Source organism: Mytilus galloprovincialis, chromosome 13, assembly GCF_965363235.1.
Source record: "Mytilus galloprovincialis chromosome 13, xbMytGall1.hap1.1, whole genome shotgun sequence".
NCBI classification, from domain to species: domain Eukaryota; kingdom Metazoa; phylum Mollusca; class Bivalvia; order Mytilida; family Mytilidae; genus Mytilus; species Mytilus galloprovincialis.
The window spans coordinates 57,360,870-57,432,958 of NC_134850.1; the positions used below are offsets into that span (position 1 = coordinate 57,360,870).

At 32.8% G+C, this 72,089-nt stretch overlaps 1 protein-coding gene across 1 annotated transcript; it reads right to left on the reverse strand.

The window, feature by feature from the left end:
* Window positions 1-7,068: 7,068 nt before the first annotated feature.
* Window positions 7,069-36,616, reverse strand: LOC143057496 (sodium- and chloride-dependent neutral and basic amino acid transporter B(0+)-like). The gene is made up of 15 exons (XM_076230804.1): window positions 36,477-36,616; window positions 26,703-26,907; window positions 24,677-24,808; window positions 23,966-24,093; window positions 22,676-22,881; window positions 21,928-22,063; window positions 17,563-17,697; window positions 15,861-15,964; window positions 15,317-15,441; window positions 14,905-15,017; window positions 13,495-13,623; window positions 11,916-12,015; window positions 11,193-11,299; window positions 10,075-10,245; window positions 7,069-7,385 (listed from the first exon to the last, which is right to left on the reverse strand). The coding sequence occupies exons 1-15, from the start codon at window positions 36,480-36,482 to the stop codon at window positions 7,245-7,247; spliced, it is 1,938 nt and encodes a 645-aa protein (XP_076086919.1). The 5' UTR covers window positions 36,483-36,616; the 3' UTR covers window positions 7,069-7,244.
* Window positions 36,617-72,089: the final 35,473 nt, after the last annotated feature.

A 72,089-nucleotide genomic window follows, 5' to 3' on the forward strand; every position in this document is an offset into this window, starting at 1 on the left:
AGGCTCCCAGGCGCGGATCCAGATGGGGGGTTCCGGGGGTTGGAACCCCTCCTTTTTTTTGGACGATCAATGCATTTGAATGGGGACGTGGGTTAGGAACCCCCCCCCCCTTTTTTTTAAAATGGCTGGATCCGCCCCTGGGCTCCTAACTTGGGACAGGCACATGCATACGTATTTGTAAAAGAATAATATTATAATGATATTATATTATGCTCCTTGTGAGCCCATTTTATTGAAATAAAGCATCTTCTTCTTCATCATCTTCTTCATACATAATGTGGCGGGGTTAAACATGTTAGCGGGATCCCTCCTAAACCTAGGATAGTGGTATAACAGTACAACATAAGAACGAACCATACAAATCAGTTGAAAAGGGTTTAACCCATCAGATGGACAAAAATACAAGAGGAGATCAGAATTATCTTCTTGGCTAAAACCGCTGGATTTCCCATTGGCGGATCCAGGGGGGGGGGGGGGGATGGGGGTCCGGGGGTTGGACTCCCCTCTTTTTTTGGCCGATCAATGCATTTGAATGGAAGCTTATAGCTGCCCCCCCTTTCCCTTTTACTCTGGGTTGGGAACCCCCCCCCCCTTTTAAATGGCTGGATCCGCCCCTGTTTCCCAATAATTTTATAGACGTGTATTCAAACAGATTGAAGTAGTTCTGATTGTCTCGGTATATAAACATCTGGATCAATGTTGTTTGTTATAGTTTAATCTGTCTTTAGCGAAGGAATTCATGGAGATTATGGTATATTTTGTCTTTTCAATGATCTGTTATCCGTAATCGTTGGGAATCTTGTGCATACAGTTAGCAATCCTGGAATGCGCGTAAAGTATAATGCGGGGTTCACACATTGTCGATTATTGCTCCCGTTTGGAGATCAGACAGCGATACGACACGAAAAGTGAAAAAGTCGGATTAGTATCCTCAATTATCTGGAATGTCCTATTATTGTCTGAACGCAGTCGTTTTAGCTCGTAACAGATTCCTGCTGGTCGGGAAGGGTCCGAATAGTTCGGCAAAGCACCCCGACAGTTAGGTGCGTACCGTAGCTTTCGGGGAAACTCAGCCGATTTTGTCTTGTCGGATTACAATCGTGCCTATGTCGTGACAGATTCTGCTGTATCGGATCGAATTCCTAACAATGTTCTGTGTATTCGGGACGGTGTCTGTGGGACGGGAATGATCTGGAGAAATTTTTCATTGCTGTTTTTCTGCCGATTGAGTCCAGATTGCATCCAGATCTTGTTGCGAACCGGTTTTGCCGAAACCGTTCCGAAACAGTCCCGTTATTAATTCTAAATTCGTCAATGATACCTATCTGATCTCTGTCGGATTACATTCGGTAGAATCGGGACGCAGTCGTAACAGATCGGTCGAATTTTACCTGGCGAAAGATACAAATCGGATTAGAAGCGGATTTAGAACGGGATTATTGGGATAAATTCGCTTGTAAACGGTTGAATATCGACGCTTCCTGAATAATATCTGATTGTGTGTCGTGATTAATTTTTTTTTTTTAACAAATTTTAATTAAAGTTTGAATTTCCATCCACGATTCATGGGATCTTGATCAGACTTTTAATAAATCTTAATCTGGAATGGTCCTGTCAAGGACGGCAGTAAACATCGTGAATGTGTGACCCCAGCTTAAACGATTTCTTAATGGAAGGGCATCACTAAGGTTGCGAGTTCGAAATCAGCACGTGCCAGGTGCGCTCGACTCTTAATAAGCATTGGCGAATCCAGGGACGTAAAGGCCTTAGGGCGTACACCCCCTCTTCGGTCACCGAAAAGTTATTTCATAATGTTTTTACGATTATAATTATGATGTTTTAGCATAAATCGTGCAAGATTTTTCGTATCGATTCGATCGGCGGTAAATAATCCGTTTTATGGAATTGCGAACTCTTTCAAAAGTCCTTAATTCGCCCCTGATGTCTGTTGTAGCAGGGGCGGATCCAGCCATTTTAAAAAGGGAGAGGGGTAAAAAGGGGGGTCCAAACACATGTCCCCATTCAAATGCAGTGATCCTTAAAAAAAAGGGGGGTGTTCCAACCCCTGGACCCCTCCCCTGGATCCGCCACTGTGTAGGCTATTCTAGGAACAGATAGTAACATACTTTAGAATCTAAATGGTGTAATTGTATATGCCCAACCTAGGGGCATTATGTTTTTTCGGTCTGTGCGTCCGTCTCAGGTCACGTAAAGTTTTGGTCAAGGTAGTTTTTCCTATAACGTTAAAGTCAAATCAACTTGAAACTAAGTACACGTTCCCTATGATACGATTTTTTTCTAATGTTAATGCCAAATTAGAGTTTTAACCCAAATTAAACGGTCCACGGAACATAGAAAACGATAGTGCGATTTAGACATCAAGATACTGTGGCACATTCTTGCTTATGTTAAATTTTTCTTTGAGTTAATTTTTAATCTAATGGTCATTGCATTAATTGGTTATAGAAAAATTCTAAACCAGTAACTTTAAAATATGTTTAAAAGGAGCTGTTGGGTAAAGGAATCAATCGACAAAACACCCTTTTAAATGAACACGACATAATTAATTTTTAGAGATGTTCAGGTGCAATATTAAAATTCGTAAATGGTTCTGTGGAACTCATGATTCTCGTCTGGGATTTCTTCCATCAAAACATGAATCCATTTATTGGTCCATTACAGGATATAAATGAAAATCAACATTTTCCTTATATATTTGTTCTTGATCTACAATATTAACTTCTGCCCAAGTTTCATGACAATCTTCTAAGGTTTATAAATCTATCATGTAAAAAAAATCCCAGACCGTCTGTTAATTGCGGAAAGATAAGTCCGTTTGTCAGAATATTACTGAAAAATGGACGAAAAAAATTTACTTTCAAAATTTTGCTTTATACGTTAAAAAAAAAGCTTCTGCTGAAGGTATGATATATGCTCTGAATACTCTTGGTAATCAAACAGTTACTGTCAAACTTCCGTAAAATTTCACGGAAACTCGCATACTGAACTAAATATTGACGAACCGACGAAATTTAGGATCGACAAAAATGCCCACCACATATCAAGTCTTAGCAGATAATGAATGCTTTAAACAAAATGAAAGAGAGTAAAATTCACAGTAGATTCAGACTTTGACAGCACAAATATATAATATGATAATATTTGGTTGAAAGTAAATTTCGTCCTTTTTATTCGCAATTACAAGCCATTGAAAAAAAGAATTACAAGGTCGTTGTGCTTTAAATCAGTTCTTTTTATTTTGTTTAGATTGAAATATTTTTTTGTTATCAATATTTAAGTGTACGCCCGGGCGTTTTGACGTAAACATAGCTACGCGCCTGGTACTAAAGCAAAATGCTATACCTTGTCATGGTGTAAACTATATAACAAATATCAATATCTACAAGCATGATGATTGAAAAAGTCAAAAATTGATTATTGGAGTGAATTTTCTAAGTCATAGGAGCATAACTATGCACTAAATCGTTGTGCTAACAAGAGTGCACACGCTGAAATGTCCCGACTTTTTTTCACTAACCATTGATATTATGTTTATAGTCCTTAATAGAAAGCTTTACTATAACTATTACATAAAGTTAATATGAACCAAGAAAATGAGTTCAAGGTCATATAGATTAAGCAAGAAATACATTTATACCTTACAATCATTCAATACACTAAATATAGTTAAGTTATTGCTGATAGTTTCTTAGAAACAAACTTAACCATGAAAACTTAACATTGACTAATGAACCATGAAAATGAGGTCAAAGTCATATGATACCTGCCAGACAGACATATACACGTTAAAATCCGTCCATACAGCAAATATAGGCGATATATTGCCTATAGTTGACCAAAACTCAAAAACTTAACTTTGACCACTTAACCATGAAAATGAGGGCCCTCATGGGGTTTTTGATTATGTGATTACTTGGCCGTTTTTTTAATGATTATTTGATTATTAAGCCAAATATTTCATGATTATTTGATTACCTAGGACTGTATTTTTAGTTTATGATTATTTGATTACTAAAGATAAGCAAATATTTAATGATTATGTGATTATATTGGCAAAAAAATGGTGATTATGTGATTACTAGGACCCCCCCCATGAGGGGCCTCGAAAATGAATTCAAGTTCGGATGACATATACCAGTTAGTCATGTACACCTTACAATCATTCCATACTGAGACTACTATATGTGTTATAGTAGTCTCAGTTCCATATAGCAAATATAGTAGACCTACTGCTTATAGTATAAGTTACATGGTATGTTAGTGACCTAATTGTGCCTGTCCCAAGTCAGGAGCCTGTAATTCAGTGGTTGTCTTTTGTTTATGTGTTACATATTTGATTTTCGTTGATTTTTTTTACATAAATAAGGCCGTTAGTTTTCTCGTTTGAATTGTTTTACATTGTCTTATCAGGGCCTTTTATAGCCGACTATGCGGTATGGACTTTGCTCATTGTTGAAGGCCGTACAGTGAACTATAGTTGTTATGTCTGTGTCATTTTGGTCTTTTGTGGATAGTTGTCTCGTTGGCAATCATACCACATCTTCTCTTTTATAATACGATATATTTGGGGTCAGTAAATTCCATATGGGGTGAGAGCAAAGTAGGAAGTAGAACCCCATATGGTAGCTAACCCTATATTTTTTAAATCAACCTATATCAAATATACTTAGCACCACGTGTAGTCCTTTAACCAATCATATCTCTATAAATCTACAGCAGGTAAGATAATATCTGATATATTGACTTGACCAAGAAAACTTAACCTTGTTCATTAATCCATGAAATGAGGTCAAGGTTAAATGAAAACTGTGACGGGCATGAACCCTTGCAAGGTACGCACATACTAAATATAGTTATCAAATTATTTATAATAAGAAAGAAATTAACATTACAAAAAATCTTAGTTTTTTTTTTCAAGTAGTCGCTGAACCATGGAAATTAGGTCAAGGACAATGAACATATGACAGATGGAAACTTCGTAACATAAGGCATCTATAAACAAAGAATGAAGCATCCATGTCTTTGAGCTTTTACGATATAAAGCTTTTAAGAAGTTTGCTAACCCCGCTACTGTAGCTGCCACATCACTATTCCTATGTAGAGCTTTCAGCCTAAAAAAGTTACAGGCTCTTCAATAAAAGTACGTACCAATCATCAAATCAATATCTTCAAGCACAAAGAAAAAAGTGTGGAAAAATGATATGTAGACAGACAGATGGAAACAGACGGAGTTTAAACCTAAAGATTCACTGAGATGTGGCAAAATAACCTCCATGGAAATGAGATGTGCCCTAGTTCATACCAAATATGATTCACCTATATAAAGCAGGTTCTTCATTAAGTAAGCTAATCACAAAATTACATTGTTGATGCCACTGCTCCCGCTAACTCTGGAAACAGCATGCCTTTGTCTTGTTTCCCCCATCTAGTTGAACTTGTTCTTAGATTAAAAAATCTTGGGCATTTTTATGCAGGTATTGTTTGATGATAATGATGTAAAACTAACTATGCCACATGGAAATTTCAAACCTTTCAGCATGTTATGTCCGACATTCTACCAAATCAGATGCAGGCGATACTTAAAGGACAATAATTACTTCTAGCTTCTAGTTTGTATACGATAGACATAATGGGTGTATATATCTATGAAACAGGAAACTCTTACAAAAAACTTATAAATGTTTGTATCTATTTATTTTGAATGAGATAACTGTACAAACAATCGATTCATGGATTTCAACAATATCAATAACAATAAAATATCACCAACAAATCACATGTCGATGATAATAAAAATACGGAAACTATCTTAAAAATATTTCTGTTTAAAAAATACAACAATTTCTGTCTCGAGTAAAAAAATAAAATACTTTATCAATTAAATTCTGCTTTGTTACATCTTTTTAAGTTTCCTGTTTAGTGTAATTATTATGGACAGTTATCTTTTCAGTAAAAGAATGATTTTGTAACATTGAAAGTCATACCAAACAAAGTTAAATATATAGGCTAATATGAATTTTTGTTTCAATCTACTTTTAATAGTTAATGTAATATTTGGAAACAGGGATACAAGAAAATTACCACACGAATCCGTTGCCCAATCTATATAATAAAATTAGACAGATTCAGCAAAACATAGATCTTTCCTCGTTATGAAATGATATACATGATATGTACAAATGTAGATATATATAATTTGTAAAAAAATCTTGTTTGATATGTTTAACAACTATAAAATTGTAGAAAGGAAATTATATACATATAAAAAGGTCATAATTTAAAGGAATGTCATGAAAGTGTGAACATCTTTATATCAAACTAATGCAGACATGATTATTAAGTACGCCCTTGTTTCTAAAGTAAATTTCATTGATATTGTAAAAAAATCTTTTTGATGATTCAAACTAAAAAAAGAAGAAAAATATTGTTTCATTGCTTACAAAATTAAATATTTTTGTATGTCATAATATTTTCAATTAAGGTAAATCTGAATTATTAATCATTTGTAACTAAAGTTTGAGATTTAAAGTAAGCCTGCATTGAAAACAGTTCAACCAAGAGTAGACAAAAATTGAATAACATTTCAATGAAATGGTTCCTAAAAATAAATAACACAAATGAGGTATCTATTGTATGCAACATTTGAAATATTAGCAAAATCATTATTTTACTTTATAACTTCATTCTACTTTCAGAAAGTCAAATTTTTGTATTTAGTTTTATAACAATTTTATCTTTAATATTCATCTTTAAAAAACAAGCAGTCTAACAATAAAAAATTAAAATCATAAAATTTCTCAATTCATCCCTTTTAAAAATCACTTATAAAAAATGAAGGAGTTTTAAGTTAAAAAAATAATGTCATATAGAATCAAAGAAATGTAATTTTTCAAACTGAATCCATAAATTAACTTTAAAAACATTTTATAAATTTTGCATTTATATAGTAAAAAGATGTAAAACTATGTACATTTCAAAATTCAGCACTAAAATTATGTTGGAATTGATTAAAATACTGAAAAAAAGTCAAGGAGAAAACCATTTTACAATATATTTGTGATGGTTTTCTGTCATATTCACAAAATTCTTAACTAAAATGAGTAAAAGTTAAAATAGCTCTGCATTTCTTTGTTATACAAGTACCCTGAAACTAGGTGTGATAAATTCATTTTGAAATATACTTCAAAGAGAAACAATCTTTATGATTCTAATATTGCTAAAGTTTATAATTGTGAAGCAGGATTGTCATAAGCGTAAGCTGCTTTTCCAATGTCTGTTGACATTAAATGTGATTCAGGATTGTATAATTTTTCCTTGGTATTAGGTCCCCAGTCAGCTGCTGGTGTTGTTACTATTCTTAGTCTCTGTAAATATAAATAATATGTGGTTAAGTTGATGTTTGGTGCAATAATATGTGGTTAAGTTGACTTTTGGTGTAATAATATGTGGTTAAGTTGACATTTGGTGCAATGTTATCTACAGTGGTTATCAAACTAGAGGCTCTAAAGAGCCTGTGTCGCTCACCTTGATCTTTGTGCATATTAAACAAAGGACACATGACAAAATTGTGTTTTGGTGTTGATGATGTGTTAGTAGATCTTACTTCACTGGACATTCTTGCTGCTTACAGTTATCTCTATCTATAATTATTAATTTGACCCAGAAGTGACAGTTGAAAATAATTTGTAAAAATTTACATAATTTACAAAACTTACAAAAGTTGCTAAAAATTTACTATAAAGGGCAATAACTCCCTAAGGGGTCAACTGACCATTTTGGTCATGTTGACTTATTTTTAGGTCTTACTTTGCTGTACATTAGAGCTGTTGACAGTTTATCTCTATCTATAATAATATTCAAGATAATAACCAAAAGCTGCAAAATTTTCTTAAAATTACCAATTCAGGGGCAGCAACCCAACAAAAAGTTGTTCGATTGGTCTGAAAATTTCAGGGCAGTAGATCTTGAACTAATGAACAATTTTATCCACAGCAGATTTGCTCTGAATGCTTTGGTTTCAGAGATATGAACCAAAAGCTGCATTTTACCCTATGCACTATTTTTAGCCATGTCGAACATCTTGGTTCAAGGGCAGGGTCATCGGACACATTTTTCAAACTAGAAACGGGTTGTCTGATTTGTCTGAAAATTGGAGAGCAGATAGATCTTGACCTGATAAACAATTTTACCCCATGTCAGATTTGCTCTAAATGCTTTGGTTTCAGAGATATAAACCAAAATCTACATTTTACCCACATTTTTCATACTAGATGGCCACAATCTATTGTGGCCAAGTTTGATTTAATTTGGCCCAGTAGTTTCAGAGGAGAAGATTTTTGTAAAAGTTAACGACGACGACGGATGCAAAGTGATGAGAAAAGCTCACTTAGCCCTTCGGGCCACGTGATTTAACTAGAGGGTCCAAGGACCCTGTGTCGCTCACCTGATATTTTTATTTACAATTGTTGCATGATAAATGCAACTGTTGTACTGTTGTTTAGTTTCAGAGATATAATACTAAAGAGTGCATTTGAAACCTATGTTTTATTTCAGCCATGTGGGCAGGCAGGGTCATCATACACAGTGGTCCCTGGATATCCTAGTGGTGATTTAAACCAAGTTTGTTTAAATCCGACAGTTGTTCAGGGGAGAATTTTTGTAAAATTTATCTAACAAGAAATGCAAAGTAATGAGAAAGTTGTGAAGTAGTTTTGTTGTTGCGCAACCCCCCCACCTTTGCCAAAAAACCCAAAAAGGTAATAAAAAATTATCATATATGGGCAATCTATCCTATAAATGATTTCTGCAAAATTCAGTTGATTGCATTGTGCAACGGTTGTATAGCCAGCTGAGGTCGTTAAAAACTCTCTTTCTTTTGTTGTTGCAGATAGATCTTGACCTGATAAACAATTTTACCACATGTCAGATTTGCTCTAAATGCTTTGGTTTTTGAGTGATAAGCCAAAACTGCATTTTACCCCTATGTTCTATTTTTAGCCATGGCGGCCATCTTGGTTGGTTGGCCGGGTCACCGGACACAATTTTTAAACTAGATACCCTAATAATGATTTTGGCCATGTTTGGTTAAATCTGGTCCAGTAGTTTCAGAGGAGAAGATTTTTGTAAAAGATAACTAAGATCTACGAAAAATGGTTAAAAATTGACTATAAAGGGCAATAACTCCTAAAGGGGTCAACAGACCATTTTGGTCATGTTGACTTATTTGTAGATCATACTTTGCTGAACATTTTTGCTGTTTACAGTTTATCTATATCTATAATAATATTCAAGATAATAACCAAAAACAGCAAAATTTTCTCAAAATTACCAATTCAGGGGCAGCAACCTATAAACGGGTTGTTCGATTCATCTGAAAATTTCAGGGCAGATAGATCTTGAGCTGATAAACAATTTTACCACATGTCAGATTTGCTCTAAATGCTTTGGTTTTTGAGTTATAAGCCAAAAACTGCATTTTACCCCATTGTTCTATTTTTAGCCATTGCGGCCATCTTGGTTGGTTGGCCTGGTCACCGGACACAATTTTTAAACTAGATACCCTAATAATGATTTTGGCCATGTTTGGTTAAATTTGGCCCAGCAGTTTCAGAGGAGAAGATTTTTGTAAAAGTTAACGACGACGGACGACGCCGGACGCCGGACGCCAAGTGATGAGAAAAGCTCACTTGGCCCTTCGGGTCAGGTGAGCTAAAAAGTAGATTACTGTGAACCAATTATTATTCATGGACTCATTTATGATGATTGAGAACTAATTTTCATTGGTTTTGTATGGACAGTAAAACCAAAAATTCTTTGAAAACAATATTGCATTTCACGGTGAGCAACTCTCACAAAGAAGACTTTTTGATCTGTTTCTGTCCGGTTTTAAAGTACAACTTAGTCACCTGATAAATTCAATTGCAATCTTACACATGTATCCAATATTTTGTTGAATCATTTTTTATTTTTAAATCCAACATTGTGCTATTTTTAAAGCAACATTGCCAAAAAACAAATAATTAAATAAAATTGAATATTTCAGTGTATACTCACTTCAGTGACTTTCCCAGGAGTGATGATGAATTTATAAACAAAGTACAAAGGTATAGGACATAACACTATAGCAGTAACACACCATCCAATAATCTGGGCGAAATCTGGGAAAAATACTCCATCTTTTACTTTAGGTGGTACATACTCGATTAGACGGTATGCAAACAGACCCTGTAATGTAAAGTCAACATGATACATAAGCAATGGTTAAAATATTACTTTAATTTAGGTACATAGTCAATCTCATAGTATACAAACAGACCATGTAGCTTTTCCCAACAACATGAATTGTCAAAAATCTGTAAAATTTATTCAATATGAGCAGTGACAACAAGTATTAATGAATGAAATATAGAATAGTCTTAAAATATTATTTTACACTATATAAGACCTCCTCTTTTCTTTTATTCCTAGATGCATGGTGTTTAATTTATTTATAGTTTACTAAATGTTTTTGTTTATTTTGCTTGAACCTTTCTTTTTTTCCAGAGAAGTGGGATTTTGTACTGAACATGGCATGTTGTGGAATTTTGTGCTGTTTTTTATCACAATATAGCTATATAGGCCCTTAGACAATTGAGCATTTTGATCTCTGCTGTGTTCAATTTTAGCAGTACCTATAGCTATGCACAATACAATTAAATAGGAAGTATAAAAATGTTAAGAAGAGTATATTTGACAAGATATCAAATACTCATAAAAACATTTTTGAATAGTTTTACATTGTTATTTCAGGGCCTTTTATAGCTGACTATGCAGTATGGGCTTTTCTCATTGTTGAAGGCAGTACAGTGACTTATAGTTGTTAATTTCTGTGTCATTTCGGTCTCTTGTGGTGAGTTGTCTCATTGGCAATCATACATCTTTTTTTATATTTCCTGATTTACAGATTATTTTAAAAATATCTAAAAGTTTTATACATAGAGTAAAGATGATTAAACCTGAAATTCTGTATATTCATAAATTTTGAATGCATTTATTATTGTGATTTTTTTGAAATTAATTAATGCAATTAAGGCTTATCTGCATAAATATATATGCATCAGATGTCATAATGTGTGTAACTATTGCAATCACACCCAGTCCTCGCAATAATTTCTGAACAGTATATCACTTACCCCAATAAGAAGTGGTGAAGCTAACACCCAACAAAACAACCAATATGTTGTTGGTGCAGGGGTTTTACCCAACATAAATTCAATATCTTTTATAAATCTTGTCACTCCTGTGAAAAAAAGTAAACAAAACCATTTTTATTGGTATGAATAATTAATTTAAAGTATCTGATGAAAATGTTGGTTGTTAAGAATAAAGGGCAGATAACTCAAACTGAAATTTTTAAAACAAATAATAATATGAAACGGAAGAATTTTTGAGACTGAACAGAATAGCTTTGTACACATCAAGTGTGTTGTAGTGTAACAGCATGGCATTCTCTAAATTGTGCCATGGACTGAACATTCCTACTTCGACTAGACAATCATGTCTGAATGGTTTTACACTGCTCATTTATAGCTTGCTGTTCAGTGTGAGCCAAGACTGTGCTGTAGGCTGTACTTTGGCCTATAATGGTTTATAAATTGTGACATGGATGTAGAGTTGTCTCATTGGCACTCTTACCAAATCTTATCTCTTGATCTTCATTTTAGCTGCTTGATTTATGATAAATCTTGAAAATTGTTAAAAAAAAAAAAAAAACCCATCTTAAATTCATTTGGCCATGAATATTTTTGTTGATTTAAAGTTTATGGTTCATTCATATGTTCATAAAGAAACATGATGTTCATCTTCATTTAAAACCCTTTTAATTTCCTTGTTCAAAAAAAATAAGACAGACTTACCATAAACCCAAAGTACGGATACACATTCACATGTGGCTACACACAATACAGAGAAATCAGCACCATAACTGTCCATTAATCCTACTATGTAATCTCCTGTCTGTAAAATAAATATAACACCATGTAAAAATAACACTGAGTATAATGTTTGCATGCAACTGGTAATTCATTAGAAATGACAGTTTCTTTGAGAGATAATCTCATCAATTTCTACACTAAACAATATCTTCTGCAAAAATAATTCAAAATATTTTAACAACTATATAAAAAAATTTCTAAGGTCGGATTGTTGTCTCTTTGAAACATTCCCCATTTCAATTCTCAATTTTATATGGACTTTATATTTTTTCAAATTCTTTATGTTATTTTATCTTGTGCTATGTACTTTCAGCCTTTAAAGTGTTCTTATTAAACTAAAATACTGAAAAAATTGTCACTTTGGTGTCCTCTATCTTTTCAAAGGAGTAGGTTCAGTAAGACCCCTTTATGGCCCCAAAACATAGCAGTTTTGCAAAATTGTTAAAATGTCAACTTTAACCTATTTATAAGAAAGTAAATTACATCCGTTACATACATATGGGCTGGGTTTTTTTACAATACAATGCACATATATCAGATACTGGCATCATTAAGTCATGCAAAATTACTGATAATTTTAGCATTTGAGTTAATTTTTAGACGGTTTCCGTCTTAAATGGATGTGGCTGCATTTGTTTTCATTCTTGATATTTTAATGTAAGTTGTATTTGATGATAATACATAACATATAAAAAGGTTGAGGATGAACAGGGATGACAAAAACCATCAGAAAAGTGACATATGGCATATTTGATATATTTATAACATTTAAGCTTGAATATGAGTGTCTTTAATGACTAAATCAGTTCAAATCTTTCACATAAAATGGATTGAATCTACTAAGCAGACACTTAGGTGTTTGAAAAGTGTCCAAAATCTTTCATCAGATGAACCTGAAATTTGGGGCCAAAATCAGCCCTTATCGACTCCTTGTATCAGGTAATATTTTGTACTCTTCTAGCCTTAGCCTTGGTAAAAAACATCTTATATTGTCCTTCAAAACATCTTATATTGTCCTTCAAAACATCTTATATTGTCCTTCAAAACATCTTACATTGTCCTTCAAAACCATATCATTGATTACAACTGATTTAAAATTTCTTTACATTGATTTATTCACATTTGTTTATAAAAAAGAACCTTCTTTCTATAGTGTTAATAAAAAATAGTTCCAGAGTTATTTCCCCTCTATTGCAACTATTGTTTTTTTGGGTTTTTTTTTTTTTTTTTAGAATTTTCAATGATACATTTCATATCATTTAAATGGAAAACAGACATTTCGTTTAAGGGCAGAAAATCAAACAATTACTGTTCAAGAAATAAATACACATGTAACTTTTATAGCTACTGGTGTAACACAAGGCAAAACCAAAAAGAAACACACAACCAAAACAATACACATGTACAAATGTATGTGACTTTTATACTTATCATTGCGACACATGGCAAAGCCAAGAAGAAACACACAATTAAACAATACACATGTGACTTTTATACTTACTGGTGTAACACATGGTAAAGCCATAAAGAAACATATCACTCCCAAACCAATACACATGTGACTTTTATATTTTCTGAGTTTTGGGAACTCGTCCTGTATACATGTCAAAACTGTTTCCAATAAAGCAAACTGCAAAAAAATATATTAGATATCATATATGTATTTGAATACAAATAACAAAACTTGAAAAGCATTAACTTTATTCGTTTCATAGTAATCTATGAATAGATTTTTACAATCCTATCTTATGAACTGGACTCATTGGTATTCATGTGGGTACCAGTTCTTAACAAAATACAAGTTTCTCATTGGTTTGCATAGAAATAGTCCACAACAATATGATACTTTTTGTAATAATTATTCCTTAAAATTTAAAAAAAAATGATTCCGCAGTATTATAATCATTGCCCACATTTCAAAATAATGTAATTGATAATATTCAACTTTTTTTTATTTTATTAAGAGTATAAGACAAAATCATCATCACAAATATAATAGTTATTTCCAGTCAAAAATAAGAAAAAAGTCTGGGTCCTATGCAAAATTTAACAGCAATGAACTGCTGAAGTATATGAGCTGCGTCGGATTTTAGAAAACGACCTTATGCAAATAAGTATCTGCCATTATCAATGCATCTGTTAACTTATTGAGGGTTAAAAAATATCTTGATGCAACCTCTGTAGGTTGCACTTTGTAAATACAGCTGTTTCTCAAACCACGCCTCTTTTGGGGAGATTTAGAATATTCATAGAAAATTAATTTTGTTTACATACTGGTTCCCAGTAATGCTCTCTGTGTTCCATCTCATAGAGACATAACTTGGGAATGTTACCAGTAAATATACATGTGCATAGTGTTTACATTGAAATCTGTGGTAACCCTTCATTCGAGGTAGGGGTAGTTAAGAAAATTAGTGTTAGTTTAAACTCTGAAAAGTTCAGGGCATATAAACGTTAAAAATATGCCACACAGCCAGATATTTTGACCTTTGAAAAAAATTGTAGTGCATATCAACTTTCAATTCTAGGATAAGATTTTTTTCAAATTTTCATAGTAAAAGTGGTATAGTTTTAGCCGTAAAAGGAGTTCCTATGGGAAATAGCATTGTCAATATTTACAGAAATGCAACCTGTAACTGTTTGGTTGATATAAGAACCTACTAAACAGACCAACATTCCTCTTTGATATCTTATTTGAATGTTCCAAAACCAACAAAGACTTATATGTGCACTTACATAAGGTTGATTTCTATCTGAAGCAGCTCATATATTACCATTAACAAAAAGGTTAAAAAGAGAGATAATTCTATACAAAACTATCTTACCTCACTGTCCTACGCAGCTCATATATTACCATTAACAAAAAGTTTCTGGTTAAAAAGGGAGATAATTCTATACAAAACTATCTTACCTCACTGTCAAGTCCAAGTGTAAACAACATGAAGAAAAACAAAACAGACCATAATTGAGGTAGTGGTAGGTTAGACAATGCCTCAGGGTAGGCTACAAAGGCTAATCCATAACCTGTAACAGAAAAATTAAATTTTTTTTTTTTATTTGGAACTAGAAGAATTTTGATTGTTTCAACAGATTTTAAACTGAGGATCATTTTTTCAATTGTTGTGATAGTCTCAATGGTACCAAATTCAAAAGATTTCATCATCTGATTATAATCTAAATAAAATATGAATTTAAATTTTAAAATAGCTATTCAAATAAAGACTCTCATATCTAAATCTATTTAAATAGCTCGACAATGTATTTAAAAGTTACATGCTCTCTCCTTAAAGAGATTAAAAAAGAAGAAAAACATCTTTTCTTACCTCCCCTAGCAACTTCTGAGACTTCAAGTCCTGTTTTCTTAGCTAATGCTCCAAATGTTGTAAAAATGACAAAACCAGCAATTATACTGGTAACCAGATCCATTACAGCGATTAACAAGGCATCACTATAAATATAAACCCATATAAATATGACATCCCTATTTGAACAAAACAGGATATATAGACTGTGCTACGGTACAGATATAGCTAAAAATAAAAGAAGAATGTGTCCCAGGATACATATGCCCTGCTCAAGCTTTGCAATTTCCAAGTTAAAAGGGGCATTACTCTAGAACAGTATACAACTTGCTGCCTAAATTATCTCAGTCTGCATGTTAAAGTTTTTAGCACTGTGTATGAGTTTCATAAAATTTGGAAAAGGCAATCAAATGATTGCTGCAACTAAAATGGGATGGACAGAAGTTAGTAATATGTCATAATTTTAAAAAAAATAACTGACATGGTCATCTCATTTCCGTCAGTCATATTTGATTAAATAAATAAAGATGCTGTAATGATTTCTGAAAATGAAAATAAATCTTACCCATATACATTGTTACTAAATTTGTTGTAACTTCCGAACATTATAATTCCACCAAAGGATACACTGAGAGAGAAAAACATCTGTCCTGCTGCAGCAACCCATACCTATAATAAATAAACCATAAATGTCTTAACACATCATTATGAATAAAAAAAAGAATTTTCAAATTGCAGTAAAAATTTTCCATTTATAATCTTTTCAGGGCCCTAAAACATTTTGTGGTACAAGACAGACATGGGTAGAGGAACTTTTAACAATATATCTCATAGTAAATCAGAGCTCCAGATAAGCTGCCTATTTGCGTGATCACACAATAAAAATAATCGAAAACCCAATGCAATTACCCATTGCAGAGCTCTAAAACCCAATTCATGCAAAGAAAAACCCAATAATTTGTCAAAACCATGAGTTCTTCACGCTTTTAGTCGCTATCGTGTGGGTTATTTACCCTTATCTATTACATAGTCGTCGCGTAGATCTATTTTTATTAAATTAAAAATCAGAAATGCCCTTTCTTTCTAAAAATAGATTGTTGAAATGTTCCGTTGCTAAAAAGTACATGTGGTAAGGAAAACATTTTGATCTTCTCTGTCTTTATCCAATTAGCGTAAGCCATGTCGTCATAATTCTTTCCGTACTTCTCGGGATTAAACATAACAATTAGCAATGAATTAAAACGAAAGTAAATTTCTGGTAAAAACATTGAATAGAAGCATGTTTTAGTTTCCTTTTGAGAGGATTATGATGATAACACGACTCAGCTAGTGTTGTCAGGAAGCTTCCCTTGAACACACGGGGTCGTGCAATGGCACGTCCAGGCTTGTTTGCGTGACTTAACAATAACAGGGTTAGAACTCGTCAAAACTAAATCAGTTGAACATAAAAGGCCAAATCACTTATATGAAGTTCTAATAAGACTTGTCCCTTATAAGATTTATGTAAATAAAATTAGACAAAAACATTGTTTATTTTTAGTTCAAGAGTATATATAGTATATATGTCATTTTAGTAGTTGAGTAAACACAAACATTCAATATTGTGTAAATGAAAAAAAACCAATACATTAAGAAGTTTGGTTGTGAAAACCCCCATTTGATATTTGCTTGAGGGGTGACTTGGAATAAATAATGCAATTGTAAAACTATTTCACTCAATTAAATAAAAAATGGAGGGGTAAAAACCCCAATTTGTGAATTCTTATCTGGAGCTCTGGTAAATAGTCTGCAGTCAGGAATATCAACCCTCATAAGGTATCATTAAAAATCACAAGCTGAAATGCAACTTGTCTCCAGCATAGAAGTGAATTTTAATATAAAAGTATTAACTAATTAATCTTAAGGTGGTACCAAACACCTTGATTTAAAAATTTCATTGGATATATATATAGCAGTTATAGACACACTAATTCTGATCATTGAGAACCTAATATTTCCTTAACATACATAAAAGTATTAATACAACATTATTAAAACATTTAGCGATTTTTACAGAGTTATCTCCCTGTAGTGTTAGGTACCAACTGAAAAGAGTTACAAATCAATATAGGACTTCTCAAATTTTAGGTACCCATGGTATAAAAAAAAGGCTATAATTTATTGACAATTACAGGGAATTGAATTTAAAACAAAATTCAGTACAATTGTCTATGAGATAATGACCAAAATCTCTGTCACTATATCTTACAAGCATGACTCATATATACCTTCAGATCTGCAAGTTTGGACCATTCAGGTATCAAAAAATATTTTACTCCATCAATAGCACCATCTAGTGTAGCTCCTCGGATCAACAAAATCAACAAGATAACATATGGGAATGTGGCTGTGAAATATACTACCTGAAAAGATAAAAAGTATTAAGTACAAGTCTGCCTAAAAATGTCATTCAAGGTTTGAAAGCCTCAAAAAAATTTCATATTTTGTTGAAAATGCAAAGGTATATAAAAAGCTACCTATAATTTCTTTTTTAAGCCTAGGTCATAGGAAACAACCTCCTATATGGTATGCATCCAAATTGAATATATGTTAAATGAAGTTGGTTGTCCTGTACAACTCTTGAAACTATTATCATAAAATGTAACATTCAGTGGCAATATTGACAGTATTCCATGGTAATAACAGAATACATACTGGTAATCAATCTGTGTTGATAAAGTAAAACCATGGAAGTATTATATTGACAGGAACTCCAACAAGCGAATTCAAACTTTTATAGTGAGATGTGCTAAATTGTTAAGTATCTGTTAATCAACTCAACATGTCTTACGGATGCATGGGATTCGATCAAATTTTTGGAACCTCGTAAATCGTAATTATGGAACATACCAAAATAACTGGATGTGTACTCAATACACTTTATTGCTATTTGTCCGCCATTACTAGATATCACACAGGTTCCCGTAAATTTTTGACGTCACAATGGAAAAGTGATTGTTGTATGCGTCAAAAGTTGAAGCGGCCGGGTCAGCCGGGATTAGCGATAAGGTGTATTGTCAAAGAAATTACATTTACCGACCATGTGAATGACAAATATGTCAGAATTTACGGGTTTGCTGCTTAAAGTCATAAGAAACCTCAAATTAAAAAAAATAATGCATATGTTTTTTTATAACTCAATGGATAGTTTTCATTATAAAACTTGTGTACATATACTTTTTTCTGAAGAAATTTTTTTAATTTATTCATATTTAGAAGCAATTCCCCCGACATATTTTCCGTATGCAAAGTGACCTCAGTGTGACCCATCTCGTAAAAATCCGGTGATCGCAATACGCATGGATGAACTTAAAATAAACTATTATCTGAATCTACATGTTAAACACGTGCTCAATTTCCATGCCTTTTTGTTGATTTTTTGTCGATTGTTGACAAACAGGTGACAATCGTTAAACTTTGGCTTAAAAACACGAACTTTAATTACCTGCCATATTTTCACAACAACACTGACCGATTGACAATTAAACGAAATTTACACGAAAAAAATGATAAATTCGTGCATAGAAGACTAAGTTTATGATGTTTGTATGCATTGGTTCAAGAATTGGAAGAACATAATTTTTCACCGGTCACTGGTTTCTTATGACTTTAACAACAAATTAAAAAAAAAGAAACTAAATCCCTGTGACTGTTAAATAAAATTAAAAAAAAAACATAAAAAACCTGAGGACTAAAAAACTCAGAAGCCATAAACATTTCAGGATAAGTAACAACAAAATTTTAAATAGTAGGATTTTTATTCATTAGAGGGCCGTTGACTAATCACGCGTAATTGTACATTTGTACATTTGTACATTTTAATTAAGCTTGAAAATCATAAAATTCTCATGTTAAATAAATGGAAAAGTTTATTATTAGAAATTATTAATGATATTTCTGAACTGTTATAGCGAACCCTATGATAGTTTTCCATAGATTCACCTGCAAGTTACCTGTCGATTTAAACTTTTGGCAGTTCTATTGTCCCATCTAACAAATACAACAGGTATTGTTCTCTGTATAGTTTATTCACCAGGACCTTTAAATTTCTTCTAGGAGAAATATATCACTCATTGATTAATATACCTGAACAAAAAACTGAACTGTCAATGATGAAAAAATACTTATACCAATACTAAGAAAGGACTCACAAAACTGCATGTGGTGTTGTATTTATTCAATACCAAAAACTCGTTTTTAATGTGTTCAATATTAATAATGATTTAAAAATTAAAAGTTGATTTCTGATCAAATATTCAATAAATATTTTTGTGTGTTTGATAAATAAAAATTTGAATATTATTATTTTTAAATTAAGGTCTTCATAAAAATAGTCTATAAATTAACAACAAAAAAAACATGCAAATTCATTGGAAAATACTAAAAAATGTGTCTAAAATAAACTTTTTATTATTTAAAAATCAGATTTTATATTGAACAGATTGAAAATATATTAATGATATATTGAATAAATACAATATTGCATACAGTTTATGTGAGTTTATAGAAGTATTTCAATAAAAAAACAGATAATTTTTTGGTCAGGTAAATTAATCAATGAGTGATATATTTCTCTTAGAAGAAATTTAAAGGTCCTGGTGAATGAACTTATATACAGAGAACAATACCTGTTGTATTTGTTAGATGGGACAATAGAACTTACAAAAGTTTAAATCGACAGGTAACTTGCAGGTGAATCTATGGAAAACTATCATAGGGTTCGCAATAATACTGATTTAAAAATTAAAAGTTGATTTCTGATCAAATATTAAATATTTTTGTGTGTTTGATAAATAAAAATTTGAATATTATTATTTTTAAATTAAGGTCTTCATAAAAATAGTCTATAAATTAACAACAACAAACACATGCAAATTCATTGGAAAATACTAAAAAATGTGTCTAAAATAAACTTTTTATTATTAAATCAGATTTTATATTGAACAGATTGAAAATATATTAATGATAGATTGAATAAATACAATATTGCATCAGTTTATGTGAGTTTATAGAAGTATTTCAATAAAAAAAAGATAATTTTTGGTCAGGTAAATTAATCAATGAGTGATATATTTCTCCTAGAAGAAATTTAAAGGTCCTGGTGAATGAACTATACAGAGAACAATACCTGTTGTATTTGTTAGATGGGACAATAGAACTGCCAAAAGTTTAAATGGACAGGTAACTTGCAGTTGAATCTATGGAAAACTATCATAGGCTTCGCAATAAGCTTTTTAAAAACACAAATAAATTCTAATGTGGTTTCCATAATAAAAAAAATTAATTAAACTGCTCATGTATTATTTATTTTGTATTTATTTTGTGGTTTAAAGTTTCTTTAGATTAGTTAGATGCTGAAAAAATATAATATACAGATATAAACAACATTGAACAATACCAAATTTTCACATTATTTTTTCAAAATGGTCCCAAAGCTTCAAATTTGCAATTTCTTTAATGAAAAATGCACAAAAAAAATAAAACTACCCATAACACTTCGGTTTTGTACAGCAGGAGATTATATAATTTAGTCAAATATCAACTGATAACCCCATCAAAGTATCATACTTTACATAAATTTCAAGAAAATCAACCAAAAACTGACCAAAAAAGACTCATTTTTGCGGTGTTATCTCCCCTTCAAATGTTAATTTCCATAGAAAATTTAAAATGCTGATTTTGAGTTTTCCTCAAGTTAGATTTTATGGGACTTCTTTCTGTGTATATAAAGGGCATAATACAATAGATAAGAACTCAAAAACTTTTTTTTTTGCAATTAGTTTGAGGTTAAATCTTAGTTTGACTGGACTATTGGCACACTAGTCACTACACGTGCATCACATTATTTTCTGCAAACACTCTACTTCAGACTCGTGTAATTTTTATAAAAGTATATTTTCCAGATTTCCTAGTTCTATTGATATAAACATATCAAACAAAACTAAAAATAATCTAAACTTCTTTCTGAATACAATTAATATTCTTTGGTCATTCTGTTAAATATGGACCGAATTTTTAGATTGATTCAGCTGTAGTCTTTATTCATTGAACAGAAACAGGTGTCGTTTTTCAAGTAGCGATTCGCAAAAAGCCACAGAATTTTCAGTGTTTATTTACATTGGCAGGTAGATAAGACCTTTAATCACAGATCACGTGATAGGACCAGCTTCTGTAAACTTAACAGGCAACAGCTGCATCGCAGGTACCCCAAAAAGGAGTTATCCTGTACTTGACAAACTCAGTCGGAACCTTTTATTTGTCTAAAGAAATCTGTGGGATGTGAATGTTTTAATTTTTCGTTAGGGTTCCTGTCAATGTAAAATCTAGTTTTTCTGGCAAAAATAAACAAATCTTGTTAGCTAAAATTAGGAATGAGCAAATAATTACTGCTGATTAAAATATCCATTCATTTCAAAACAAATGTATAAGTTTTTAAGGCAAACCATGGTTAAACAAACAAATATAAATAAGATCACACACCCTTCCATTTCAAGGTGCTCTATCAAATTATACAGTCTTACACACACAATACAAATGAATGTGCTCTGTATTATTAGACATTGACTTACATACACATATATAATAAAACTTACTTTTCCTGATGACTTTATTCCCCTTACTAAACAGAGAACAACAACAATCCACGACAACAGTAGACAGAGTGCTAACTTCCATTGTGGATTTCCTGTATCAGGGTAGAAATCGTCAGCCTTGTTTATTACGGTTTTACTGAAAAAGAATTGTTCTTAGAATTAAGGTCTTCCCTTTCATGAATGTGACCTACCGAATTAAGACTATTTACTGGATGTGTTATAACATGAGCAACAGGATGGATGCCACATGTGGAGCAGGATCTGCTAACCCTTCCAGAGCACCTGAGATGACCCCTAGTTTTTGGTGGGGTTCATGTTGTTTATTCTTTAGTTTTCTATGTTGTGTCATGTGTAATATTGTTTGTCTGTTTGTCTTTTTCATTTTTAGCCATGGTGTTGTCAGTTTATTTTTTGATTTATGAGTTTGACTGTCCCTCTGGTATCTTTTGTCCCTCTATTTCAAACTAATTCTATCAAAACCTTTTTTTTATTGGGGGGGGGGCTGTTTTATTAATAGCTAAACTGTCGTAGTTGTACAAAAGACAACTTTTACTTTTAAACAATTTAAAAAAGTTCTTTATATTACAAAAATAAAATTTCATGACCCTAGACATATCAATTTTTTAACCTGTGTAAGAAAAACTTTTTTTTTTTTTTAAAGCAGATTTGAACTGGTAGAGCTTAGTTACTGTTACTGTTAAATTTATAAACTTGAACTTCCATTATGACCTTGATTGCTATGACCTACTCAAAATACAGCTGTGCTACAGGTACTGGCACATCTCCTTGGTATGTGACATTAGTACAATTAAATCCCTGGTCAGACAATATAGAATCTGTTGCGTTCAAAAAACATCTACATGCTCTGTTATCGGTTAATAATTGTGTAATGTTCATAGAGCAATAGTCTAATTTCTGTGTCGACTGCTCCACACATCCTAGTGGTAACCATTCCTGCAACACAAAAATCATTGGGTTAATTACAGCTACACCGGTATTTATTTTTGAAAGAATGGTTATATATTAAGACAATTGTGATAATGATGGTTGATTAGTTTTTAACATCCAGTGGCAAATACTACTAAATATCCTCAGGTAAATACGGAAATTTCAAATACCAGCTTGTTTTTTAATATTTCCACACTTGCCCTTGGCAGAACACTAAAACTATGAACAATAGTTTTAAACCCTGTGTAAGTTTATCGTTTATAACTTCACATGTTTTATGGCAGAGCCTCTTATAGCCGACTATACAGTATTTTTCTCATTTTTCAAGACTGTAGCTATAGGACGACCTATAATTTATTATATATATATCCACATTATGTTCATTTATATGGTGGATATTTGTCTCATTGGCAATCATACTTAAAAAAAATAAAAGTGCACGTCCAAAGCTTTTACTGTGAAGACTTTATTAAATAAAGTTTAATTATTACTTGAAAATGTGCATTAATCAGACCATCAAAACATATTGATTGTTTTACTTTTATCATTTCGGGACCTTTTCCAGATAACTATGCAGTATAGGAAACCTTGTTGAATGATCGCTATTAATTTCTGTTTCATTTGGTATTGTGGAGAGTTTTTATTTTACCTTGTGAGAAATAAATTGATAATAAGGCCAAAATATAAAATATATGTTTCCCCTCCCCCTAAACTAGGTAAAAAAAAATCAAAATTATTTTTATTCCAGAAAATAATTTGTTTCCAATTTTGAAAAGGACTTGAAAGCAAAAGGATTGATAATCTAAATACATACTCAAATTGAACACAAACAACTGATAAGTGGCCTCAACTGGACAAGTCAAACAATTCATGTGACCATGCTATGACTTCCAGTTAAAAAAATTAGCCTGCCTTCCTGATCTGTTTACAAAGGGTAGACCTGGGGAGAGGAAACAAACATTCTTTTGAATATGGCCTAATACATCTTATTTTTAAATAAAAAAAAAGTGTGTCAAATTTTGAACAATAATGGTTCCAGAGTTTATATTGTCCATCTTGAAATTGTTCCAAACCCTTAGACCATACTTACATCTTCACAAACAGTCCATGGTAGAGTTTTCTGCATGGAGGAGAAAAAGTAGATCAGTGTATAGGCCATGATCACATTATAGTAGATTGCAACTACTAAGGATATTAGAGCCATAGATATACCAATACCTGCAATGTTAATACATTTGTATGTTATTTATATTTAATATGAAATAGATTATTTTATAACATGAAGAAATTGAACATATTTTGTATTATGTAATAAGTCTTTGTTACGTTTGTACAAAACTCATCATTTACAAGACATTAAACCTGCATAAAATCATTTTGTATAAAATTTTACAACTATAGTTTTCTCACATTTAGAAATGAAAATTTTAAATGTATTTCAGATATACTTCAATATTATATGTACCAGCAAACGTTTCTCATCAGGTGTGGAAAAACAATACAAGTGTTATATTATTAGGCAAAATTAGATCAAAATAAAAAAAAATAATTCTAGGTTGTCAAATTCCACAATGAAACGGTTTTTGTAGGTGGATTAAAACCCTTTTTTTTTTTTATTTCTTTCAAACATCACATATCTAACAAATGTGTCTCTTCCATCTCAAACTTCAAAGATTGAAATACTACAGTAACCATAACTTTAAATTAAACAAATAATAAAATGTTAACCAATGATTTTTTTCTTCAAAGTTTGAAACCATGAAATATCAATTAACAAATACTACTACAAAAACACTATTACCTTTAGCACTTGGGTTCATTTTCCAAACCCCTGTTGGTCCTAAACCAGAGAACTGACCCATAACTAACTCCATGAAGTACATGGGCTTTCCTATCAGAAACTGTAGGACTAAATAAGCAATCAGGAAGGCAGCTGAAATTAAGAAAAAAAAATGTGAATAAAATTCTCAATTATTAGAATATACGTTTGTTTTCTGGTTTATGGGACTGAAGAAAAAATGAACATTTTATTCAACTTGATACAATTCCATTGTTCATTTGCTGTAAGTTTCACGGTGGCCATGTTCCCCAGCTAATTTGTTCCTCCTCAAGTAATTAACATATAAATCTTCAAACTATAGATAATGTACATGCAAATTTCTGCTTATCACTGCCTGCCTTATTCACAGAAAGCAGTAAATTTTTCTACAGTGTGTAATTGGTTGAAATAAAGCTAAATAATTTCTGATACATCTTTGTCAAGACAATAATTTGACTACATTGAATATTGAATGCATGTAAGCCATCAATCAGCCACAGTTGTAGACCCATTGTGCACTGTTTCGATATTGAAAAGATTGTCATCTGCAACAGTTAAAGCAGTTGGAAGATTTTTTCATCCACTAATTGAGTCCTTCCACCAAATATTTTATCTTATAAAACAATAAAACAATTTACAATATAGTTTTATCTATGATATGAAATCCCAAACTAGAACTTGTCTCTATTTATATTTGTGTCACATTCTCATCAGCAATTAATCTTTAGGTGTCATGTGACTTGTGATGGTGGTTAATTAGACATCAATATGTCAATGGCTTACAATGCCATGATAAACAGTAGATGTTGATACTTTATAATGATTCCATGCATTATGAATTGTTGCCTATAGAAAAAACATAAATATTCAATAAATAAAAAATTTAGAGTATAAATCTCTATTTTTCTAGCAAGAATCTGGCAGCTAATGATGCTTTTATCATTTAGCATGTTTAGTTTCCTTACAGACTAACAGTAAATCGTTTCTTCTATAAATTTTGGCTTTGTGAAAGGGTTAAAAAGAATTGTCAGACAAATTAAATTTGTAATTTACTAATTCAGAACTTTAAGTCAGACTTTTGGTTAAAAATTAACTTGATTCTGTCTCTGTATCTATTACAAGCTAGAAATTTAATGAAAAACCTGCAGTGTGAAGGTGTTAACTATAATTTACATAAACATGTATCTAGTCTACATGTTCTTACTGTTTTCTTGTCAAATCATTTAATATTATGCGAAATATTAGACAAAAATTAATCTTTACATTATAACATATGAAATGTATGATATAATTTAAATACATGTTTGAATTCAATGGTAACACATGTACTTGAAAGACATGTCATTAAAGTTGTCTACATTTCAATTTACAAAACATTTCCAAAGATTTCTTTCAGTGAGTCATAACTAGACAATGTGCAGATATACACCCAGTTATGAAGCTGAGTAAACATGGTAAAGATCGATCAATTTTTAAATATTTGGGTAAAACATGATCATTGTCTTTTAAAAACACCATAAAAACCAATCAACTTAATTGATTTAGTCAAACAAAACCTGTTATACCAGTTTTTGCCAGAACATTTATTCTTTAAAATATTCAACTCCTTTAATTTGTCCTTACATGTATATGAGATACATGCAGAGATAAACTATTATTGCATTCATTCATTTTTCCCATACCTTTCAGCTGTTAAAATGATTGTAATTATTAGGTAAGAGTAGATTCTTCAAATTGACAAATGACAATTTACCCTGATTGACCTTTAGTCAACTGTGGTATTAATTTCTTTGTAAAAAGGAACATTGGGGTCATGCGATATCTTAACATCTAGATCATTGATTATCAATTAGTATTTTAAAATAAGCGCTCAGATATATTTCACTTAACTATTATTATAATTTACTATGTTAATATAAATTGCTCATTAATGTGTCAATGGTATAGTTCTATTTATCATTTAATTAAAGTAAGCTTTAACAGCTATAAACATGAATAACAGTAATACCTCCTCCATTTTCATAGGCCAGGTAAGGGAAACGCCATACGTTTCCCAATCCTACAGAAAGTCCAATACAAGATAGAATAAACTCCCATTTGGAGCCCCATTGTCCTCTATCTTCAGTATCTTCGTCAACATTTACATCAACATCTCCATTCCTTTCTTTTAAGGCTAAGCCATTATTTATATTGTAGCTATCTTTTGTGTCTAACTGCAATTAAAAAAGTAGAAAATAGGCTTTATTAAATAAATCAGATTCTTCTAGTCTTGATTAAATTGAGAAAAGTTAAATAGCTTGTTCAATACCAAGATGCTAAAATAAATGAGCATATCATCTATGAAAAATGCTAAGTGCTTCCTCCTACACGTGCATTAAGTTAAACATTTAACAAGTCCTAGAAAAACAAACATGTTATATAAGGCAGCAACCATTTGATTTTCTGGGGGGTGGGGGGGTGGGCTATGGTTTTTTTTGGGAAAAAAGTTTGTTTCCAGTTTTTGGAGAAAAAAAAAATTTGTTTTTGATTCTGAGAATAAAAAAGTGTTCGCTTCACCCTCTCAGCTGCCAATATATGTAATGCTAAAATTGAAAGAAAAAAATTGTTTTCGACTTGTTGCGAAAAAAATAGATTGTTTTTCGCCGCAGGCGGAAAAAAAAATTGTCCAGAAAAAAAAACCATAGCCCCCCCCCCCCCCCCCCCCCCACCCCAGAAAATCAAATGGTTGCTGCCTAACTGGTTAAAAACTTGACAATATCACAATGCACAAGTTGTTTTACCTGCCTTCTAATACAATAATACATACTATAAATGTTTATGCCTACCCCAACACTTGACATTTGTTTTGCTCATATTGACAATGACATTATGATTTCTTTAATGAGAGATTCTAATGTTCTAACCACTTGCACCAGAACTTGTTTGGAAAATTACTTCTTTTGTGATGACAAAAATTTGTATTGTTTTTTCAAAGAACAGACCAACTTTGTAAAACAATATCATATAGACATGATAGATAGAAGATGACATTTTTAACACTAAAATTAATTGTCTTACTAATATCAAGGGTTTTTTTTTGGGGGGGGGGGGGATTATGGAACTGCATTGATTTTCCTATTAAGGATTTCATTTCAACTTTTCAATGCTTGGCAAAATTGTCCAATCTTAGAGCATATCACTTCATGCAGACCTCAGATCAGGGACTTAACTATACTTAAAGAAAGTCCATGCTCAGACGCAGACTCGATGGTGCAGACTCTGAATCCCTATATTAAAGTAAAATGATATACGGTAGTAAGAGTGGGGTAATAGAGCCCCAACGGCACCCCTATCAATTAAGTATTGGAGTAGCCCCCTTTTCAAGGCCGCTTCTTGACCGTAACCGGCACCCATGAGGTTTTTTAAATACACCGTCGTCGTTTTAAGGGATCGGATTACAAAAAAATGTGATAATAAATACAGAGCTAATCATGAAAAGGTTATTTCAGCGGATTCACGATTTGATTTCGTGTGGCCTTTTTAAGACTTGACAACTCGGAGGGACCGCACAACACACATGTTCTTGAGTGTGATTGGGGAGTGTCGATGCCCTCTGTGTCCTCTGTGCCTGAGGAATCTCAGAATACTCTTTGATGTCCATAAGATTATGACAGGCCGATCTATGATTTTAAGAAATGAAAATAAGTAAACAAATCCTGTGTCCCGGTTAAACATCAATCCTCAATATTAAGGCCTGTTGACACGAATTGTCCCAATGTGCAGGTTCTCTCTTCGGTGAGTTTTTCTCTGCGTATTTTCTTCTGTGCTTTAAATTAGGAAATAGCTGCGATTTTAACTGAGTACTCATGAAATTTAAACATCCCACACAGCTAAAAGAACGCCTGCTTCATCAGGGGGTTTACGGGCGGTTGAAAAACAAAGGTGTGACCATATGTATTTATCCCATTCAACCCTTACGATTCGTCCCGAACCTATTATAGTAGTTATATAATCGTTCTATCCTAGAACAATAAAGGGACTGGGACGCACTACCAATCACCATCAGATTCACCAGTGCAGGTAGTCTTGAATGTTTCAAGACTCACCTACATTAGACGATTTTTACCACTGTCCAGGATGGTAGAAGTAGTCGAAGTATAAGTAGGTTACTGAGTATTTTTTAAACAAGTTTTTTTTATTAGCGGAGGAAACAGGAGTGACGAAGGAAACATCGACCTTCGACAGGAAAATTCAGTGGCAATTATAGTCAACTGAGATTCGAGTCGAACGCACTATGCCGTGATTCTAATCCATAACCGCAGCGATCACTTTTTTTGCATGGACTGGGTTTTCTTTTTTTACTCTTTCTGTCGGAGAAATTAGAAAGCCAATACAGGTACAAATAACAAAAAATTCGAAATTTAGTACATGTATACTAGTAATCCCCATAAAAATAACACACCGTAACTTTTTAACGCGACTTGAATTACGAGTAGATAAATCTTCATGTTTCTTAAGACCAGTAAACAAGTCATAAATGTCTATATTGAATACATTACTTTATTCGACTGTTGTATATGAAAGAAGTTTTTTTCGTGAAGAGTAATGATCTTCACTGAAGCTGTATGATCTGAGTGTACGATGGCAAACACGTTCTCAACTTCTGGTGGGTATTCACAACCGAGAGAATTTATATGGTGTCGTTTGAGTTTATAGGCACAAACATTATAGTAATTGTTTTCCTGTCTCCCTACCTACACCGTTGGCAATTTTCATGCACTTTTTATCATTAAGCAACACCGGTGAAAGGCAAGACAATTTTGGTGAGGAGTTCTGACATTTTTGCTGAAACTGTTAAGAGTTCATAATATTTCACTACACAGTATATAAAAAATAAAAACCATTTAACCCAATTTTTTTCACAAGAAACAAGTTTATTTATTGTTGGCCTTATTGAAATAACAATTCGTTTTTTAAACTTATGTGAATAATAAATCATTTTTGATGCACACGAGCTCACATTGAGTATGCATACACGAATAGACGCCATGATCAGATGTCGATGAACTTTGGCCATCATGAAAAGTATTGGAGCAATCTTTAGGAATATAAATATGTGGCAAATTAGAAACCAAAAACCATTTTACATAAGATTGAAACTTCTCATTTATAAGTGTACAATTCCTGTAGTGTCATAGGTCAGAAAACCAAGTCAGAAAATCAGGTCAAAATTTAAAAATTCATAGTTTACTCAATGCGATGTGCTACAATGCATTTCTATAACATTAAACTCTCCGTACGGATAAAGTTGTAAAGATAAATTGAATCTGCCCCCGGTTTTAATTCTACGTGTTTGAACTTCATAAAACGGCCATCAAATACCATTATAACCCTTTGGTAAAAGGAAGCCTACAATCTACCTAGTCAAGGACTGTGTATAAATGGACTTACGTATATACATACAAACAGTATTAAAATTGTTTTACTTGTTTAAACTAAAGAATAGAAAGCACACATACTTCAAAATTCTCTCAGACAAGGCCACTTTTCATTGAATGTTGAACAATTCAAATCCATTCGGTAAATATATACATGTATAGGGAATTTGAAGTCATTAAAAAAGTTTTAATTGACAACAAAATTTTTGGACTGACACATAAGAACATGTTTGAATTGAGTTGGGTCTTGACCAAGAACATTTCACTTTCAATAGGCATAATCATATATTGATCATATATGGAGGAGGCATATATGTAGTATATGGGGGAGGCATATATGTCTAGTAGTATATGAAGGTTTAAAGATTCATCTAAAGAACAACGTTGTGCACAAAGTTTTTATTTTCTATTTCGGTATATTCCGTTATCTTTTTTGGGGATAGGGGGTTTGGGGTTCTTAAATAATGTTGGGGAAGGGAGTTGCACAATATATCCAAATTGTATCTTTATCTACATGTAGTTTGACAGATATGTTAGTACACATTTCAGGTAGACCTAACACATTTGTTAATAATGGTTATATATATATTCTTATTCTTATTCTTATATACTGTTATTGTTGAATAATTACACCTGTAATTTTCTGGGATGAACATAATTTGTGGTTTTATTATTTATTATACCGGAATTTAGACTGACGTGATTACTTTCCGAAATTTTGCTCTAAGTTTAGTTTTAGTGTTCTAATCTATATAAGATCATATAAGAGTTGAGATCTCAAGCACCGGGACAGTTTAAATATATAGATATAGGAAGATGTGCTATGAGTGACAATAAGACAACTCTCCATCCAAGTAACAATTTATAAAAGTAATCCATTATAGGTCAAGGAACGGCCTTCAACATTGAGCATTGTCTTACCCCGAACAGCAAGCTATAAAGGGCACTAAATTTACTAGTGTTAAACCATTCAAACGGGAAAACCAACGGTCTAAAGCTCGTTGACCTCTATGGGTGAATGTTTACTTTTTTTGTGCTGTTTCGTTAGCGCATTTAAACTGACATCTCTTTTATTAAGATTTGTAGAAATGAGAATTTAAATGCAATATCTAAAAGTGTATTCACTGTTCAATGAACTATGCGAAGAACACATATGTCAATATTTGAAGGGTTATAATTTACTTATCTATTTCGTCAATTAAAACGGCCGAATAAAGTTATTTAATTTACTCTGTTAAATTCAACATAGTATCATAAGTGTAAATTCACATAGAAACCTGACACGCAGTTCCACATAGAAACCTGACACGCAGTTCCATATAGAAACCTGACACGCAGTTCCACATAGAAACCTGACACGCAGTTCCACATAGAAACCTGACACGCAGTTTCACATTTAGACCTGGCAATAAAATGTCTTTATGATGTTAGCATTTGACTTTGTATTCAAATAAAACAAATGTTTGTATAATGCAATAGTACATTTCATTTGAGTTGTGTGTACCTAAATGTTCTCCAACAAGTCAGTTTTGTCAATTAACTCAACAGAATTAATATAATGAACAAAATATTTCCCTTGAAACTGTTCAATGCCTGTAATTTTACCGTCGATTTGAATGGATTCATTTCAGTCCCTAAACGTTTATCAATCTTTCGTTCTGTCAAAAAGGTATTTTGGATTGTTTGTTGCCAGTTTGCTTTACGTCCAGTGGCAAATATTTCATGAATTCAGATGGAGAACTGTTTGGCTATGTTTCTATCGTTCGTTATAAAGTAGAGATCAAATAAATAAATCTAATAGGTAGCCAAGTTTTTGTAAATATCGAGATGAACGGCGATAATGTTGACCGTCAATGGCAAATTAAAGTACTGGTATATCGGATATAGGGACATAAATGTTGTCTCGCAACAGGCCACCAACGAATTTAACGAACCTTCCAAATAGAAGTTGCAAAAGTTTTAATGTGCGGAGTCATACACGAGGATTCGATTTTAAGACCACATTCAGTGCGAGTGCAGCTGTGTTTATATATCAGACATTATGTGCTAGTCAAACGGACGACACCCTAGCAAATGTTTCACTGTCGGTTCGGAGAAGTCAAGAAGACAGCATTCCTATATCCCAGTTAACCTTACTATTCGACGAGGAGGGGTAAAACTTAGAAATACTGATAAAGTGGAGTACAATCATGTTGTGCATTTTTCTAGTTTTCCCCCATCTAAAATTGAAGTTATGTCAAACCTTTACGTCCTCTTTAAGGCATTATTTTTAATCATTTATCAGATATTTCAATCAAAGATCAAAATTATATGTTATTCTTTTACAATCCACCCACTTTTCACGCATTCTTAACAAATATCTTCTTGGGTGAACTTTAATTTGATAAAATCATTAGATTCAGTAAAACCTACATATATACATTGACATAATTGTATTATATGTCTCTGATATATACGATTTGAAATCAATTTCATCTAAATGTACCAACACTATCATCTTAAACAGGTAAACACAACAACAAAACACGTCATCGTCCATCTATTTTATTTTACTCCTAAATAGGTGTGTTAAAATATTTATCTATTTAATTAACCTAAGTGAACATCCGGGAATGAAAGGTTAAGGAAGTCATTGTAGCAATACGGTCCCTCATAAAAGTGTACTTTTAGATTCTTAGGTACTTATTACCTCAACTTATTCTTTAGGTCACGTACTTACGAACCTATAAAATTAACCCAACCTATAGTATTTCCCAGGACAACTATACTTGTGTTACTTGTAATAATGTCTTGATTTTCATCTTGTTACTTCAGGGCTTGTATATATTGATTAATAATTGGTGTTTAACGTCACTTTCTTTAGCACTACATGCTATATCTTGGCGGTCATTTATTAGTGGTTGGAGAAGAACCACTGACCTTCGGCAGGAAAATTGGCAATCGTAGTTCAGATGTGTGTTTACCGCACTTGTCACTTGCGGGGTTCGAACTCACAACATCAGTGTTGACAGACTATACAGTAGATGTTCTACTTAGTACTTAGACTGTACAAGCTGAAGTCTGTATGGTAATAAATTTGGTTCTAAAATGGGTGAATGATCTTAAACCTCTTTACAAAATAAATAGAAACAGTTGAGTTGATGGAGTTTACTGACGATGACGGTCAGTTGTGATTTACTGTGACCAGGGTTTAAAGTTCCTACTGTTTAAATGTAAATATTAACTTGGAGTAAATAACCTTATTCAACACCTTTCATGATACTAGAAAATATCACATAAAGCAATTCGTATTTTTAATAATAGCTCTATAACCATAAGCAACCCCAAATCTAAATGTGAATCTTAATTATACGTTTAAGAATATTTCCTTCTCATAACCAAATAACCTATTTCAACTTAGTGAACAGTTGTCTCATTGGCAATCATACATCTTTTTTATATTTGTAAATATTTTGTTACCATAAATCCTACGTAGCAGGACCTAGACAGCAATTAATAGTCTTATTCAGTTAATATCTTATTTTGCCTAAAATATGTATTTTTTTCATCCCTGTCCAAAATTGACTGTTTAATCGTACTCTTGTCTCTATTTCATTTGAAACACCACATTACAGATCCTTTTTCGTCGTTTTTAGGGGGAGGATGTCTCATTGACGTGCACTCTGCAACTCACTTAACGTAAACATAGAATAAAACCATCAGTTTTTTTAAAGGATATTTCACAATGATACATATTTCCGGTTTGTAACACATTTATTCATGTTTTTATGACAAATACAGTATGTCATCTATATATTAACAGATGTTATAGATCCGTATCTTGTCTGTCAAAAAATCAGAATTATTTAACTACACGATTTCGTTACAATTTTTATATTCTTTTTGGTTCGATATCTAGATGCTAGGTGTAGACATGCTAATGGGCACTAACTGTGCATTCTTAATATATTGTATATGATATGAGAAGAGACCATTCATATGAAAAACACATTATTATATACAGTATTTTAAGTTTTACTTTATGGTTTACACTTCAAAAATAAATGAGAACAGATCAGACTGGAAAGTTGGAAAAAGTTTAAGGTCTTGTTTTGACTCGATATAAACGTTTAATGCATTTATATAGATACAAGAAGTAGCGTTACGAGTGACGATGAGACAACTCTCCATCCAAGTCACAATTTGTAAAAGTTAACCATTATGTCCAAGTACGGTCTTCCACACGGAGCCTTGGCATTTTAAAGTATCAGAGAGACAAATTCTTTAAGCAAGATGCACCAATTTACCCGAACGGTATATAGCTTAATAGTTCTGAACATATATCTTTAATTACAGCCATTATAATGAAATATAATTTAGGCATTTTTACCACTATTCAGTATTGTCTGACTTGGGTGTTTTTCGTATAAAAAGAGATGCAACCGACTTATTAGGATCACAACAATCTGTTATAGCCATAACTGGAGCTAATACAATACTAGTATTAAACTTACCTCTAACACTGACTATGTGGTACGGGATTTGCTCATTGTTGAAGGCCGTACGGTGACATTAGTGTCGTTTTGGTCTTTTGTGGAGAGTTGTCTCATTGGCAATCATACCATATCTTTTGTATATTATATATATATATATATATATATATATATATATATATATATATATATATATATATATATACACACGAGTCTAAATTGAAAACTACGTTCAAACCTATGATTGCGTTTTAAACAACATTTTACAAAAGACCAAAAAAGTGAAAAAGTATATTTAAACAAAACGCATTATATATATATATATATCTAAGCATCCTATATAGCTAGAATCGTTCATCTTCAATGTCATATCTTTTATCAATGTATATTCGTAATCCTAGGAGAAGTTTGGTCTCCTACGTCATTTTATCTTTGTTGGAGACATCTCATTTTTTATATTGACAAAAAATTAATAAACAGAGAAATGCCCCAAAACATCAATTTACAGGTTAATGTAAACTTTTCAGGACAATGAAATCGAAAAAATAAGTTGCATATCCTTTATCTGTTAGATTAGATCGATCTGTGATTTTAGATTTTAGTAGAAAAAGAGGTATATTACATAGAGTTATGTAAGATGAAATAACAGCATTCTCGGGGCGATTGTGGCGGAGCGAGCCGACTTAACTATCACATTACATTGTTATAATGACAAAGATACAATTAACACTGACTGGTAACAAACAAAGTCGATTTAAATAAGTTCGGTCAGACGGCTGGAGTAAATACTTTAAACTATAGACCTATTGTTTAGCCTTAGAAAACGTATGCTAACTGCATACTGAGAATACCTTTAGAAATCCAAGTCATCGAGCAAATTACTATTCAATAGCCATCGAGTTATCCAAGTAGGTATTTACAATAGAAATAGCCACATACAACAAAAGTTCTAAATATAAAACAGTATTACAATATCCTGCCCGTCAGTAATGCTCGTCATAATGCCATAAACAGGACAGACTAGAAGTTTATTGTCATGGAACATTAAATTCCTATTTTAATACGTTTCATTAGACATAATAGCGTCCTACACACAATGGATTTGTGCCATTTAAAAGAATATGAACCGAGGACATTCTGGTACTTAAAATAAATGTTGTTATTGTTTTTATTTCCATTGTGTCTTAGCACACAGCACTTGGCCATATGCACCAGTATCAAAACAAGTTACTTATATAATGTACGAAATAACTTTGAAATACATTCTAAAGCATATACTGCTCTCAGAGATACGACAAGTCAATATAAAAATAGAATGAATTGTCTTGTCCAGTCCTCGGGCGTACATGTAAATCAGAAAAACGGTGTATATATTTGTCAATAACAAAAGTTTTTGTTGTAACAATTAGCATAACATACACTTGGCATCGAGATTCTAAGTACACATTCATAAAACAAACTCCTTTTTTTAGCGAAAGGATTGATCTACTAACTATGTACAATCTCGTTACACGACTACCGGAAATATATTTAACATTGTATTATACGAGTTTTATTCTAACAATTACGATATATAGGATTACGGTCAAACCTCAGGTCAACCATGACAGATTTTCAGCCTCCGTAGATGTCAAAATCAAATTCTTCAACACATGGACCGTTAAAAAAGAAATTTCCTATATAAAGCTAGCCTATATTGATGTATATTAAAATGGTTTGCTTAGGCCTCCACCGCTTCGCTTGGACTAATTTAAAACTAATAGTTTGATATGTTTAAAATTTCACCCCGACTTCTAAATAAAGTATTGCAAATTAAAAAGATATATAAAATTATTTCTAATTACTTATTTTTCTTTTATTTTATTTGTAATAATCTTTTAAAATGTGACTCACCGACATGGTAAAGACAGTGTTACGAAGTTTTTCTATAGAATTGTATCTCCAAAATCAATTATAAGTGTGACTGCTTTCAGCAAGTTTCAGGTACAGAATGAAATAAATGAAATACAGGTATTCCTTAAATCATGACCAGCATGTGTAAATAATAGTGATTCAGTCCGTGAATCACTGAAGCATGGAAAATAACAGGTAATTTGTATGGGGGGAATTACGATGGGTTTCTTTTCATAGTGCAACGGAACAAAGGGATTAAACAACGTTGTGCTTAATACTTGTTTTAATTTAAATCAAAGGTTTTTGAACAATATTGATTAAAAATATTGATTAAAAAATATTGATTAAGAAAACACTAAGAAATCTTTGTTTTTTCAAATTTAAATTTAACTTTTATGCCCTCTGTCACCCATCGATTGTCTTTTCGCCTCAACTTTTCCTAAGAATAAACTTTTATTCATTGGTTATTATGTGTATATGTCATAACACGTCTACGTCATGCACAGTTTACCTGAAATATTCATGTTTTTATTTTTATTTTTAATAATTAATAAAAATGCACTGTAGCAATACGTTAAGCTACAGTGTAGGCGGATCATGCATGAACGGGTTGGTTAGCCACTGTTTACAATCGGCACACCGATTACGTTATCTAAAAATTTCCCAATTGAAATAACTTAAAATCGACATAAAAACAAGTTTCTTTAAATCATAATGTTAATGACACCAAAGAAACAACACATTTACATATACTAAACTAAGTCATATATCTAGGAACCAGTATGTCAACATATATGTTCCTGCACATATGCACGATTTTTTAAAGCATTAATTATGAAATTTATGATTCAATAACATATCATCGAAAAACAATTATTTTCATTCACTGAAAACATTGCTATAGAGCACGTGAAAATTAAGTGAGATCATATACATATGATAGAGATTTTTTAAAACTTATTTAATTATTTTCCATACGTTTCTATTTGATAAAATAAAATAAACATTGTCTGATAAAAGTTGCCAAATAATTTGATGTATTTTTTTTCCAGATTCAATTGAACACTTTCTTACTTGCACGTGTATATGCCTTTTTTTTCGTTTCATTTTTTTATTTCAGTTTGAAGTTTGATATGACTTTAAACGTGCAGCAATAATATTTTTTTTAAATGAAGAAATTTTACTCGCTTTGTTCATCATTGTTTTCGTTGGATCATTTTAGGTCGATCGCTGGGTTTCTGTCAAAGGGACTTTTGTGTACACATCTACACGTGTAGTTTTTAATAGTCCGGCGGCTACAAGCATATTTCAGACGAATTGTGCACATCCTGCTACAAGCACTATAAGTACTAGATGATGCGGATAATCATCTTTGTTAGTTATTCATAAAAAAATCTAGGTTTCTGAGGACTGAGGAGAGCAGCTAGAGTATACATTTGATTTTTGATTTTTTTGTGTGTTTTAACGCCACTTTTAAGCACCGCATTTAGGATATTTCGTGGCGGCCAGTTTTTATTGGGTAGGATCACAGACAATTGTTTCTGTCAATGTGGGGTTTTCTATCCATACCCGTACATTTTTCGCACGAGTATGGATAGAAAACCCTATATTGACAGAGACAAGTGCCTGTGGGTAGGATAGTAAATTGACAATCCTAGTCAACTAAGATCATGGAGTCGAGTGCACACGCACAACCGGGGTTCTAGAGTATACAACTGCATGAGCAGTACATGTATACGTATATTATCCCATATATGCTTGTATTTCTATGATGTTTTTGTATCTTCTTGTCATTACACAAAATCTTGAGAAATTTGGATCATAGAAAACTACGTGGAAATTTGTACGCCAACCTGTAAATATATATATATAAAAAGTGGGATTGCAATTGAGACAAATCTTCACAAGAGACCTAAAGACTCAGAAATAAACAACTACAGGAACCGTACGGCATTCAACAATATTATTAATAAAGTAAACAAACGACAACCACCGAATTACAGGCTTGTGACTTGGGATAGGCACATACACACATAATGTGGCGGGTTTAAACATGTAAGCATCACCCCCCTCCCCATGCACCATAACCTGGGACAGTGGTATAATGGTACAACATAAGAACGAACCATTAAAAAATAGTTGAAAAGGGCTCAACTCAGTTAGATGGACACAGAGTGGACGTGGCCGGGTTCTTGTACATCCCAAAAACAAAAACAAACGACACTAAACTTGTACAGATTTGAGAGTTATTCGCAGTTACTGACAGCTAGTTCAAAGCCAATAACAAATAATAAAAAAACATCGTGCATCTAGGACTTGATCATTAATCAGTATACACATCCAACATCTAATGGATTTAGTGTTAAAGCGTCATAAACATGCAGTCAGAAAAACATGGGACTCTTACTTATAGCAAGACATGTGCAGCATTGAAAAGATTCAATGGACGGGTGTCACCTCTTTTTCAACCAATAAAAACAAAACACCTCAAACGTTGGTAACATGATGATGAATGTTCAATCACCTTGCTAATGAACATGAGCTCCTTATCACGAATTCACATACCAAATATTGTTGAAATGCGAAACATACCAATGCATGATTTATAATTACAGGAGCTAGTGTGAAGTTGTGGTAAAGGCAATATAAAATGTGCCAGAATTCCGTTATACCTCTTCATATAATTCATGCTAATATAGTTTTTGTAGCGAATATTAAGACAAGGCTGTGTCTTAGGATTTTAATTTAGATAAATGCTCTGCATTTTCCGAGTCCTCATATGCGTTCGGTTGTATGTAAGACTTATATGTTGCGCGTTGGAGCTCACGAGCGTTATTAAAATACCATGACGAAGACGAAAAGGAACGAAGAGCTAATTTTATTCAAGACAGGGTTTCCGTATATCTTTATTCTAGAGGTGGCGTGAATCAGATGTGGATACTTAAAAATTCAAAAGATCTTTTAGAGTACATACAATCTAACTCTCTTTCATCTTGTAACAGTATTAAAACATTTGACTTTTCTACTCTGTACACAAGTATTCCACATTCCAAACTAAAAGACAAATTGAAAGAGTTGGTATTACTTTGCTTCATAAAAAAGAATGGCCAACGTAGATACAAGTATCTTGTCTTAGGGAGGGATAAATCCTACTTTGTAAAAAATCACTCTGATTCAAACAAAAAATTCTCTGAAACTGATATTATCAAGATGCTTGATTTCTTGATTGAAAACATATTTGTTACGTTCGGAGGACGTGTTTTTCAACAGACTGTCGGCATTCCAATGGGAACAAACTGTGCCCCTCTACTCGCCGACTTGTTTCTTTATTATTATGAGGCTGACTTCATGCAGGAACTTCTTAGGAAGAAAGATAAGAAGTTAGCCATATCCTTTAACTCTACTTTCCGCTATATAGATCATGTTCTTTCACTAAACAATTCAAAATTTGGTGACTATGTGGAACGCATATATCCAATCGAACTAGAGATAAAGGATACTACAGATACAGTTAAGTCGGCTTCATATCTTGACTTACATCTAGAAATTGACAATGAGGGTCGGTTGAAAATAAAACTTTACGACAAAAGAGATGATTTCAGCTTTCCAATTGTGAACTTTCCATTTCTAAGTAGCAATATTCCAGCAGCACCTGCATACGGGGTATATATCTCCCAATTGATACGATATTCCCGTGCTTGCATTTCCTATCATGATTTTCTTGATAGAGGTTTGCTGCTCACAAGGAAGCTATTAAAATAAGAGTTCCAAATGGTAAAGTTGAAATCATCCCTTCGTAAATTTTACGGACGCCATCACGAGTTGGTTGACCGTTATGGAATAACCGTTTCACAAATGATATCGGATATGTTCCTTACGTCGTAACTACAATCCCCTTCCCTTTCATGAATATGACCTACCGAATTAGACTATTTACCGGATTTGTAATCACATAAGCAACACGACGGGTGCCACATGTGGAGCAGGATCTGCTTACCCTTCCGGAGCACCTGAGATCACCCCTAGTTTTTGGTGGGGTTCGTGTTGTTTATTCTTTAGTTTTCCATGTTGTGTCGTGTTTTCTATTGTTTTTCTGTTTGTCTTTTTCATCTTTAGCCATGGCCTTGTCAGTTTGTTTTAGATTTATGAGTTTGACTGTCCCTTTGGTATCTTTCGTCCCTCTTTTATAGTACATTTATTCATGCAGTTACACACTTTAGACTTAAACTATATATATATGATATTCGAACTACTGCAGTATTAAACTGACGTGCCATCCACGCATGTAACGTTAGAAGAGTAAATACTCAATGACACACCAGTCTCGCATCCCATCCATTATTGTTGCTCATATCTGTCTTGTGGATATTAATATAGCGTATATCAACGACTGTCTTTGTTACAGAGTTCAATTTACCTTATCCTGATTTGAGTACACTTTTTGTTACTGATACTTCAAAAGTAAACAGTCTGTTGAACACATTTATGCACTCAATTTAAATGACATATATATTAAACTAAGTACTTAAACTTCAAATTTCATGCATCCTGAGTTAATACATTTAAATATTTCAAAGATATTGAATGCGTGGGTATTTGATTTTAGCACCTACACTCACTTTTTTTTTTTTTTTTATAGTTTAATTTTCCGCCATATTTATGCTCATCACACAGCGTTACCGTACACAAATTTTCATATTTAAAATTGCTCAAAACCCGTCCCACTAAACAACAGTAATTTAATAAATTGGTTAAATTTCAATGCATATTTCACGGCAAACAGATATGACAAATGATTTCCGATAAATTATTGTTGTTATTATATTTTTGGTAAACACTCAAGAAAAACTAATTATATTTCTATCGTGTGTTATTGAAACTTCAATTATCTATTTAAAATTGATTAAAATGTTAATCCTTCCGTTAAGATATTATAAAACTATTATGGTGATCTAAGCCAACACGCTTTAGTGAAACTGATATACCTTCATGCCCTCCATGTACTGACTATACACGATGGTGGCGATAACAATATTGTAGTGTTATATGAAACCAATAGATCATACTGAAACAAGACAAGATATAAATAAAGACAAAATACCTATTTTCCTGGTTCAATTGTTCTGGTGAAAAGCAGACGGGTTTAATTTGGGTTTTTTTTTTTTATAGCAGAGGTTTAAAAAGAAATGCTGCTTATATATTCAAGGTTTATTCTTAAGATGCCTGACTGCGAGTACTCTCGGTAAGTGCTGATAGTCATTTTGTTGTTGGGATGTACAAGTACCCGATCACGTCCACTCTGTGTTTCTGTTAGATGTATTTCTATTTGTATCCATCTGATGAGTTAAGCCTTTTTCAACCTATATTTATAGTTACTTCTTTTGTTTAACTGTTACATCGCTCGTGCTGCCCAAGGTTAGGGGGGTTGGTCGTCCGCTAGCCTAACATGTTTAATCCCGCCACATTCTGTATGTAAGTCCCTAACCCAAATCTAGCCTGTAATTCAGTAGTTGTCGTTTGTTGTTGTGTTACATATTTATTTTTCGTTCATCCTTTTGTACATACTCTAAACCGTTAGTTTTCTCGTTTGAATTGTTTTATATCTGTTATGTCTCTTTTGTAGCAACCATACCACATCTTCTTTTTCATAAGAATAGTATTATTCAAATCAAGGACCCATGATTGTTACTATGCATTTAAACGTAGAACAGGCATGTTATAAGTAACCATTATTCTTCTAGGATGTATTCATTTATCAGTTATGTTTACATTATGTATTTATTTATCATATATTGTATTTACATATATATTATATATATATTGCATGTCATTGTACTGATGAACATTATTTGCCAGCATGACATGTATACACACAGAAATGCATGTTAAGCAATAACAAAGACATTCTGTAATGACACAATACAGAAAAAGGTTACAATTCAAACATTGTGACACATTTTTCTTAAATTTAAAGAGTCATTTTTATTTCTATTTTACGTCGATGGGAAAACGTAAATGCATACAAATGAGAAAACCAACTCAATAAATTTTATTTTATTTGGTTGTAAAATCTGAAATTTAAACTGAATTGAATAAGGTTATTGAACATTAGAGCTCTGATTGAACATGATCATATAACCTTATTAACATCAAAGTAAGTTATTTTAATGAGAGATTCTCTGAAGCAACAATTGACATCTTCATTCTATTTAACTTCAAATAAGTAAGTAATGTATATAATATCGTCTCGGTTGGTTGGCTTTCAATTTTCGCCAGCTGTTGCCTTCATCACATAAGCAACTTCCAATCACTACAACTTTCTCTGCATGCAACAGTGTCTATTCCAGAGACATACATATAATCTATATATATATAGTTGTATGTTCGGTGAAAAGCTCATTAGAGCTTATGTTTGTATTGTTTGTCAATATGCCGAATCCAAATAAAGTTTTACTTACTTACTTACTTACTTACTTATGAGGGTCTGGGTGGAATAGATATATGAAGAAATGTGTGGTATACATGACACTAAGACAACTCTCCATCCAAGTTATAATTTGTAAAAGTAAACCATTATATGTCAAAGGACGGTTTTCAACACGGAGCCTTAGACAACAAGGTATAAAGGGCCCCCACAATGACTAATGTAAAATCATTCAAACGGGAAAACCAACGTTCTAACTCTATATAAAAAAACAAGAAACGAGAATCACTTATGAACCACATTAACAAACGACAACCACTGAACTTCAAGTTCCTGGCTTAGGACAGGTGCAAACATATGTACCAACCACTGAACTTCAAGTTCCTGGCTTATGACAGGTGCAAACATATGTACCAACCACTGAACTTCAAGTTCCTGGCTTATGACAGGTGCAAACATATGTACCAACCACTGAACTTCAAGTTCCTGGCTTATGACAGGTGCAAACATATGTACCAACCACTGAACTTCAAGTTCCTGGCTTATGACAGGTGCAAACATATGTACCAACCACTGAACTTCAAGTTCCTGGCTTATGACAGGTGCAAACATATGTACCAACCACTGAACTTCAAGTTCCTGGCTTATGACAGGTGCAAACATATGTACCAACCACTGAACTTCAAGTTCCTGGCTTATGACAGGTGCAAACATATGTACCAACCACTGAACTTCAAGTTCCTGGCTTATGACAGGTGCAAACATATGTACCAACCACTGAACTTCAAGTTCCTGGCTTATGACAGGTGCAAACATATGTACCAACCACTGAACTTCAAGTTCCTGGCTTATGACAGGTGCAAACATATGTACCAACCACTGAACTTCAAGTTCCTGGCTTATGACAGGTGCAAACATATGTACCAACCACTGAACTTCAAGTTCCTGGCTTATGACAGGTGCAAACATATGTACCAACCACTGAACTTCAAGTTCCTGGCTTATGACAGGTGCAAACATATGTACCAACCACTGAACTTCAAGTTCCTGGCTTATGACAGGTGCAAACATATGTACCAACCACTGAACTTCAAGTTCCTGGCTTATGACAGGTGCAAACATATGTACCAACCACTGAACTTCAAGTTCCTGGCTTATGACAGGTGCAAACATATGTACCAACCATCGCCTTCAACTGAAACAATTAGTTTAAACTTAACACTGACTGAACCAATAAATTTGATCTATGACATAATGTAAATATAAAATCAATAAAATAAGTAAATGCCCATTTACGTATTATTTCATTTTTTTTATTTTTTTTATTTTTGTCAATTATTTTCTATTCCTTATATAGTACTTCAGCACTTCTTCATTCTAAATTTGTTTTGCCCTATTTTTCGCTCTTCTTTATTTCTTTCATTTTCTGTACATTTAATTTCGACTTATTTTTCTCTATTTTGGAAACCCCATCCACATACTCCCTATTCTTATTATAATAGTAAAACAACTTTAAGAATTCTGGCCTTGTTTGTTTTTACGTCTACATCTGCATCTACATTGTTGAAATGCATTTTTTAGGGTCCAAGACCCATCACGCATGTACTATATAAATCATTCAATTAAAATTAGCTCATTACTTCTATATTAACAGTCTTATTGGTAAGGTATTCCAGTCTTTGATGGTTCGTCGAAAAAAACCTGTATTTGTAGGTGTTAGTTGAAGATTAAAGGCTTCTAAATTTACTTTGGTGATATTGCCGTGTTCACTGCTTTGTTGTTCTACATAATCTGGAATATGTATGGCTATTTTATGATGTAAAGCTTTGTGGAACAAGGAAATACAATTGAGAATGGAAATGAGGAATGTGTCATAGCGAAAACAACGCGACCAAAGAGCAGAAAACAGCAGAAGGCCACCAAAGATTGGTGTGTGACAACTCTGTTAAATAAGATGTGAGGCTGTTCCTGAATGCCTCTGCATCTTCTATATTTAACAGTCTCATTGTATTGGTAAAGTATTCCAGTCTCAAATGGTTCATGGAAAGAACCTGTATTTTTAGGTGTTGGTTGAAGTTTGAAGGCTAAGCATGTACATTAGGTACATGTACATGTCGAATACCATGGCTTCAGACAGATAAGATCCTGCGAATATCAATTAGTAACAACAAAAAAGACTTTTTATTTTCCATCTGCTCTTTAATGATGGTAATCATTTTAAACTGATTTAGTATGATCTAGTATGCTAGTAACTGGCCCATGTTCCCTTCCAGATATTGATATGGATTTAGTTTTTACATATTAATAATGCAGCGAGAAACCCCCGCACCCGGTGGCGTCCTTCAGCTGGCCCCTAAACAACTAGTTCAGTGATAATGTTAAGAATACTAGTTCAGTGATAATGATAAGTTGTCATCCTGACCTTTTTGTTTTTCCAAAGTTGTTCATTCTGCTTCTTTTTATTTTTTAACTCAAAACTCCTGACTTGCCTATTTTTCAAATTCCTCCCCCCCTAAAAATAAATTGGTAGCTCCCTAATGTAAATGTTTGTTTACTACTGGTAAATATTTTCTTTAATAAAGCTTTCCTGTAATTAAAATTTGTTTAACTACTTATATAGGTGTCATTTAGGACTATACTGAAATTTAATAGAATCCACGCATTCAGAATACATGTACACAAAACTAACGCAATTATAATGTAAAACACACCTCGGGGACTATATAAGGGTTAAGAAACTGGTTTTGCTTCTTTTTGTTGAATTAACATATTTATTCAAAGCAATTTCTTTTCCAAATGACCGGTGCGTGGTATAAAATGGCCATTACAGAGGTATTAACATCTTGATTTGTAAATAAAGTAGACAATATTCAAACATTAAAGCCGATCTGGTTGACCAGGGGTCACACAATCTAGAAGTTTATTGTTAACAAAATTCCTTTCTTTACTATAACCTCTAATCAATAGGTATTGTTGACAATTTTAATTATTCCATTTAAATACGAGTTCTAATTTTATTTAAATGCTTCATCAAGGTTGCCAGACCAAGAAACGGGACAGTAAAAAAACTTTTCACATACTTGAATATTTATTGTTAACAAATGAATTGTAAATAAAGCTGTATGGAAAGATTTAATGTAAACAATATGAAGGGAAATTTTAAATCTACATGTATGAAGTGTAAAACAAGAGCGCACAGGCTGATAACTTTTACCTACTAAAATGACTATGGCTGTTTTATGCTACAAGATGAAAGATAAAGGTTTTACTACAATTATCACATGTATACGCAACATTAGCAATGACCCATGTAATGTAGGTCAAGGTCAAATAATATATCAACGGGCACGTCTATGATAAGTTTATGTACAACCAACAAATTAGTCGGTCATTGATTATATAGGTTACAATCATTCCATACAATAAATATAGTTGAATTAAGTAAAATCACAAAAATACTGAACTCCGAAGAAAATTCCATCGGAAAGTCTCTAATCACATGGCAAAATCAAATGACAAAACACATCAAACGAATGGACAACTGTCATATTCCTGGCTTGGTACAGGCATTTTTAAATGTAGAAAATGGTGGATTGAACCTGATTTTATAGCGCTATACCTCTCACTTTTAAGACAGTGAAGACCGATCAACGAAAACTTAACATTAAACCCATGGGCAATGAACCACGAAATTGATACCTTCAGGACAGACATCTCGCTTTAGAACAATCATTATATAGACTAACGCCAGTTGTCTTCTTGCTTAGAAGTATTGTGAAATCACAAGCCCAACAATATAAACTTAACTTTGGCCAAAGAACCAAGCATGAACACTGGATCGAGGTCAGACAATACCTGCTTGACATAAATGTACATCTTACAGTTAGTATTCTACATATCAAAAACATTTGCCCTATAGATAATTTAGTTGGGGAAGTAATAGCCCAACCATTTAAATCTAAATTTGGTCAAAGAACCATGCGTGAACATTAGATCGATGTCAGAAAATATCTGCTTGACATAAATGTACATGTTACAGTCGTTCCATATATATATATATATAAAACATTTGCCCTATAGATAATTTAATTGGTAAAGCAATAGCCCAACCATTTAAACTGAACTTTGGCCAAATAACCATGCATGAACATTGCATAAGATGGATGTCAGAAAATACCTGTTTGACATAAATGTACATGTGACAGTCATCCCATATATCAAAAGTAGTTGAGCTATTGATGATTTAATGGGAGAAATCACAAGTTCAACCATTTAAACTTAACTTAAGCAAAAGAATAATGCATGAACCTTTGACCGAGGTAAGAAAATACCTGCTTGACATAAATGTACATGTTACAATCATCCCATATATCAAATGTAGTTGACCTATTGAAAATAGTATTGGGAAATCACTAGCCCAACCATTCAAACTTAACTTTGGCCAAAGAACCATGCATGAAAATTAGATCGATGTCAGAAAATATCTGCTTGACATAAATGTACATCTTACAGTCATTATATATATCAAAAGTAGTTGACCTATTGAAAATAGTATTGGGAAATCACTAGCCCAACCATTCAAACTTAACTTTGGCCAAAGAACCATGCATGAACATTCGATCGAGGTAAAAAAAATACCTGCTAGACATAAATGTATATGTTACGGTCGTTCTAAATATCAAAAGAGATTGACCTATTTATAATAGTACTATTTTTGGGAAATCACTAGCCCAACCATTCAAACTTAACTTTAGCTAAAGAACAGTGCATGAACATTAAATCGAGGTAAGAAAATACCTGCTTGACATAAATGTACACCTTACAGTCATTCCATATATCAAAAGTAGTTGACGTATTGATAATAGTAATAGTATTGGGAGATAACTAGCTCAACCATTCACACTAAATTTGGTCAAAGAACCATGCATGAACATTAAATATACGTCAGAAAATACCCGCTTGACATAAATGTACATCTTACAGTCGTTCCTTATATCCAAAGTTGACCTATTGAAAATTTAATTGGGAAACCACTAGCCGAACCATTTAAACTTATCTTTGACCAAAGAACCATACATGAACATTAGATGAGGTCAGAAAATACCTCCTTGATATAAATAAATGTACATCTTACAGTCGTTCCATATATCAAAAGAAGTTGACCTATTGTTAATAGTACTATTATTGGGAAATCACTAGCCCAACCATTCAAACTTAACTTTGGCAAAATGACAATGCATGACTATTAGATCGAGGTTAAAAAATACCTGCTTGACATAAATGTACATCTTACAGTCATTCTATATATCAAAAGTCGTTGACCTATTGATAATAGTACTAGTATTGGGAAGTCACTAGCCAAACCATTCACACTTAACTTTGGCAAAATGACAATGCATGACTATTAGATCGAGGTTAAAAAATACCTGCTTGACATAAATGTACATCTTACAGTCATTCTATATATCAAAAGTCGTTGACCTATTGAAAATAGGATTAAGAAATCACTATCCCAACCATTTAAACTTATATTTGGCCAAATAATCATGCATGAACATAAGATGATCCCAGATCGAGGTAAGAAAATACCTGCGTGGCATTAATTAACACCTTACAGTCATTACATATATCAAAGAAGTAGTTGACCTATTCGAAACAGTATATGGAAATCAATAGCCCAACCATTCAAACTTAACTGTGGCCAAAGAACCATGCATGAACATTAGATCTAGGTCAGAAAATACCTGCTAGACATAAAAGTACATCTTACAGCCGTTCCATTTATCAAAAGTAGTTGACGTGTTGGTTATTTAATTAAGAAACCACTAGCACAACCATTTACACTTAATTTTAGCCAAAGAACCATGCATGAACATTAGATCGAGGTCAAAAATAAAATGGTAGACATAAATGTACATCTTACAGTCGTTCCATACTAGTATATCAAAAGTAGTTGACCTATTTATAATAGTATTTGGAAATCACTAGCCAAACCATTTCAACTTACCTTTGGCCAAAGAACAATGCATGAACATTAGATCGAGGTCAGAAAATACCTGCTTGACATAAATGTACATTTTACAGTCATTCCATATATCTAAAGCAGTTTGCCTATTGACAATAATACTGGTATTGGGAGATCACTAGCCAAACCATTCAAACTTTTTTTGGCCAAACAACCATGCATGAACATAAGATCTAGGTCAGAAAATACCTGCTAGACATAAATGTGGATCTTTCTGTTGTTCCATATATAAAAAGAAGATGGCATATTGATAATAATATTGGGAAATCACTAGCCCAACCATTCAAACTTGACCATGGTCAAAGAATAATGCATAAACATAAGATCGAGGTCAGAAAATACCTGCTTGACATAAATGTACATTTTACAGTGATTCTGTATATCAAAAGTAGTTGACCTATTGATAACAGTATTGGGAAATCACTAGCCCAATCATTCAAAATGAACTTTGGCTAAGAACCATGCATAAATCTGAGATCGAGGTAAAAAAGGTCTGATTTACATAAATGTATATCTTACAGTCGTTCCATATATTAAAAGTAGTTGACCTATAAAAAATAGTATTTGGAAATCTCAAAAGTAGTTGACCTATACATAATAGTATTGGGAAATCACTAGCGCAACCATTTAAACTTAACTTTGACCAAAGAACCATGCATGAACATCAGATCTAGGTTAGAAAATACCTGCTAGACATACATGTAGACCTTACTGTCTTTCCATATATCAAAAGTACTTGACTTATTGATAATTAAATTTGGAAACCACTATCCGAACCATTTAAACTAATCTTTGACCAAAGAATCATACATAAACATTAGATCGAGGTCAGAAAATACCTGCTGGACATAAATGAAGATCTTACAGTCGTTCTATATATCAAAAGGAGTTGACCTATTGATAATTAAATTGGGAAACCTCTAGCCCAACCATTTATCTTCACTTTGGCCAAAGAACCATGCATGAAAATTAAATTGAGGTCAGAAAATATATGCTAGATATAAATGTACATCTTGTAGATATTCCATATATCAAAAGTAGTTGACCTATTGATAATAGTATTGGGAAATCACTGGCCCAACCATTCAAACTTGACCATGGCCAAAGAACAATGCATGAACATTAGATCGAGGTCAGAAAATACCTGCTTGACATAAATGTACATTTTACAGTGATTCTGTATATCAAAAGTAGTTGACCTATTGATAACAGTATTGGGAAATCACTAGCCCAATCATTCAAAATGAACTTTGGCTAAGAACCATGCATAAATCTGAGATCGAGGTAAAAAAGGTCTGATTTACATAAATGTATATCTTACAGTCGTTCCATATATTAAAAGTAGTTGACCTATAAAAAATAGTATTTGGAAATCTCAAAAGTAGTTGACCTATACATAATAGTATTGGGAAATCACTAGCGCAACCATTTAAACTTAACTTTGACCAAAGAACCATGCATGAACATCAGATCTAGGTTAGAAAATACCTGCTAGACATACATGTAGATCTTACTGTCTTTCCATATATCAAAAGTACTTGACTTATTGATAATTAAATTTGGAAACCACTATCCGAACCATTTAAACTAATCTTTGACCAAAGAATCATACATAAACATTAGATCGAGGTCAGAAAATACCTGCTGGACATAAATGAAGATCTTACAGTCGTTCTATATATCAAAAGGAGTTGACCTATTGATAATTAAATTGGGAAACCTCTAGCCCAACCATTTATCTTCACTTTGGCCAAAGAACCATGCATGAAAATTAAATTGAGGTCAGAAAATATATGCTAGATATAAATGTACATCTTGTAGATATTCCATATATCAAAAGTAGTTGACCTATTGATAATAGTATTGGGAAATCACTGGCCCAACCATTCAAACTTGACCATGGCCAAAGAACAATGCATGAACATTAGATCGAGGTCAGAAAATACCTGCTTGACATAAATGTACATTTTACACTCATTCCATATATCAAAAGTAGTTAACCTATTGATAACAGTATTGGGAAATCATTTGCGCAACACTTTAAACTGATCCTTGGCTAGGAACCATGCATGAACATAAGATGATCTTAGATCAAGGTCAGACCATACCTGCTTGACATAAATGTACATCTTACAGTCATTCTTTATATCGAAAGTAGTTGATCTATTGGTAGAAGTATTGACTAATCACTAGCGCAACCATTCAAACTTAACTTTGGCCAAAGAACCATGCATGAACATTAGATTGAGGTTAAAATAAAAATACCTGATTGACATAAATGTACATCTTACAGTCGTTCCATATATTAAAAGAAGTTGACCTTATAAGTAATAGTATTGGGAAATCATTAGCGCTCCCATTCAAACGTTACTTTGGCCAAAGAACCATGCATGGACATTAGATCGATGTCAGAAAATACCTGCTAGACATAAATGAACATGTTACAGTCGTTCCATATATCAAAAGTAGTTGACCTATTGTTAATAGTACTATTTTGGTGAAATCACTAGCCCAACCATTCAAACTTAACTTTGGCCAAAGAACCATGCATAAACATTAGATCGAGGTCAGAAAATACCTGTGTGACATAAAGTTACATGTTACAAGCATTCCTAAGTAGTTGACCTATTGATAATAATATTGGGAAATCACTAGCCAAACCATTCAAACTTAACTTTGGCAAAATGACAATGCATGAATATTAGATCGAGGTTAGAAAATACCTGCTTGACATAGATATACATCTTAAAGTCATTCTATATATCAAAAGAAGTTGACCTATTGATAATAGTACTAGTATTGGGAGATAGCTAGCTCAACCATTCAAACTTAACTTTGGCCAAAGAACCATGCATGAATATTAGATCGAGGTCAGAAAATACCTCCTTGACATAAATGTACATCTTACAGTCGTTCCATATATCAAAAGTAGTTGACCTATTGTTAATAGTACTATTTTTGGGAAATCACTAGGCCAACCATTCAAACTTAACCTTGGCCAAAGAACAATGAGTGAATAATAAATCGAGGTAAGAAAATACCTGCTTTACAAAAATGTACATATTACAGTCATTCCATTATATCAAAAGTAGTTAATCTATTTATAATAGTACTAGTTTTGGGAGATAACTAGCTCAACCATTCAAACTTAACTTTGGTCAAAGAACCATGCATGAATTATGTAATAGCTCTTGACAAACTGGTCATTATCGTGATATATGGACTGCCCACAGGACAGTGGTATTGACTAAGATAGTGATAATGACTGAGCCGAAGGCGAGGTCATTATCGCTGTCGCAGTCAATACCTCTGCCCTACGGGCAATCCAGAACTATTATGTTTAAGAAAGCCAGAACTATTATGTTTATTTCATTGAGAAACCATGTTTTGGAAAATTATCATAAATTCAAAATGCGAACTCGAGTAGTTGTACGATTTCTATGACAAAGAGTGAAGACCAGTCGTAGTAATACTGCTATTCATTTTAGTGCAATTTTTCAGTATATAAATACTTATTAATCAAGTTATCTTTAATTTCAAAATTAAAGGGAAACTCCGCCAAAAAATCAAAAATTGATATTATGTCCATTCTGTATAAAAATGCTCAAATTCATAGATATTAAAGTTTTATTCTGCTAGACAAGAGATCACCATCGATTTTAAATTTAGAGTATCAATTCTCTGCGTGTCGCCATTGTGACCATCCTCTCCGTTTTTAACTACGATATACATATAATAAACAATTCAACAACTCAAATATAATTATATATTAAAAACAGGAACATGTTTTATAAAAGGTACATCTCTCTAAAAAGAGAAAACACGCCCCACCGGTCATTAACAGAGAAATCACGCCCCAACGGTCATTATCAGACGAAAACCACGCCCAACGGTCATTATCAGACGGAAACCACGCCCCACCGGTCATTATCATGTAAAAGTTCGTTAACGACCGGTTTTCTGGTCCGTTTTTTTTCTGTTAATGACCGATGGAATTAATTACTGAAGAATAATGAATGTCATGTGACCCCTTTTAATCCAATAAGGGAATCTTATTCTCAACCGATATGAAATAACATTAATCTATGTCATACTATACCTGCTTGACATACATGTACATCTTACAGTCGTTTCATATATCATAAGTAGTTGACCTATTGATAATAGTATTGGGAAATCACTAGCCAAACCATTCAAACTTAACTTTGGCAAACTGATAATGCATTAATATTAGATCGAGGTTAGAAAATACCTGCTTGACATAAATATACATCTTACAGTCATTCTACATATTAAAACAAGTTGACCTATTGATAATAGTACTAGTATTGGGAGATAGCTAGTCCAACCATTCAAACTTAACTTTGGCCAAATAACCATAAAATTGAGAAAGGAAATGGTGAATATGTCAAAGCGACAACCACCCGACCATAGAGCAAACAACAGCCGAAGGCAACCAATGGGTCTTCAATGTAGCGAGAATTCCCGCACCCGTAGGTGTCCTTCAGCTGGCCCCTAAAATATGCATAATAGTACAGTGATAATGGACGTCATACTAAACTCCGAATTATACACAAGAAACTAAAATTTAAAATCATACAAGACTAACAAAGGCCAGAGGCTCCTGACTTGGGACAGGCGCAAAATTGCGGCGGGGTTAAACATGTTTATGAGATCTCAACCCTCCCCCTATACCTCTAGCCAATGTAGAAAAGTAAAACAATAACCATGCATGAATATTAGATCGAGGTCAGAAAATACCTCCTTGACATCAATGTACATCTTACAGTCGTTCCATATATCAAAAGAAGTTGACCTATTGTTAATAGTACTAGTATTGTGAGATAGCTAGCCCAACCATTCAAACTTAACTTTGGCCAAAGAACAATGCGTGAATAATAGATCGAGGTAAGAAAATACCTGCTTGACATAAATGTATATCTTACAGTCATTCCATTATATCAAAAGTAGTTGACCTATAAATAATAGTATTGGGAAATCATTAGCGCAACCATTCAAAAGTTACTTTGGCCAAAGAACCATGCATGGACATAAGACCGATGTCAGAAAATACCTGCTAGACATAAATGAATATGTTACAGTCGTTCCATATATCAAAAGTAGTTGACCTATTGTTATCAGTACTATTTTGAGGCAATAGCCCAACCATTCAAACTTAACTTTGGCCAAAGAACCATGCAATAACATTAGATCGAGGTCAGAAAATACCTGTGTGACATGAAGTTACATGTTACAAGCATTCCTAATATCAAAAGTAATTGACCTATAAATAATAGTATTGGGAAATCACTAGCCCAACCATTCAAACGTAACTTTGACCAAAGAACCATGCATTAATATTAGATCGAGGTCAGTAAATACCTCCTTGACATAAATGTACATCTTACAGTCGTTCCATATATCAAAAGTAGTTGACCTATAAGTAATAGTATTGGGAAATCATTAGCGCAACCATTCAAAAGTTACTTTGGCCAAAGAACCATGCATGGACATTAGACCGATGTCAGAAAATACCTGCTAGACATAAATGAATATGTTACAGTCGTTCCATATATCAAAAGTAGTTGACCTATTGTTATCAGTACTATTTTAGGGAAATCACTAGCCCAACCAGTCAAACTTAACTTTGGCCAAAGAACCATGCATAAACATTAGATCGAGGTCAGAAAATACCTGTGTGACATAAAGTTACATGTTACAGGCATTCCTTATATCAAAAATAGTTGACCTATAAATAATAGTATTGGGAAATCACTAGCCCAACCATTCAAACGTAACTTTGACCAAAGAACCATGCATGAATATTAGATCGAGGTCAGAAAATACCTCCTTGACATAAATGTACATCTAACAGTCGTTCAATATATCAAAAGAAGTTGACCTATTGTTAACAGTACTATTATTGAGAAATCACTAGCCAAACCATTCAAACTTTACTTTGGCCAAAGAACAATGCGTGAATAATAGATCGAGGTAAGAAAATACCTGCTTGACAAAAATGTACATCTTACAGTCATACCATATATCAAAAGTAGTTAACCTATTTATAATAGTACTAGTATCGGGAGATAACTAGCTTAACCATTCAAACTTAACTTTGGTCAAAGAACCATGCATGAACATTAAATCTACGTCAGACTATACCTGCTTGACATACATGTACATCTTACAGTCGTTTCATATATCATAAGTAGCTGACCTATTGATAATAGTATTGGGAAATCACTAGCCAAACCATTTAAACTTAACCTTGGCAAAATGACAATGCATGAATATTAGATCGAGGTTAGAAAATACCTGCTTGACATAAATATACATCTTACAGTCATTCTATATATTAAAAGTAGTTGACCTATTGTTAATAGTACTAGTATTGGGAGATAGCTAGTCCAACCATTCAAACTTAACTTTGGCCAAAGAACAATGCGTCAATAATAGATTGAGGTAAGAAAATACCTGCTTGACATAAATGTACATCTTAAAGTCATTCCCTTATATCAAAAGTAGTTAACCTATTTATAATAGTATTGGAAAATCATTAGCGCAACCATTCAAAAGTTACTGCGGCCAAAGAACCATGCATGGACATTAGATCGATGTCAAAAAATACCTGCTAGACATAAATGAACATGTTACAGTCGTTCCATATATCAAAAGTAGTTGACCTATTGTTAACAGTACTATTTTTGGGAAATCACTAGCCCAACCATTCAAACTTAACTTTGGCCAAAGAACCATGCATGAACATTAGATTGAGGTAAAAAAAAAATACCTGACTGAAATAAATGTACATCTTACAGTCTTTCCATATATCAAAAGTAGTTGACCTATAAGTAATAGTATTGGGAAATCATTAGCGCAACCATTCAAAAGTTACTTTGGCCAAAGAACCATGCATGGACATTAGATCGATGTCTGAAAATACCTGCTAGACATCAATGAACATGTTACAGTCGTTCCATATATCAAAAGTAGTTGACCTATTGTTAACAGTACTATTTTGGGGAAATCACTAGCCCAACCATTCAAACTTAACTTTGGCCAAAGAACTATGCATAAACATTAGATCGAGGTAAGAAAATACCTGCTTGACATAAATATACATCTTACAGTCATTCTATATATTAAAAGAATTTGACCTATTTATAATAGTACTAGTATTGGGAGATAGCTAGCCCAACAATTCAAACTTAAAAGAGGGACGAAAGATACCAAAGGGACAGTCAAACTCATAAATCTAAAACAAACTGACAACGCCATGGCTAAAAATGAAAAAGACAAACAAACAACAGCACACATGACACAACATAGAAAACTAAAGAATAAACAACACAAATCCCACCAAAAAACTGGGGGTGATCTCAGGTGCTCCGGAAGGGTAAGCAGATCCTGCTCCACATGTGGCACCCGTCGTGTTGCTTATGTGATAACAAATCCGGTAAATGGTCTAATTCGGTAGGTCACATTCATGAAAAGGAAGGGGATTGTAGTTACGACGTAAGGAACATATCCGATATCATTTGTGAAACGGTTATTCCATAACGGTCAACCAACTCGTGATGGCGTCCGTAAAATTTACGAAGGGATGATTTCAACTTCACCATTTGGAACTCTTGGTTTAATAGCTTCCTTGTTAGCAGCAACCCTCTATCAAGAAAATCATGATAGGAAATGCAAGCACGGGAATATCGTATCAATTGGGAGATATATACCCCGTATGCAGGTGCTGCTGGAATGTTGCTACTTAAAAATGGAAAGTTCACAATTGGCAAACTGAAATCATCTTTTTTGTCGTAAAGTTTTGTTTTCAACCGACCTTCATTGTTAATTTTTAGATGTAAGTCAAGATATGAGGCCGACTTATATAATTAACTGTATCTGTAGTATCCTTTATCTCTAGCTCGATTGGATAGATGCGTTCCACATAGTCACCGAATTTTAAATTATTTAGTGAAAGAACATCATCTATATAGCGAAAGGCAGAGTTAAAGGATATTGCTAACTTCTTATCTTTTTTCCTGAGAAGTTCCTGCATGAAGTCAGCCTCATAATAATAACGAAACAAGTCGGCAAGTAGAAGGGCACAGTTTGTTCCCATTGGAATGCCGACAGTCTGTTGAAAAACACGTCCCCCGAACGTAACAAATATGTTGTCAATCAAGAAATCAAGCATCTTGATAATATCAGTTTCTAACTTTGGCCAGAAATCTATGCATGTACATTAGATCGAGGTCAGAATATATATGGTAGACATAAATGTACATCTTGCAGATATTCCATATATCAAAATTAGTTGATCTTTTGATAATAGTATTGGGAAATCACTCGTCCAACCATTCAAACTTGACCATGGCCATAGAATAATGCATGAACATTAGATCGAGGTCAGAAAATACCTGCTAGACATAAATGAAGATCTTACGGTCATTCCATACTAGTATATCAAAAGAAGTTGACCTATTTATAATAGTATTTGGAAATCACTAGCCCAACCATTCCAACTTAACTTTGGCCACAGAACAATGCATGAACATAAGATCGAGGTCAGAAAATACCTGCTTGACATAAATGTACATCTTACAGTCATTCCATATATCTAAAGTAGTTTACCTATTGATAATAGTACTGGTATTGGAAAATCACTTGCCCAACCATTCAAACTTATTTTTTGCCAAACAACCATGCATGAACATAAGATCTAGGTAAGAAAATACCTGCTAGACATAAATGTGGATCTTACTGTTGTTCCATATATAAAAAGAATATGACCTATTGATAATAGTATTGGGAAATCACTAGCCCAACCATTCAAACTTGACCATGGTCATAGAATAATGCATCGAGGTCAGAAAATACCTGCTTGACATAAATGTACATTTTACAGTCATTCCATATATCAAAAGCAGCTGACCTATTGATAACAGTATTGGGAAATCACTAGCCCAATCATTCAAAATGAACTTTGGCTAAGAACCATGTATGAACATTAAATGATCTTAGATCAAGGTCAGAAAATATCTACTTGACATAAATGTACATCTTACAGTTATTCTTTATATCAAATGTAGTTGACCTATTGCTACAAGTATTGAGTTATCACTAGCGGTACCATTCAAACTTAACTTTGGCCAAAGAACCATGCATAAATCTGAGATCGAGGTAAAAAAAATGTCTGATTGACATAAATGTATATCTTACAGTCGATCCATATATCAAAAATAGTTGACCTATAAATAATAGTATTGGGAAATCTCAGAAGTAGTTGACCTATACATAATAGTATTTGGAAATCACTAGCGCAACCATTTAAACTTAACTTTGGCCAAAGAACCATGCATGCACATAAGATCTAGGTTAGAAAATACCTGCTAGACATAAATGTAGATCTTACTGTTTTTCCATATATCAAAAGTAGTTGACTTATTGATAATTAAATTGGGAAACCACTATCCGAACCATTTAAACTTATCTTTGACCAAAGAATCATACATAAACATTAGATCGAGGTCAGAAAATACCTGCTAGACATAAATGAAGATCTTACTGTTGTTCCATATATCAAAAGGAGTTGACATATTGATAATTAAATTAGGAAACCACTAGCCCAACCATTTAAACTTAACTTTGGCCAAAGAATAATGCATGAACATTAGATCGAGGTAAAAAAATACCTGCTTGACATAAATGTACATCTTGCAGTAATTCCATATATCAAAAGTAGTTGACCTATGGATAGTAGTATTAGGAAATCACTGGCCCAACCATTCAAACTTGACCAAGGCCAAAGAATAATGCATGAACATTAGATCGAGGTAAAAAAACACCTGTTTGACATAAATGTACATTTTACAGTCATTCCATCTATCAAAAGTAGTTAACCTATTGATAACAGTATTGGGAAATCATTAGCGCAACACTTTAACTGAACCCTGGCTAGGAACCATGCATTAACATTAAATGATCTTAGATCAAGGTCAGCCCATACCTGCTTGACATAAATGTACATGTTACAGTCATTCTTTATATCGAATGTAGTCGACCTATTGGTAGAGGTATTGACTAATCACTAGCGCAACCATTCAAACTTAACTTTGGTCAAAGAACCATGCATGAACATTAGATTGAGGTAAAAAAAAATACCTGCTGGACATAAATGCACATCTTACAGTCATTCCATATATCAAAAGTTGTTGACCTATAAATAGAAGTATTGGGAAATCATTAGCGCTCCCATTCAAACGTTACTTTGGCCAAGGAACCATGCATGGACATTAGATCGATGTCAGAAAATACCTGCTAGACATAAATGTAGATGTTACAGTCGTTCCATATATCAAAAGTAGTTGACCTATTGTTAATAGTACTATTTTTGGGAAATCATTAGTCCAACCATTCAAACTTAACTTTGGCCAAAGAACCATGCATAGACATTAGACCGAGGTCAGAAAATACCTGTGTGACATAAATATACATCTTACAAGCATTCCTAATATCAAAAGTAGTTGACCTATAAATAATATTATTGGGCAATCACTAGCCCAACCATTCAAACGTAACTTTGGCCAAAGAGCCATGCATGAACATTAGATCAAGGTCAGAAAATACCTGATTGACATAAATGTACATCTTACAAGCGTTCCTTATATCAAAAGTAGTTGACTTATAAATAATAGTATTGGGCAATCACTGGCGCAACCATTCAGAAAATACCTGCTTGACATAAATTAACATCTTACAGTCATTCCATATATCAAAAGTAGTTGACCTATTGATACTAGTATTGGGAAACCACTAGCCCACCATTCAAACTCATCTTTGGCCAAGGTACCATGCATGTACATTAGATCGAGGTCAGAAAATACCTGCTTGACATAAATGTACATCTTACAGTCATTCCATATGTCAAATGTAGTTCACATATTGCTTACAATATCTGAGAAACAGACTTAACTAGGAATACTCGACATTGACCAATAAATCTGGAAAAAGAAGTTCATGTTAAATTAACCCTCCCAGACAGATATGTAGTAAAAATATTGCTTACAGTAAGAAAAACTTTCACTTTTACACATGAATTGTAAATAAAGCCGTATGGAAAGATTCAATGTTAACAATATATATGAAAGGAAATTTTAAATCTACATACATGTATGAAGCGTAAAATAAGAGCGCACAGGCTGACAATTTTTACCTGGTTAACTGACCATGGTTATTGTTATGTTGGACGTTGAAAGATAAATGTGGACTTACAATAATAACATAGACTAAACATTAGCAATGACCCAATGTAAATGAGATCAAGGTCAAATGATTTCTCAGACGGACACGTCTATGATAAGTTTATGTGCACCCAAAAAGTTAGTGTGTCTGTCAGTGATTTTATAGTTTACAATCATTCCATAAAATAAATAAAGTTGTAAACTACTTATAAAATACCTATCCACGAAAACTTAACTGATTGATCAATGAACCACGAAATGGATACCTTCCGGACAGACATTACGCTTTACAGTCGTTCTATCGACTAACGTTAGTTGGGTTATTGCTTATGATATTGGGGGAAAACTAACCAAACTTTTGCCAAAGAACCATGCATGAAGATGGGATCGTGGTAAAACAAATATCTGCTTGACATAAATGTACATCTTACAGTTTTTCATAGTTCAAAAGTAGTTTAATATCATATCACTTACAGTATCTGAGAAACAAACTTAACCAGGAATTCTCGACATTGACCAATAAACCTTGAAAATGAGATTAAAACTCCCAGACAGATATGTATACATAGTAAAGTTGACATATTGCTTATAGTATCTTGGAAAATTACTGACCTACATAAACTTGACACTGACATTTGAACATTGTACATGAAGCCAAGATCATATGCTGGCTGCCAGAAAGACATATACATGCAGCTTACAATCATTCCTTATACAAAAAAGAAGACGTCGTATGATTGACAATTTGACAACTCTTCTGTATTTATAAGAGATCAATTAATGTCTCGGTCAGTGATTTTTACAGCGGATGACCGTGAGGTCATTCCGGTGTATTGCTGTCGCCTAGATTTCCATTACGAAACTTTCATGTTGAGTTTTTAACCGATCTATAAATATGATAAATACGCAGAAATCATAAAACTTGAGTATACTGATTTGTATCACTACAATATAATAGTTATTACTGTGAGGTTGAATTCCCTGTCATCAATTTATCATACACGCGTGCACTTGTCTCAGAAAAAAATATATCTGTACATTAACCTCACATTCTGGTATAGAGTTGTGATATTTTTTTTTGAGACAAGTGCTTGTCAGACCATACACAAGAACTTGCGGTCATCCGATGTTCAGTACTTCAGTACTTTGATTATAGGTTACAATCATTTCATACAATAAATATAGTTGTACCCCTGCTAAAACGAGTTAATCAGGTATTTATATTGTGAAGAGTTGTCGAAATCCGGATATGGTGTACAAATTTTAGTTTGTTTATGGTTTACCATCTTTGATGCAAGTTTACTGTTTTTGTTTTCCATTTTGTATTAAATTGATATAAAGAAAGATCCACTTTGTTACATCTAGTGGTCTATTTATTTGGCATTTGTCAATGGCAGTCTGCAGGGTCTAAGAGCATAAGTTGCTTTTTTTTTGGTCTTTTTTTTTGTGCTGTATTTAGACCCCTCTACAATGAAATTTGTTTTACAATTACACGTATAAAATTGTTTTTATCCAACACAATCATATGTTTGAACGTTGTTTTCAATTTAGATTTGTATATATATCCAACGCAATCATAGGTTTAAACGTAGTTTTCAATTTAGATTTGTTTATTTTTTTTCGTTTGGGCTTGTATCATATTTTCCCTCCGGTTTATATGATCCGTTCATCTGATTTGGACTCTAATATTCAAGAGTCTATCCTAAATTGAGGTAAATTATATGGCCTTCCAAGTACCGTTTCGATCCCTAACCAGGGGCGGATCCAGGATTTTGGAAAGGGGGGAGGGGGCGAAGGTGTTTAAATTCGCCGATGTGAAACTGATGTGTTTTGAGTCTGTGTAATTGAGAAAAAATATATTTTAGAAAAAAAGTTGGGACTTTTTTTGGCTAAAAAACATGAAATAAGTGTAATATGCACTTTTAAAACGATTCGTGGCGTGGAGCATGTATATTTTGTAGTTCCTGAAAAGTGGAAGGGTTGGACATTTTCGATGCTGTATTCTCCCTATTAATTGTCTATCATAAAATGATAGTACGTATTGAAAGCTATTTTCTGATAAATTTGATGTGTGACTTTTCTGTAAAAAAAAAAAGACATGGAAAATTCTCGCTGGTTTGTTGTAAGTTAAGTTATCATAACCCCACAGATTTCTTGTTGTAAACAAGATATAAGTCGGGCTATTCGATGAAATTTACAAAGACAAACAAGCAATATTTATCCAAATGATTGGTTGATATGTTTCACCCAACAAAATTAAGGGATGTGAGGAATTCCAAATCAATCAAAAGCTACGAAAGAGTCTGATATCATCGGACAACGAATTTATGAATAAAGGTAGAAAATGTAGACATAAAGGCTACTATCAGCAGGCAGGTTGCAGTCTGGTCTTGAAAAAAGTATTCGTTATATCAGTTCGGCGAAACAGACATTCCGGTCAGACATGGAAACCTCCGGCCCCCCCCCACCCCCCCCCCCACCCCAAAAAAAAAAATACGCCCGTTTTTTATTCATCATGTTCATTTAATGCTTAATAATTCTGTTGTATATTCGTTTCTAATAGCAAAAAAAAGGACAAGATTATTGTTTTTAATCCAGATACGGCCAGAATTTTTGTTAAATGCAAAAGTCAATTTTTTATCTCTCAAATATCTCAGACTGCCTCCTCAAATCAAATGGTTCGTACCTTAGACTTTAAATCTATCAAGAGCTTATACTGACTGGGGATCATTATTCAGCTGCTATTTTAAAATAGGATGCCGATCATGGGGCGTTACGAGTTTAACATGTTTTCGTAGGTAAATAATATTGCTGAGGAACTTTTGTTCATGAGAGTGTACTAATATAGAGTATTACTGTTTGGTGGACTTATGAAATAGAAGTCAATACGTTCTTGCTCAATCCCGTGTCGCCTTGAAGGTGTTAAGATTGTCATGTTCAGCCTAAGCAATTTGTGACAGTAAATGACTGAGTGACGTTTTTTCGACGCACTGGTCAACTCCACCATATGAATCACATGACTTTCAGTTAGTATATACCAGCTAAAAATATCTTTATAAGTAAAGAATTGTCACATCTATAAAATAAATACACTGCTAGGAAATGGCAAAGTTTGATTAATCATTTTACAAATAAAAAAACAGTCCAAGCAAAATTTCGAAATTACGTTTACGGAAATCACTGCAGATGAGAAAATACATAGCAGCAAAATCGCGGGTGCGGGCAATTTCACAACAAATGAATATGTTTTCGATGTTTTCGCTATTTTTGTTTCGTGTTTGTTTCCGCTCCTTGTTTTCAGTCTTGTTCTTGTGTTTCCTGTGTTGACTTGTCCTCACCCGGCATTAATTGGACAATTTTTCACTGTGCATTTTTAAAATCTTGAATTTTATAAAAAAAAAATATACCAACTATTAGTTCATTGTATTTTAAAACTCCTTCAGTTTCGGGGATACTCAACCGTAAAAAAAATTACCCGGGGCATATTTACGTTGCTTAGATTCGCTAATTTGATTGGTTAATGAAATGATTTTGTCACGCATGTCAAACTTAACTCTGTCCCTTAATTCGAGAAATATTGAGTAAGTTTGACGTATTTTAGTTTTGAAGTAAAAATTAAGAATTTAAATGATGGCAAATACTGACATTGAATTGACGATGAAATAGTTTATAAAAACACCCATCATTTAAATTTAATACAATAAATTTATGAGTGGGTAAAAATATCATAATCTAGAGTACACATCCTTGATAAAAAAGAGTGTAATTATGTATTCCAACTTTTCCTGTGGATTTTATATTACTGTCGATGTCATTCTTTGAATATGGTATAAGAAATCACCACTGGAATACATACTTGATGAGGGATAATTTAAATTACCCAATAAACGTAAACATGTTAATGTCAGAAAAAATAAAATGGCCGACTCTATTACAGAAATCTTATATTTGATTGTTGGTACGAATTAAGCGTATTTAAGGCACTAAAGGTGGAATTTTACTGCTATAAAGCCCTCGTTTTACAGCCAATTTCAATGTGTGAGAAAATCAGTCAAATAGAATAAACTGGACCGTGAAAGATTATTTGGGTGTGCTTGATTATTTTTTTCTTGCAAGGTACCACAGGCATTTGCCTCAGAAAAAAAACCCCAATATACCTTAGTATAACACGTAATATTAAGGTATGTAGGGGGAAAAAAATCTAAGACGAGTGCCTGTTCAAGGTACCCAACAATTTTGACTAAAATGGATTTGGCTTATATACAGATACTGTCTCAGAATTTGTTTTTCCTATATACCTTTATATAACACGAGCAGTTATATTAAGGTATATAGGAAATTTTTTTCTGAGACAAGTGCCTGTGTTATTTCCAAAATATTTTGACAAAAATGTCTACTTTGACCTGTTGACAAATGTAAGAATTATTCAAGAATATTCATTATTAATCCACACAATTATTTCTCTTTACTATTAGTATGCAATAAAAACTTTCAGCTGATATTTCAAGTCAATTCCCCTAGGCTGAGGTGGAGTAAGGGTAAAGCCCAGGGGGACCCATCCCTCCTAAGCCGTCAGTGGTACCCCCTTATGAAAGTTCCTGGATCAGCCACTGCTTAGTCTAACCCCTTGGAAGTCCAGTGACAAATATTTTATGTATAGTCAGAACATAATATTGAATTAAGGGGCAGTTGTATCACTTGTTTAGTTAAATCTGATGTGGTCACATCAGGGTTTTAATATACATATGTATTGTATTTCATTGTTTGATATTGACAGTGTGTCTTGTGATTCTATTATCCTTGGGCTAAGTTTTAAGTGCATGACTTGATATATTTTCTAAATTTGTAGTTTGCTTAATTTCCATTATATGCCATCCATTTTAACCCCAAAATAACAAGTTACTTTGGATATAATGTTTTTGACGAATCAATCCTGTTCCTGTCATCACAACTTCTCTGAAACTACTATTAAACAGAATTTCATGCAACTTTTTCTTGGAGTTCTGTCCCTTGGAACTAAGATTTTTTGTATAAATTTACTACTGCAACTTTTTTTCATTGTAACTATTTTGAATGTGAACTACAGAATATTCTCTCCAATTGATAGCAATTTCAAGGTATCCAAACCTAAGGGTGAATGATAAGAAGTGATGAAACACTATGCAGTCTATCAAACTGCTATTAAATGGACTGCTGAGAACTGCCATCAAACTCCTTAAAATATGACAAGCCGGTAAAAAAACTGCTAATATTTATTAGCAGATTAATTAAACTTGGGGTTAAGCCACTGTTGTATTTGCAACTCTTCTTAAAACTCTGCTATGTTTCATGCCTCTGTCACTAGGCAAAAGGTGTGTTACATGTTACCTTTGAGTCTGACGTCTGCCTCACATTGGTTTCCTTTCTCTAACTTAAGTTTGGCTAACTTGAGTTTTGGTTGAGAATATAGTAAAATTGAATAGTTAGTAAAACTTTGCATAGTAAAAGTTGTGATAATTGGTCTGATGTAAGCTTGAAATCTCGTGCATTGCATTGATAAGGCCAACCTTAAAAATATGTTTGTTTGCAGTTTTCCGACTGTACCTTCAGACTGAAGGGTCGGTAGGTAGGAAAAATATTTTATTTTATCAGCCAAAATACAGTTTAAACAATCAGTTACACTAAACCAAGTTTCTTGTGAAGAAAAAAAAACATTTTAAAACAACAAACACTGGACATGCTGAAAACCAACATCAAATGAACAGGCATTTTCAGATAAAAAAACTTTTTAACCAAAACTGAAACTTTAACATAGTGTCATTATCCAATTTATGACATAAAAAATGGTATAATTATTAAATACTGGAACACTTATAAACAAGGAATGTCATTATGACTAGAACTGTTTTAAAGAAATATATTCAGACATGTATGCTTCTTGACTAGAATGTTTTCATGAGTAGAGTATTTTCATCAGAAAAATGTAGATATTAAAGATTTATAAGACAATGTATTAAAGAGTGTATTTTTAATAAAAAAAAATAACCATTGAATCTTCCTCAATTGAAAAAAAAGTATTAAGACATTCGACTGTTTTCATATTTCTAACAATATTTAATTTTATGTGATAAGGTTATATTTTTGCCAGGCTTTAATGAAAACCAAAGAAATCTAAAGTTTGGGGTGAAATCCATAGCACCCCATTAAAAGTAAATGGTCTGTACTGAAATGTTTTTAATGCATAAAAAAAATTGGCAGGATAGCTCCTAAGGACATGTTTTAATTGAATTCACACAGGCCACACAGTTTGCGTATATTTAATAAGAAAGAGAATAATTGCAATGAGTGGGGCAGCCCCCCTTATCCTAAAGGAGCATACTCATTGCAATCGAAGATAGATTTAATATAGAGAGAGTATATTTATTTTTCAAGCTAACCATTCATTTTCTCTACATCTTTGTGTAGTTAGGGTTGCTTTTTATTGATTTGGCATGATCTATATCCATTAACATTTCAAATGAGCCCTTCCATCGTACAGACGTGTTTACAGATATCCATGAAGATTTAAGTCACGGAGGAGTGGTTTCATCTTTGTCGTCTTCACAACGATTTGTAGAAAATATGCCACACTTCAAGTTGCTGTCGAATTATTTAACCACTGAAATTGGTTCCAAATTGTCAGGCTCCACAGATTCTGTACCAGATTTGTTTTGGCTATCATGGTTATCATGTCAGTTATGAATATCCGCTGCATCATCGTCAATGATATCATCACACATCATTACATGTGCCTGAATCTGTATCAACAGTTTACTAATAAACTTTTTTGTTTGTTTGTCTTAAAATTGACACGAGACGACAGCGTAAAGTACTACTCCGTGACTTCATGGATACCTGTAAACAATTTCCATGTGCTTTATCATTAAATGGTCACATGAACGCTTGACGGGAAGCTAAGAAAAACCAAACTTGAAATGCGTAATTGACCCAGACTTTAAATCATTTCCGGAAAGGTCCCAAAGTTCTGGATCGCGTAAATAGAAGTATTAAAAAAAATTTCTTCAAATTTAAAGCAATAAAATTTTCACAGTCGGGAGGATTTTCAAGGGTCGGTCGGTAAACTGCAAACAAACAATATTTTAATTTAAGCCTAAAATGTATCAAAGTTGCTAGCTGTTACACAATGATTACACTTTAATACTGTATTGATATGTAAAAAAGAAAGTTTGAAATGATCATAATGTAAAGAAGAAAATGCCAATAATAAATAAAAACCTATCCAGAGCTCCTGATAAGCTGTGTTTTTGCATAAATTACGCAACTAAAACAATAGAAAACCCAATTCAATTTTCCTCAGCTCTTAAAAAATCCAATTTGAAGGAAAACCAAATTATTTATTAAAAAACTATGCCTTACCAACCCTATTAGCCCGGCTGTCAAGTGCTTTATTTACCAAAAATAATGATTTATTTTGCATAATTTACTAATTTATTGTTCAATTAATATTTTGTAATTATAAGGAAGAAACTTTCTTCATTAAAAAAGAGCATCAATCAAAATGCAATAGTAACTACTGGGGCATTTTAGGTCACTTACATTAACGTTAATGTAACCGAAGCAATGGGTCAAGATTTTACAAATGGCAGAACTGAGTCTTTGTATGAATATTTCAATAATTTATCCCTTACTAAAAAAAAATTTAATTTATTCTGAGGAATGGAGAATCGTCGCCCATATTATTGAATCAATCATAGAGAAAGCAATCTCAAATAACTCTGTGTGCAATGATACTGGTCATTAAATAACCACCCATTGTTGTAATCATATATTTAAGGGGGCTCACAGGTCTAAATCAATTTTTGTTTAAATATAGCATTTCGCTATTTTTTATATAAATAAACTTTATCCTTTACTTAATGGAAAAGTTAAATAAAAATATGGGGTCACCGTTTATTTAAGCTCACAATCCACCTTTGAACGAAGCATGCATTTTTGTTAAGGTACTTTTTTTCTGTCTAACTAGGAGAAAAAAAGGTAAAATTGAAATAAAAAAAAAAAAAAATTACAGAAATTGCTTAAATTTTGCAATAGTTTAGTTTAAGTACAGTTCATTTGAAAGAATAATAAAAAACATAGGTCACTGATGAGTTTAAAAAGTTATTTTAATTTTTATGCCAAAAATGGCATTTTTTCATCAAAGGGAGATAATTTGGAGCTTTTTCAATGATATAATCATTTTAAAAGTCATCATGGGCCAAAACGAATTGACTTTTTGGGATGATTTTTGTACCACACCATAAAGTAACAGGTAATAGTGTAATGAATAAAAATTTTAATGAAAAAACAAATGTTTTTATTTTTGCTGATTTTTTTGTACCCTCCTTTGCGACATCATACACATGACAATGAATCAATTTTACCCAAACAGAGTATAAAATGTCTCAATTTGAAAACCATGAGGGAAAAAACCCAATACATTCAGGAATAATTGGAGTGAAAAACCCAATTCAACCTTTTGTCTGAGGGGTGAACTTGAACTGATAATGCAAAAGGAACAAATATTGCACTCAATTCAGTGGCGAATCCAGCCGTTTTAAAAAGGGTGTGTTCCCAACCCAGAGTAAAGGGGGGTTCCAACTATATGCTCCCATTCAAATGCATTGATCGTCAAAAAAAAAAAAAGGGGGGGGGGGGTTCCAACAAAAGTTCCTTCTAAATACTAGCTTTTGATCATAGACAAGCTTCTGTCCAAGTTTGTTAAAAATAACTAAAACCGAAGCTCTGCATGAAATCCAATTATCCAGTATTCAAAGTGTTAATGCAGAAACATTGTATACAATGGGAGATTACTCCATCTAATTAAAATTATATTAAAATTGTCTCCCTTGTATATTGTCGATCAAATTATGTAACCAATAATATCTATCAATAACTTTGAATATTTAAACAAAAACCAATTGCTTCAGTTCAATTTAAAGTCATAAGAAACCTCGAAAAATGTAATGCATATGTTTTTAATAACTCCATGGATAGTTTTCATTATAAAACTTATGTACATATACTTTTTTCTGAAGAAAATTCTTTAATTTTTTCATATTTAGAAGAAGTTTACTTTATTTTAATTGCTTCCTTCCAGGATACAATTCCCTGACATATTTTTCTGTATGCAAAGTGACCTCAGTGTGACCAATCTCGTAAAAATCCGGTGATCGCAATACGCATGGATGTCCTTAAAATAAACTATTATCTGATTGTACATGTAAAATACGTGCTCAATATCCATGCTTTTTGTTGATTGTTGGGCTTCAAAATACAAACTTTTAATTACCTGCCATTTTTTCATAACAACACTGACCGATTGAAAAAAAAATTGACAATAATACGAAAAAATGATAAAATCATGCACAGAAGACTTAAGTTTATGATGTTTGTATGCATTGGTTCAAGAATTGGAATAACATAATTTTTCACCGGTCATTTGACTTTAAAGACATTAAACTTTTTTGAGTGTTTGCTTAAATTTAATTCAAAAGGGTCAAACAAAAGATTAATGTATTCCGGATTGATTTTGGTGAAATGTGTGTATATATTTAGATTTGTCTTTATACAGTCAGATGTATGGGTTTCATTCATTCTCAATTTTTATTGCCTTTAAATGATGATTTTTACCCTTTTTGCATTTCTATGGGGAAAACTTGTGTAAAGTTGAGAGTCATAATATTTTACAATCATTTTCGGCTACCGTGATTCGACAAAATATCCTTATTGTGATTTGTCAGATGTCTCAAATAATTATCGTTACTGTATTTTTGGATTAGGATTAAATTTGAAGAAAAAAAAGCAGGACAGGAGCTTTGAGTAAAAAAAGGCAGGATGAGCAACTTGGCCAAAAAAAAAAAGGCAGGATGACAATTTATGTAAATAAAAGTCAGGATAAACTAAGAAAAAAAACCGGCAGGACAGAGATTACAACTAAAAAAAAATGCAGGACAAAATTTTTCATCCTAGCCCCCCCCTAAAAATCAAATGGTAGCTCCCTATAGTATAAAAGTCAAGTATGATAATAATGTTCAATACAACTTTATAAATGTAATGAAAAAATAAACATGACAATAAGCTCTCAATATTTTTTCAACAGTTTGATTTCAATAAATGATTTTGTACTTGAAAGAATTAACATTTGTAATATTTCTAAATGGTATTGGCAAATTATTCCACAAGAATGGTCCAGAATACATAAAAGATTTTTAGAACAATTCTAGTTTTGGTTTAGGGAGAAATTCTCAAGGTGTATGGATTTCTGTCTGAAACAATGAAACCTTTTAGTAAGATACAATGGGGCATAATTTTTGATTCACTTTTAAAAATGTCATCACAAACTTGTGATAATTTATTCTCTGTTCAACTGTCATACAGTACAAGCTTTTGACAGGGGCGTAGCTAGAAGAAAACGATGTGCAAGCAACTAAAAAATTTTGGGACCCTTTAATGCAGAAAAGAGTTTTTTTGGTTTTCGGTCATAGGACGGTTTAAAGAGGAGCTACATGTAGATAGGACTTATAAACAATTTATGAATGTAAAACTATTAATACTTGAATCTTCTGAATAGAGTTAATCAATGTGGTTAATTTAATACATAAACAACACATTTTTTTAATTACAGAATTTACTCAACATTGACCAAAATCTGCTCTTCGGGTCTAAGCAGAAACGAACTTATCTTTTTCTTTGTCAACATTCACACTGAAATCCCGATCATCAATATGCAGTTATGCTAGCGATGATAACCTGTCGTTGTTCATTTTTGATCGTACATTTGTTTTCAACAGACTTAATACACTGATAGATCTGCATGGTAGCACTCGCGAGATGTTATAAACCAGCGTACGTGTTCTCAATCGAGCAACCTCCCGATTGAAATTGTCCGCCAAATACATACCAGGTCATTTTGTATGTCTTAGACAATGTTGAGTACTGAATTATTCGTTGGTTATATTTCCTACAACACGAGGAAGCAGATACGACACAAAGAAGCTATTTTCTGATAATACTAGACACCCTCTACTCTCCAATTCCATTATCATATGGTCTACGTGTGTGAACGCAAAATATAATGATTTTCCAATGCTGTTTTGGCGTGTTTTCAAGGTGATTGGGTCTGCATAGTAGTCTGTCGAATACATCGCCTCGGCATATTTTCAATAATATCAAAGGGTTTCGATAAATCTAATGGTCGATTGATGCATCGCAGCGCAAACAGATAAGCCGTACTCTGTAAAATGTGCTCCGAAACTACACGTCTTAGACTGAGTATAATAAATTCAAATCTGGTAAAAGATACAAGTTACTGTCTGATTTTTACATGATCTCCAATATATCGTTTATTTTGAAATGCCGTTATTTAATGACAGTTAATCAATTAAAAAAGTGACAACATATGTGTTTCCTTTAACCATAATTAATTTATAAATTTTTATTTTGGCATTTTTTTTTTTGCTTGCCGAATCGATGTGCACGCAACTGCGTGTTAGCGTATAGGGAGCTACGCGCCTGTTTGAATAAGGGGTTGGAAGGAACGAAAGGGTCTGTTTCTAGCATTAATCTAGCAGTTCTCTTTTGTAATTTTAATATCCTATTTAAACCCTCACTGCTGCAACTACCCCGCACGGAACAACAATAATCAATTAGTCAGGCTAGATATAACCATTATAGAATAATTTTCTGCAGTCTAGATTTAGAAATTTCTTAATCTTTAATAGTAGATATAGCCTAGATAACATTTTTGATCATTATTTAGGTATTTAGTTTAAAAAAATATGTCTGATGATCCTGCCCACAAACAAAGATGGCAGTCGACATGCCAAAAAAAAGAACATAGGGGAAAATGCAGCTTTTGGCTTGTTACACTCTGAAACTTAAGCATTTAGAGCAACTCTGACGGGGGT

What these genes read in the sequence shown, in the direction of transcription:
- LOC143057496 (XM_076230804.1), bottom strand. An exon ending in GGCCTATGAAAATGGAGGAG is followed by an intron (nt 24,809 to 26,702) that starts GTATTACTGTTA and finishes TCTTAATTTCAG; the next exon opens with CTGCCTTCCTGATTGCTTAT. An exon ending in AATGAACCCAAGTGCTAAAG is followed by an intron (nt 24,094 to 24,676) that starts GTAATAGTGTTT and finishes TTAACATTGCAG; the next exon opens with GTATTGGTATATCTATGGCT.